Source organism: Chenopodium album, chromosome 2 (assembly GCF_948465745.1).
Source record: "Chenopodium album chromosome 2, dcCheAlbu1.1, whole genome shotgun sequence".
Lineage (NCBI taxonomy): Eukaryota > Viridiplantae > Streptophyta > Magnoliopsida > Caryophyllales > Amaranthaceae > Chenopodium > Chenopodium album.
Genome location: NC_137835.1, coordinates 56,866,170 through 56,938,258, shown reverse-complemented (window position 1 = coordinate 56,938,258; position 72,089 = coordinate 56,866,170). Strand labels below are relative to the sequence as shown.

Here is a 72,089-nt window from a genome sequence, read left to right as displayed (position 1 = left end):
TTTTGATGATTATAATTTTATTATTGTTATAATTTTATTGTCGTGATTATTATGTTGCTTGATGCTATTTATTTTCATTGCTTGATCACACCTTTTATGCATGTTTAAAGGGAATCTATACTTGTAATCACGCTTAATAAGATATTTAATAATCTTGTTTAGGTTTAATATGATTATGATTTCAAGTGATCGCCAATAATAGATTTATTTGTGCATTATATTCAACCAACATAGATAAACAGGTTTAGGGTTAATCCTATTGATTGCATGTTAATCAGAAAGCGCACATGAATACGATCAGAATAAAGTAGAGGCCTATTATTAGGGCAGGTTCAATCTCTTTTAGGTTGGATTTGTACCTTCATCCCCGAACCCTTATTTGGTTCTAGACCTTATGGAGTTGACGATCTCTTGGATCGTCAAGGGGTGTAACCTTCATCATATGAACGGTTTACAAGTTCCTAAAACTTGTTGGCGACTCTTTTGCTCTATCTTCTTCCCTTTTGGATGCCACCGTACTTTAGTGTATGATCACAATGGGGATCAAGCTAGTGGGATTTAAAGCTTGAAATTATTCCCTACAGTTTTTGGCGACTCCACTGGGGAGGATTTCTATTTTAATTCCTGAATTTGTTTCGGCAATGATTTAGAATGAGTGGATGAGACTCGAAACGTTCTAATTATTTCATATGCGTAATTTGGATTAACATTATTGTCATATGCATAAAAAAGATCTCATTGGAAAGATCATCCGTAATGAGTTAAAAACATAGGATTTTACACGTAGGAAATTTGAGAAATATCTTTCACAACTAGGACTGAAAATAACACCGCGCGAAACTAGAAAATTTTATCGAGCACAGAAAGCTGCTGAGGCATGTGGGAAGTAGCGTCAGGGGCCAAAGCATTGGTGCCAGAATTTTAACCGTAGCGCCAGACGCCAGTATTGGCGCCAGGCGCTACAGTTAAAGCTGGCGCCAGTCTCTGATTGCTGGCGCCAATTTCCCCCAATACCAAGCCAGAAATATGCGTTCTAATTTCGACCGGTTTTTCGTATTGTTTGCTCGATCCTACTTCCTGATTGAATTTTTTCTCACTTTTTTGAAACCCATATGTGTTCTACATATAGACATAACCCTCTGGGAATTCATGCTCCATCTACCCGATTGAACGCTTCGTGCAACAAAGGGTACATCCGAGATGTTGAATTCACCAAACCATGGAAGCGAGTTTTTTCTAAAACTCGCAGTGTCCCATCCACTCGCGCCAACCCTTCACGGTTAGGCTTCCGCGCGGTGCATCCGGACAATTAACCATGGACCCTCTTTGACTAAACCATATCCCGAACTTTAGAGAACTAGAGCCATGGTTAGGTTGCAAACGCATTGCATCATATTGTGCCTACTTGACTAAGTGTGCATTATTTGTTGTGCATATATATTCTATGTTTCTCTTAACCGTTTGTTGACTTGTGTTGAGACTAAATAAATTAATGGCTTAAAGAACTTTGCCTAATTAATTAATTGATTAATTAATTTGAGTCATTAAAGTCTAATATTTTAATCGGAATTGACCTAGTACGACTTTAGGCATACCCCAATTGACTAATAACACCGAAAACAGTCCCAGATCGAAGCTCTAATATTGGCGCTAAGGTCTGAGCTGTAGCGCCACATTATGGAGTGTAGCGCCTGACGACATCTCTGTCGCCTGGCGCCAAGCTCTACAATGTGACGCCAGTCCTGTCGTTTGGCCGACAGTTCGGATTATTGGTCGAGTCATCACCTAGAATCTAATTAATCAGTTTGCTAATTAATTCGGTTAAATTTTGCTGTCAATAGTACTTATTTGAGTCAATGATCGAGTTTAGACACTAAGTCCCATGGTCTTACACAAGAGTCCAAGCATGCCACTTACACTCAATGCACACACCAATACACATACTTTGACCATTTTTAAGAGAGTCTTGTGTGCGCATTTTTCCGTCATTTTTTTAGGGGGGTAAGTCGGATATTAATCCTCCAATAAAAAAAACTATACTTAGTTCCCTAAAAATATGTACATTACTTTTGCCAGAAAATATGCACCCCTTTTTTCTTTTTTCTCTTTTCTTCCTTAAAATAAACCGTAAAGTCAAGTTGATTCGAGTCAAGTAATTAAAACGCAAAATGGTTTAATTTACAGCGCGTAGTCAAGGAAAGAAGGACGGTTAATCAAAGATAACCTCTTCGTACAAGTCCAACTTTTCGACAAACTCATAGCTCGTAAGAGGAAAGCTAAGACTATAATGGCAACACAAGAAGAAGTCAATGATCTTAAGAACCAACTGGATACCGTGACTGAGACACTAAAGCTTCTCGCACTCAAGATCGATGATCCCGTGAAGCAACAACAGATGGACCTCATGCAAGAGAGCCTAAGCAAGTTGTCTAGCGACTACAAGTTTCAAGAGCTTACATCACAAGGGGTCTCGGTGGACAAAGAGCTTCTTCCGCAGAAATTCAACGCCAACGACATCCCAAAATTCAGAGCAATTGACAACCCTTACTTTCATTTAAGAGCATTTGAAACAATAATGAGTATCAAGGGTATTGATAAGAAAGTGTTCCCCTCTCTGTTCTCACTATCTCTCGAGACCGTTTGCCAACAATGGTTCTTTTCTCTCGAGAAAGAAAAGACCTCCACCTGGAAGTCCATAGCAAACGCTTTTGTTGATAGGTACAAGTGCAACATTCAAGTCGAGACTGACCATAGGGAACTTGAAATCCTCAAACAGAAAGAGAATGAAGGCTTCACCTCTTTCTTTAACAAATGGAGAGAAACCTCAGCTAAAATGATTGAGGTGCCAAGTGAAAAAGAATCTGCGAGACTATTCATCAAAAATCTTCAAGAAAAATATTCCAAGCATCTCAAATATCAAAATAATCTCCATACCTTCAAAGCCGTTTATGACATTGGGATCAATATTGAAGATGACTTGGCTAAATTAAAAGCTGCCAACAATAACTCCAACAGTGGCTGGAAAGGAAAGAAGAACGACAATCCTTCTTCTTCCAAAATCGCCCACTCAAACAATGTTAGCACCTTTAATTTAGGGGAAGTCCTTGCCATGAACAATCAAGGACAGAAGAAACCATTTAGGAGGAACTTCACTCCTATTGGCATGAGTTATGACACCGCATTTGATCAATTAAATGCAAAAGGTCTTATAACTCCTATTGGACCATTTGGCGACCCACCAGTTGAGAAGAGGTTGGCTAATTGGAACCCCAATGCACACTGCAAGTATCACCAAGGTAGGGGCCATCTCACTTAAAACTGTTGGAAGCTTAAGGAAGCTATCCAAGACCTAATCAACAATAACAAACTGTCGTTGCCCCCTGCCAGTAAGAAGCCAAGCATTGACAATGCACCTCTCGCTCACACCCTGGCTATCTCCGATGAGGAAAACGAGATTGACCCCTCATCTCTCATTAGACCTGTCAAAGAAAAAGAAGAGGAAATATTTTTCAATGCCAAGGATAACCTTCCAGAACCGGCAAATAAGGAAGATATACAATTGCTCACACTGTCCATGAGGGAGGTATCGCAACTACTACGCGCAGCTCTCAAAGTTATGAACGAACTCCATAAGAAATATGATGAGCTTCCACTTCCGAAAGATGAACCTAAAAGAGAATTCACACCAGTGGGAACGACTTATGAGGCAAAGCATTTTCCCTTACAAGTCACTGAAAAACCCAAGAAGAGTAATAGAATTTACACTCCAATTGGGATCCCATATGCGCAAATGTTCGAAATGCTCTCCGAGAGTGGCGAGATCAAACCTCTCGAACCGAGACCATTCGAATCGTTGAAAAGGACGGATAGATATTACTGTCAGTATCATCAATCAGGGGGTCACACTATAGAAAACTGTTTCAAATTCAAGGATTTGGTTCAGAAAATGATTGATGAAAAGAAACTAGTCCAAATTCAACAAGAAGAGGATGCGACCATCAATGAAGTTTGGGACAGTGATGAAGAAGATGTCTACCTGAAGGACATAGTAGGACTTTCACCTTCTGTGTCATACACCACAGATGACATTTGGGCTGAAGAAGACTCATCGATAGACGTCCTCACAAGGTCTGGGAGAATGCAACCTCCCGTTTCAACACAACCTATGCCAACCACACAACAAGTTCCCATACCTATCATCGAAGACAATGATATTGTTAAGCAGTTTAAGAAGACAAAAGTTGAGATGAATGTGTGGAAACTTCTGGCAACATCTCGAGAACATAGGTTAGCTGTAATGAATGCCTTGGACAAAATCGGGATAGATTCTAACACTACTCCTGAGGGACTAGCCAACTTCCTCACAAGTGACCTTCCTAGTCCGATTAATTTGATCACCTTTTCTGACAAAGATTTACCCCCAGAAGGTGACAAACATTACAAGGCATTAAACCTCACGGTAGTTTGCAAGAGGATGAATGTTCCTATAACTCTTGTAGACAATGGATCGACAATCAATGTCTGTCCACTTAGAACTGCGAGGATGCTCGGCATAAGGGATGAAGATTTAACTCCGTCCACACAAGGAATAAGGGCCTACAATAACACTCGTCGTCAAGCTCTTGGCAAGATTACCCTAAATGTAACGGCAGGAGCAATAGAACATGCTACTACTTTCCAAGTAGTAGACATCAAAGCTTCTTTCAACTTGTTGTTGGGACGCCCTTGGCTTCATGATCTAAAGGCCGTCCCTTCATCTCTCCACCAACAAGTAAAAGCTATAGTTGGGGGAATTCCAATCACCATAGATGCTTCGCCTATGAGAATCAAATCCATAGAGAATCCAATCATTAATGTGGAGCACGATGAGGATGATGAAGATTTATGGGGCTTTAACGAAGAAGTCTCCTTAATCCAGGAGGATGAAAGGACCCCTCTTTGCCATGACCCCCATTCCAACATGATTGTCAACGCTATGCTGAAGAAACAAGGACACTTTCCTGGGATGACCCTAGGGAAGAAGAAAGGAATGGCAAAACTGCTGGAGTCACCTGGCCTCCCTAAGTTAGATACTTTCGGACTTGGTTTCGAACCGACTCGGAAAGATCTCAAGCGAGCCCAGGAAAAGTCGAAAGCACGTAGGGAAGCTCGCATTCAAAAGAAAGCAATTCCAATGGATCAGTACCCTCTTACGCTTAATGGTCAGTTCATAAAAGAAGGAGAGGACTATCCATGCCATGAATTTCCCGAGCCATTTGTTGTAAACGGCATAAGACAACCGGGATTCGAGATTTTATTGGATTGCTACTTCACTGATGAAATCCCAACTCCCGTCCACAAGGAGAAAGCACCCCCATGCTTTGACTTTGACGTCATGGGATTACTGTTCGGGCAAGAAAAGAATGAGCCAACTTATAAAGGAGATAAATCCTCGCTCATTCAAACAGTCCTACAAAGTGAAAGCTTCGATCCCTCGAAGCTAATTACTCCAGCTGAAGGATCACTACAGGGGTGGCGCAAGACTATCAAGGTGACTACTCCGAGCGGAAGGAAGATATCCATCACGACAGGGCAAGGACCGATGTTTGAAGAGTCGTCTGAGTCTGAATCTGAGTCAGAGTCTTTTCCCCTAGAGTCCTCTAAGTCTTTAGTAGTAACACCTCCCCCTCTTATTTCTTCTCCTAGGATAGTTAGTGATCCAGTCCCTAAGGACATATCACTCTTTGATTTAATGATCTCAGAGTATAATAATATTTCTCATTCTCCTTACTTCTTGTGTTCTTCTCTAACCCAAGATGACGAGCATTGCTTAGCTAACGATGAAAAAGACAAAGAAATTATTAAAGCAATGGAAACACTCGAAAAGAAAACACCGATAATCGAAGAAACTGAAACAGTTGATATCTCAAATGATTCAACTCATAAGAGAGAAGTTAAAATCGGATTAACATTGAATAAGCAAGAAAGAACCAATTTAATTAACTTACTTAAAGAATTCATCGATGTATTTGCTTGGTCATATGAAGATATCCCAGGCATTAATAGAGAAATAGCTCAACACACTATACCACTAATTCCAGGAATGAAACCTGTAAAACAAAAGTTACGTCAAATGAAACCCGACGTAGCACTTAAAATAAAAGAAGAAGTTCAAAAACAGATAACTGCAGGTTTCATCAAGGTATCAAAATACCCCGAATGGGTCGCCAACGTCGTCCCAGTTCCGAAGAAAGACGGAAAGGTAAGGATATGTGTCGACTATCGAGATCTAAATAAGGCAAGTCCAAAGGACGACTTCCCTTTGCCACACATCGATATTCTGGTAGATAACACGGCAAATCACGCGCTTCTTTCGTTTATGGATCGATACGCAGGTTACAACCAGATTCTCATGGCAGAAGAAAACATGGAGAAAACAACCTTCATAACGCCATGGGGCACTTACTGCTACACGGTAATGCCATTCGGGTTGATAAACGTGGGTGCTACTTACCAACGTGCAGCAACTGCTTTACTCCATGACATGATGCACAAAGAAGTCGAAGTATACGTCGACGACATGATTGTAAAATCAAAAGACCGTCCAGGCCATCAAGTAGCTTTAAGAAAATTTTTCGAAAGGCTAAGGAAATATAATATGAGGTTGAATCCATCTAAGTGTGCTTTTGGAGTCACCTCAGGCAAGCTTTTGGGTTACGTCATAAGCTCTAGAGGAATAGAGGTAGACCCAACCAAGATCAAGGCAATCATGTCCATGCCACCGCCCAAGACTGAGAAAAAGATTCGAGGGTTTATTGGTCGGTTGCAATACATAAGTAGGTTCATATCAAAACTGACGACGATATGTGAGCAAATCTTCAAGAAGCTCAAGAAGAATGTACCAGTAATATGGGATGACGAGTGTCAAAAAGCCTTTGAAAAGATCAAAGCCTATCTCGCAAATCCTCCCGTATTAGCACCAGCACTCCCCGGAATACCTCTTAGGTTATATTTGACGGTTACCAAAGAGACAATGGGAGCTATGCTAGCACAAGAGGTAGAAGGCAAAGAGAACGTAATCTATTACCTAAGAAAAAAAGATGCTCGAATATGAAGTACGCTTTACACCACTCGAAAAGTTGTGCCTCGCCTTGGTGTGGGCCACAACTAAGTTAAGACATTACATGCTGGTGCATACCGTCTTCGTAGTCTCCCGATTAGATCCACTCAAGTATCTATTCGATAAATTTACACTCAATGGACGCATTTCAAGATGGATAGTCAATCTAGCCCAGTTTGATGTAAGGTTTATGCCACAAAAAGCTATCAAAGGGTCCGTGGTGTCAGACTTTCTAGCAGATTTTCCAATAGAAGACTCAACACCAATACAAGATAATGAATTTCCAGATGAAGACCTAATGGTTACTGAAGATGATACTTGGACCTTGTACTTCGACGGAGCCTCAAACCAAAAGGGATGTGGCGTTGGAGTGTTACTTGTATCACCCAAAGAAGAGCATGTTCCAATCTCCATAAAGCTTGGTTTCGACGTTACCAACAATGCTGCTGAATATGAAGCGTGCGTGGTAGTCCTTGAAACAGCTTTGGCATTGGGAGTAAAAAAGTTAAGAATATTCGGAGACTCTTCTTTGATCATCAATCAGATATCTAAAAGGTGGAAAGTAAGGAGCGAAAGTCTAGCCCCTTACCAAACCTATCTGGAAACTCTTACCGATTAGTTAGAGAAGGTAGAATACACATATCTACCTAGAGAGGAAAACCAATTTACTGATGCCTTGGCAAGATTAGCCTCAATGGTTAGGATTCCCACGGAAATCGAGCAAATGCCTCTAACTATAGAAAAAAGGCACAAACCAGCATACATCCAGGCCATAGAAGACGACGAAGTAGTCCAAGGCGAAGAAGAAGAAGAAGAAGAAGAAGAAGAGTCGTGGTACACGGACATACTCAATTATGTCACCAATGGAGAATACCCTCCTCATGCTGACAAAAGAGCAAAACGAGCGTTGAGGCTTTTGGCTTCCCAATATGTACTCATAGACAACGGGCTACATAAAAGGGTACCTAAAGGTCGAGCTCTCCTATGTGTAGAAAAGAAGGATGCACAAAGAGCAATGAGAATAGTCCACGAAGGAATCTGTGGCACTCACATAAATGGCAAAATGTTAGTCCAAAAGATAATGCAAGAAGGATATTATTGGACTACGATGAATAGGGATTGCAATCAATACGTAAAAAGATGCCCTAAGTGCCAAATTTATGCCAATTTACAACATGTTCCTCCATCTTTTCTCTACACCTACACATCGACATGGCCATTCTCTACATGGGGAATTGACATCATTGGCAAAATCACTCCTCCAGGAACAGGAGGCCACGAATATATCCTAGTAGCAATCGATTACTTCACAAAGTGGGTCGAAGCGCAATCATACGCTAAACTCACTGCAAAACATGTAGCACTCTTTATCGAGAGAAATATTATTTGTCGATACGGAGTCTCACATGAAATGATAAGTGACAATGGAACTCACTTTCAAGCCGAATGTGAAGAATTGCTACAAAAATATGGCATTCAACATCATCATTCTTCCCCTTATAGACCTCAAGCAAATGGAGCAGTCGAGGCAGCTAATAAAAATTTAAAAACTATCATCGAAAAAATGACAGAGAATTATAAGGATTGGCCTGACAAACTTCACTTCGCATTGTGGGGTTACCGCACGTCAATCCGTACATCAACAGGAAATACGCCATTTTCCTTGGTATATGGAATAGATGTCGTACAACCTGTCGAACTAGAAATACCATCTCTACGCATTGCGTTGGAGAGTAAACTCGATGAAGTTGAATGGACTAGGGCAAGATATGAAGAATTAATTCTACTCGATTAAAAACGACTAGAAGCTCTACATCACACTCAGTGTTACCAGTCTCGTATAGCTAGGCATTTTAATAAGAATTTCAAGACAAGAAATATCAAAGTAGGAGACTTGGTGTTAAAAGCACTAAGGAAAAATGTTTTAGATCCAAGGGGTAAATTTAGACCCAATTGGTCTGGACCCTACATTGTCAAAACAATCCTGTCAGGAGGTGCAGCAAAATTAACTGATATGGATGGCAATGAATTCTCAAACATGACAAATCTTGACCAACTTAAGAAATACTACCCATAATTACTTGAGTAGGATACTCAAGAGAGTTACGTTCGGTCTGATTCCTTAAGAAAGGATACATAGGCAACCCTTTACGGGTGCGGCCACTTTATTTTTCGACATCTCCGCGTTCCATAATTAATTAAAAATTCAACAGAAGATCGGCGAATCATCGGCGTCGCAGAGAAGAGCTTGGCGCCAGCCAACAGCCATCAGCACCAGACGATGAAATTAGTGCCTAGCACCAGACTTCAATGACAGGCGCCAATTGCAAATAACTGGCGCCAATTTGGAAATAAATTCTGGGCAAATTTCGGTGTTTTTCGAAAAATTTTCGACTTCCGTACACGAAGAATTTCTGGAAAATTAATTTTTTCGGTTTTCATTGCTTTAATAAAATACATTTAAAGTAAATAATTTAATTGAAAGCTAAAATTTCATTAATAAAATAAACTTACATTATTGATGGAATTTAAATAAAGCTGAAACAAATAAACTTTAAATTAAAATAATCTAAGTCTAATAATTTTAAGCTAAGCAATGCTCCTAATCTTTCTTTTCCTTTTTAGCCCTTTTCCAATTCTTGTCTGCTTCCTCCTCCTCATCCATAACTTTAGCTAGTAGGCATCCTTTAGAGGACCTACATTCAATTTTAGAGTAGATAGTCTCTCCTTCAGCTAACACTCCATGCTTCTTTTCCATCCAAGCCTTTTTATCTGTGGTGTTAGCTTTCCTTTTCCCTTTGGTAGCATTTTTCTTCCTAGGCATTGCAGGTGTTTTGAATTCAATTCTTGCACCTAAGCGTTCCTTGGAAGGAATCACCCTGTCACCTAGACGATTCTTCACATCAGTTCTACCCTGATCATTCGAAGACTTCTTCAGCAACCACTTCTTTACATCATTGGGCAAAGAAGGAGGAATCTTTTGGGTAACCACTTCCCATAAAGGTCTAGCAATCTAGTAAGCATCAAATCTGTCCACTTCTTGAGAAACAGGGTACTCGTAGGGAGGACGAAGATCCCCGGAAGGAATATTCTGAAGCAAGCCGTATTGTCTTTTTACCCTGCAGGGGTAATAATAAGTCACACGGGACAAACTTGGAAGACGGCAGAAAGGTTGCTTGTTAACACCAACCACCCTTTCTATTTTCCACCATGGGACGACCCACTTGATAACAAAATCACGTGATTCGAAGACTTTTCTCCACCCATGACGCCCAATCTTAGGGAAGCGTTTCTTCCTCCTCACGAAGCAATTAGGAGTATACTTCTCAATTTCGTCCGGAGGGCTAATTAATCCTAGCCTTTCCATTAGCCACATCTGTAAACAAAAATTGCAATGCAAATAAATCATTATTACAATACAAAAATATATTTTTTGATTTCTGTAATTAAAAATATTATTTTTCTACCTGTAATAAAATTGGAGAGCCGCGAAAAGGTGCTTTTGGGTCCCTTTTCAATTCATCAAGACTAATCATAGTCTCTCCAACTATCAATGGCATTGGATTTCTCCCTGATTCAATTTGTTCTAAAACAGTGGTTATAATTGATTGACCTTCATTACTTTTACCACTACTAAGAAAAAATTGATTAAGCATGCAAAAAAGGAACGCCCTTCTTCTATATATATGAAAAGATTCAGAAAGAGGTTTATCAAAATAATGGCGTGCAAATTCTTTCAAATTAACTATGTTGTCATCTACTATTTTTGATAAATCCCTTTCTTTTAAATTAAAGAAGCGCTCAAAATCCTTATAATAGTATGCATCTACTCTAGGGATTACTACGAGGTCTATTGCAGGGTAGCCTAAAATAGCACCAAATTCCTCTGGCAAAGGGCTAATCTCATCATACCCTATTCTGAAACAATGAGTATCAACATTCCAAAATTCTAGAGCGGTATGTAAGAAATCTAAGTCAAGATCTACCCCTTTGATGCCATAAATTCCCCCCAAGTGAAATAAATCTAATTCTTTTCTCTCCCTAGCATTAAGAGATCGACACCATTCATGAGTGTATTGGGTAAAGGTTTTGGTGACTATAGACATGGTTATTGTTTTTTCTAAAGCAAAGAATAATTTTATTCGCTGGAATTATGAGAAGAATCGGCTGGGCAGGGGGTTATTTATACACAAATTGCGAGAAGTTTTAATCAGAATGAAATACGGTATCAGCGTCAATTGGCGCCAAAACCCCGTAATTGGCGCCAGCCGCCAGCGCTTGGCGCCACATGCCAAGTGTAGCGCCTGGCGCCACCCGCCATATTGTGGCGCTAGCTGGCGCCAAGTTGCCACATCAGACGCGCGTGCTTACCTTGCGTTTTTAATCCTACACTCGAGTCGACTAATGACTTTATGGCTCCGTTTATTTTTCCTAAACATCTTTTTCATCCTTTTTCTTAATTAATTAAAATAGCTATTATTTTTAATTATATTATTCTTTCTTGGACTTTACTTAAATTAAATTCCAAACACCCGACTTTTTTATTTGACTTTTCCTTTTTTTATTTTTCGTTTTGGGGGAGAGAGTCGGATACCCTCCATCAATAATAAAAATGACGGAATTTTTGCGCAAAATTGTTTGTCACACTTCTCTTTCACACACAAACATACACATAATAACAAACAAATAAACTCATAATAGCATAAATATACAAAATGTGTCTATAAATAATGAGTCTAAGGCAAAGTTCTATAAAAGTCAAAATAAAATATACACAGGAACAAACTACGGCGCTGGAGGACGTAGGCCCATCATATCATAAAATTGCGCCATACGAGGAGTCACCCCTCCACCAGCCCCAGCTCCAGTCTCCGTAGGAGGAGGAAGACTCAATGTAGGCTGAGGCTGCGCAGGCTGCCGCGATGACGAGCCTACCTCGTACGTCCCACCACCTCTGAAGGCCGAGGTAGCCTCTCCTACCGGTGCAGCATGAGCACCCTCAGAAGAAGATCCCGAGCCCTCTGCAACATCAGCACGAGCAGCCTCAGAGCGGCCACCTCTACCCCCTAACGAAGTACGACGGCGTCTTGAGCTAGACCTCGCCGGATCCCTCCGCCCCTCAGGTCTCGTGCGGGTGTGAGAAGCAATAAGCTTGCCCTGCAAAAAGAATTAAATCAGAAACAAGACAAAATTGAAGCGGTAATGCAAAAAATATTAAGACTACCTCTCGGATGACGTCATCCCGACGGCAAGTGGCCGCATTCCTCATCCGGACGAGCTGGCTCCGAAAGGCATCTATACATCGTGCCATCGCCGAAACCACTTCGCGCGAAAACTGTCAGAAAAATAAGTCAGTAAACATGCATGATATATGAACACAAAATTGTGAATAACTAGGCTTACTCGAGTCTGGTGGCGAGGGATCGACCGCTCTATGAAGCGCTCGCCCTCGGGAGCCGGAGAAATCATCTCCTTAATCGGCCCGTACATCCCCTGGTAGTGGATGGACATACGGGGTGGCACGAACTCAGCAGCACCGTCTTGATAAACAAAAAAAAATTCATTAAAATATTACTTGGGGGCTACTTCATGGAAAGTAAAAGCTGAAAAATCTTACCCTCACATCCTCGCCCGGTACGGGGGCTGGATCTAACAACGGTAGTAGCTCCTCAGCATAGCACTGCCCATGGATCACATAGGATCGCCAAGGGGTACCATCTCCCTCAGACATGCTCGACAATCGCGCCTCGTCGAACATATGACGTGGTGGAGCAGCAGGAACGACGAAGACATCAGAAGAATGTTGTCTAGCAACCCTCTCCCCTAAGTACACGATCGCTCCATAAGTCCCCAAGAAATAGCGACGCTCAGCAGAATACTGTGCGGCTAACCCAGGGACTGTCCAACCGCCCCACGGCCGGTACACCACCTCAGGACCCTACAACGAACATCAATCAGGCGAAAGTATACTTAAAGCATCGCAAAAAAGCAAATAAACAATAAAAGTTGTACCGCGATGATCCAGTTCCAGACATGTGTAGTAGACATATCCACATGGTGGCCGCCCCAAGAGGCACTCACTGAAAATCCCCGCGGCGATGGTCTCGCCGGCGCAGCAGAAGGGAAGTGCTCGTAGAACCAGATCTACAAAGGGTTAAAAGTGTGAGTAAATGCTAACTAATATGTAGAGCTAAACTTTATAGGGAATAATGTTTACCTCTACGACCTTCCAAAAGGCAGACAAAGCAACGTTCGTTCCAAAGGACCGGTGTCGACACGAGTCCCTCAGCGCACGAACAAAGTCAGCATAGGCCAAGCTAGCCCAGTCATAAGTCCCGATCCGGTAAAGATCACGGACAGCAGGAAGATAGTAAAGTAACGCCCTACTACCTTTGTCAGAGGAGAATGTCCCTGACAACAACAACAGCGCAAAGATGCGCACCCGCTGCTCTCGGATGGTCGCATCGTCATCAAGAGCCGCTGCCAGCGTCGAGCGGCGAATCCCCCTAGCACTAAACTGAGTCGTCTCGACCTCAGCTCGGGCCCGAATAGCGATCGGCCCCAACAGCTCCGAAGAAAAGACGTCGATTCTACTGTCAAACGGCAGTGGTACAGAGGTGAACTCTAGTCCTGTGATGAGACTGAAGTCCGTAGGGGTGACCATCATCTCGCCCCAAGGGAAATGGAAAGTGTTGGTGGTGTCCCAGAAGAACTCCATCAAAGCGCGCACTACATGATGACCCCAGCTGGAGGCAACCATAGCCTCAGAGGTCTCGAACAGAGTAGCTAGCCCGCAAGAATCCTATAGGAGTCTCATCTCGAGATCCCTGGCGATGTACATCCTGTACAAATCGCCCAAACCGTCACAGCCGGAGCCATGATGCCGCGTCCTCCCGGGCGCGATACCCTGTCTCACCCTCTCAGAAATGTGGTGGACGGGGGCGAAGAACAGGGTCCGCTCATCCCACTCCGGAAGTCGACCAAGCGAAGTGGAAGGCGTGACGTCATCCTCTACGGGCTCATGCTCCCGTCGAGTGTTTCGGGACCGTGAACCCGAGCCTCGTTGTCTAGCCATGCTACATTGTGCAAAAACATCATAAATTGAGGTTCTATAGTATCTAAGGTTCCCCTAGCCGCATGATACTATGTTCGCAAAAATAGAGTACGTAGTACTAGAATAGAGCACAAATTCAAATTGAGCATAACGGCATTTTTCAAGCAATCACACAATTTCTTGCAACACCATAGCAATTATTGTGACAAATTAGACGAGAATTGCTAGCAAAAACATCAAGAACAAGTCACATTGTTCTTCAGGACCTTAAGAGGTCCAACAATGGCAAATTGCTCATTTCTTCACCAAATTGAGTCAAACAAGTCTCAAATTATTCCCAAGGCAATATATAAACATAATCAAGCAATTTCATGGCATAAAACTTGACAAACAAAGCAAATTGAGCATTATAAATTTTGAATTTTCATAAAATTCGTGAATAAAACATGCCAAAATTCATAAAAACCGATGTGAGTTTGAAGAAAACTCACATAGATCGGGAAAATAGACGAAAAGAGCTTTGATTTGCGACAAATTTGAGCAAATTTGGTTGAGAAACGAGCAAGAACCGAGCAATTGAAGCTTTCGTTTTTTTTCGAGTAGTTTCGCGACGAGCAAAGCAGCGAAATGAAGAGGAAAGGGGTGTTTAAGGAAATCCCCGTGCTGGCGCCAAGCCCTATGCATTGGCGTCACAAATTTGGCTAGGCGCCTGGCGCTAAGGCTAAACAAGTGGCGCTAATGGCTTTTCAGTGGCGCCAGATCATCCCAGCCACCTGGTGGGGTTGTTTTACCTTTTTGCAACATATTTTTGGGTTCCTTGGTACGCCAGTTAGCCCCTATAAGAAATTTGACATGATTTAGTAATCGGCTTGATTATATAAAGTGATCGACCTGATAAAATATCGTCTCACTTAGCTTAAAGCGCCTAAGCATTGGCTCATTAACAAAAAGCACCGACATATAGGTTCAAAAGCAAAAAAGGCACCGACGTACAGGTTCAAAGCTACAGAAGCGCCGACGTACAGGCAAAGCGAAAGCAAAGTTCAGGCAAACTTTTTAAAGATCAACAGGCGTGGATCTTCGGTAATTTCCTTTGGAAAATTATCGCATCAAATGAGGATGACTTCAAGTGAGGATATCTTCGACGGCATTCCCTAGCTTGCGGAGAGTTGTCACAAACAACTGGAGGTTGTTTCAAGAGAAATAATCTTCTATAGTATTCCTTTGGACGTGGAATATTATCAATGCGGATGGAGATTTGTTTCAAGAGAAGCAATCTTCGATGGTATTCCCTAGGACGTGGAATATTATCAACGCGGAGGAGGATCGTTTCAGGCGAAGCAATCTTCTATATTTGGAAGCAATTACGGGGGTAGCGGTTTTCAAGCGGGATGGCATTCTCTAGCTTGTAGAAGGTCATCAAAACAACAGTAAAGCGGCAACAATCGGTTACTTTCAGAGACGTGTGCTCGACGGTGCAGGATACGTGTTTCTTAACTCTTTTATCTGTTTAACTAACGATAGTTTTGCAGGTATCGGCGTTACAAGAGTGATTTAGGATCGCAGAACGTTCTGAATCATTCTCCGTCCCTATCGATACTTTGACTTTGTTTTCGAAACCTGCGTTTCTCCAAACTCAGTCAAAGTGGGGGCTTCTGTAGACACCCATTTGTGTCTCCCCAAAACCAAACCCATTGATGAGTACCTTTTACGTCGAATCATAATCGAATGAAGTGAAAGTGTGGAAAGTCTAGTGTCGCGGATAGTTTTTATTTTCTTTTCTCTTCTCTCTGTTTTTGAAAACTTATTTTAAGAAAACAGACAATCCATTTGGTTGGTCCATGATATGGGTCCAATATTAGTGTAGTTGGATGGGTCTTGCAAAGACCTTTCCAACGATATATTATAAGCCCAGTTCCGATGAATATTGAGGAAGTTATGGCCAATTTACCAAACTGGGCCCGGTTCGAGCTTTATATACGGCCCAATGATCTTGGGGAGGGCCTAATATGATTTATCATTCCTAATGCAATTAGGAATGGTTTTAGTCTTCTAGAATCTTCTAGAAGGTTCTTTTCATTCCTAATTCAATTAGCATTGATAAATTGACTTTTGACTTTTCAGAGTTTTAATCAAAATCAAATAGCATTTTTGAGGAAATTATATGATTTTATCCTCCAGTACGGCAAACTTATCGGATTTTCGAAAACGCGTTGGAAATAGGCTTGGCGCCCAACCCCAGGCCTTGGCGCCTGGAACCAGGCCTGGCGCCTGGCGCTAGCCATTGGCACCTGGCTCTAGTGTTGGTGCCTGGCTCCAGCTAGCCAAGGTTGGCGCCAGCTCTGTTTTTTTGTGCGTCTGACTCTGCTTTGTTTAATTTATCTTTTTGGCTGATTTTCTCTATAAATAACGTATTAAAACTCCGTTTTCATACACCAATCCTCACCAACTCTCATCAAGATTTTCTTGATTATTCTCTCTTTCTCTTTTTCTAAACTAGCCTTTTCTCAAATACAAAATTCCGCATTCACAAGATCTAGAAACACCTAGCCATATTCGAAGTTGCCTTCGCTCTAGACGTGAAAGGTTTAATTTCTGAGGGTTTGGTCCCAAATCTCTTTTTCAATTATTTAATTTAATTGTTTGATTATTATTTTCCTTGAAGTTACTAACGTGTGTATTTTGTTATTAGAAAGAGGTGCGAGGCATCAAAGTAAGTGCTTTAATGGTTTTTATTGATATTATGATGTAGAAATCATGTTTAAATTGTTATTATGATATTCCTAGTATCATGTTTAGGGTAATTTTAATATTGAGTATGATTGTTACGATGCTTCCTACGTTCTTCCTAATATTTATGATTGTTAGTGTCATGTTAGGGTTAAAGCTTTGATTTTTATTGCATAGTGACATGCTAGGGTTTGTTATTAATCTTGTTAGTATCATGCCTAGGATCTTGCTATTATTATTATGCTTTAATATTAACATGAACATGATGATAATTATTACTTATGACGATTATTATTATGAATATTATTATTATGATTATTTTGATGATTATAATTTTATTATTGTTATAATTTTATTGTCGTGATTATTATGAATATTATGTTGCTTGATGCTATTTATTTTCATTGCTTGATCACACCTTTTATGCATGTTTAAAGGGAATCTATACTTGTAATCACGCTTAATAAGATATTTAATAATCTTGTTTAGGGTTAATATGATTATGATTTCAAGTGATCGCCAATAATAGATTTATTTGTGCATTATATTCAACCAACATAGATAAACAGGTTTAGGGTTAATCCTATTGATTGCATGTTAATCCAAAAGCGCACATGAATACGATCAGAATAAAGTAGAGGCCTATTATTAGGGCAGGTTCAATCTCTTTTAGGTTGGATTTGTACCTTCATCCCCGAACCCTTATTTGGTTCTAGACCTTATGGAGTTGACGATCTTTTGGATCGTTAAGGGGTGTAACCTTCATCCTATGAACGGTTTACAAGTTCCTAAAATTTGTTGGCGACTCTTTTGCTCTATCTTCTTCCCTTTTGGAAGCCACCGTACTTTAGTGTATGATCACAGTGGGGTTCAAGCTAGTGGGATTTAAAGCTTGAAATTATTCCCTACATAGAATAATTCATAAAATCATTCGAATCACTTTCCAAAATATGGTCTTATTTAAAAACGAAAGTTAAGGTGAGACCTATATTTTTGTAGCCCCCAAGTGTTGATTTAGGTTGATTTTGGAATTCATGTATACATATGCTAGGGGATATTTCTCATGTTTATTTGGAGTCCCAAGATTTGTATTTTCAATTTGTGGAATACTGCATATGTTTATCACGAACTATTTCTTGGTCCAATAATAGGAAGTAGTATTCTTCGCTTTGTCATTTAAAGTTATTAAGATGATTTGTAATAAACTTTGTATGACATTGATTTAGTAGCATAAATAGTGTGTTCAAATTTGTAAATAAAGAGAAGTGGGGATGTCTTGGCTTTAGTTTGAAGCAAAGAGCAAAAAAAAATTATACTATTTTTCGGGTATTTTAGTTGCCAAATGGGAGGGATCATCCCGACTTACCCCCTTAAAAAGAAATGAACAAAAAAGACGGATTTGCGTAAAAAGGAAGAGGATCCAACTTTCCCATAGAAGAATTAAAAAATAGACATGTTTTCAAAACGCAAGAATTATTGACTTAATATTTGAATCATCGTGATGATTTGGCAGTGAGGTATATGTGTGATAGTGATAATGATCATTTTTTCATGTATCTATCATGTTCAATCAATGTTCCTCGCTTAGAGAGGATGAAGATATCCCACACATGCGGATATATTAGTTGCTCATGATAAGTTAGAAGACCAATGTTCAAGAGTTGTAAAAGACATCTAAAGTTGACGTCGAGGCTGTCGATATATATATATCAAATCAATTTACTGTATTAACTCGTTTTTTTTCTAGGCAATGTGTATAGAACTTGAATCACCTTTGTAATAAATAGCCCTATTATTAAAAGAAAATAAGATGATTATTTTTTTTGTAAAGTGATAGTCATCTTATTTTTCTTGGCAAATTATATAGAAAACATCGAATTTAGTTTGATTCGATTGCTTTACTAAAATGATGTAATCAAGCCAATGGCTATCAAATCATCCTAATTATTTGAATTTTTTATATGATTTTGTAATCATTTACTCAACACTTCATGCATTTTATGTATGGGCATAACTACTCCATAGTAGGTCCATATGTGCAAAGGCCTAAGGTGGGCCAGGTAGAATGATGATTTTTTGTGGTACATGATTATGGTCTACCTCAAGGAGGGCCTTTCTAGGGTTGTAACGTGGCTAGGCTCAAGGTTATGAAAAATGGACATGCTCAAATATACTTCCTTAATCCCCTTACTTTTGGTGCCTCTCAAACTAAAACCTTTCTACTTTATGTGACAACTCCTACATTAGGTGCCTTTTCCTTGTCTTCCCTCTCTCTCTTTCTTCTCTTTTTTTCTCTTCTTTTTAACAAGTTTGGTTTTGGGTTTAGAACAATTTTGCATTTAATCTTTCCTTTTTTGGGTTTATACTAACTTTGTGTCCCCCTCTTATGTTTCGTTCCCCCAATTTTTTCATTTGTATCTCTCTGCACTATTCCCATCCCAAGGTTTAGAATAATAATGTAGGTTGATTAAGTAAAGCTAAATTGACGAAGCTCAAAAGGGCTAACAAAAGATGGATTGTTCTAAGGTTATTAAAATGGAATTATCTACGTGGAATTTTAAGTTGCCTCATGTGTTGGTGTAATCATCATATCTCTTCTTAGTGGGCCAAAGGAGGGACCTATTTTCATTCGGTAAATCTTGTAAGCCAAAGCTAATCAATATTCTTAAAGTGTTGAGTATGTATGCCTTTTTTGATATTGCCTGTTTATAGGTGTATTTCATTTAATCCAGGCTAATAACAACAAAGAGATCGAAAAGAGAACAAGATAGACGTACTTGAAAATATAATTTATATTCATTAATTAATAGGAGTACAAAATATGTAGATTCGACAACAGCATGAATCTCTTAGCCTATCATAAGGAAAACAAAAGAAAAAGAAACAAAACAAGACCTAGGGTGCTATATCTTGAACTGTTGATGACTTCTTGAGATTGCGTCTTCAAGCTTTGTCCATTTCAAACGTAGGTGAAATCCTCTCTAAAAATGTAGTCCATCTATATGATTCATGGTTTCATTTATCAAGTCCCTTTCAATTAATGTTCCCATAGTATAGAATTTTTGAAATGTGTTTAAAACAAGCTATTGTAAATGGCACTTGTATGTTAGAGACATATTGTCTATGAACTTTGGGACAAGTTCATGATCCGGAGGTCTTTGTGAAAGAAGAGAAAACTTTGATTGCCACCTGGAAAAGAAGTCAATAAAGCCTTCTTCTACCTCTTGCTTAAGCAATTCAAGATCATGCAAGGTAGTTGTGAGCTCGATGTTGTCTCCATATTGGGCAAAAAACGCTTTTACAACGTTACTCCAAGTGCAAGTTTGTTTTTCATCGAGGTTATAAAACCATGATGTAGCAGTTGGGAATAAGAAAGAGGAAAAGTACATGCATATAAACTATGCTCAACCCCTTTTAATGCCATTGCATAATTCCAATAAACACTAGTAGAAAAACAACAAAGGGCACCAGTTCAAACCCGGCCTAAAGCTCATTATTAAGTGAGTCCTAGGATTGTCTGTAAACTTAAAGGTTGGTAAATTTGTAGTCAAGAACTTTTCTAGGAGAGTCTTGCCACTAGGTTGTGATGCAAGATCATAATTGAAGTACTTATTCCCTGAGCTAGCTCGAAGGACAAGTTTCTCCAAGGCCTTTACTCTTTCGGCTCTTGCTTTTTCTTGCCGAATGTTTTCTTTTTCTTTCTCTGCTTTAATTTTAGCCTTTTCTTCTTTATTATGAGCCTTCATTTGGGTTTCATCTTCTCGTAAGGCCTTTAGGTTTTGGATTTCCTCTCTAAGTTTCTCCAATGCTACTTTGTCACCCATGATTGGACTAGTATGCGAATGTGGAAGATGATCTAGTAATGTGTAAATGAGAAAGCGGGTGCAACTCACTGAGTTGTACTCAGTGCGGTTTGCCTTATACAAAAATGCGTTTTTAAAAATTCCATAACTTTTGATTGCATAGTCAGATTAAGGAGTGTGAGATATCATTGGAAAGATTTGAATTTCTACTTTCCATTGCCGTTAGGATTAGGTTATATTATATTATGGATCTAAAAATATGGCTGTTTGAGTACAAGGGTATCGGTTTTAGGGCCCAATTTAGTGTTTTGATCATAATTTCTTCGTTTTAACTCGGAATTGGGATTATAATATACCGTTGGAAAATATTTGAAAGGGATATCCATATGTATAGTCCTTGCATATAAATTTGAATGTTGGTTTATCTGATTGGCTCGGTTTAACAATGTAAGATCCATTGGATCTAATCATTGCATTTGACGCATTAGGGTCCGTTATTAATCAAGTTTAAGTATGTATGAGAAAGTTTTAGGTCTAATTAGTAATCAAACAACGCTCTAAGATAAATTTTTCCCAAATATAGGTTATAACTTACTTCATAGTGCATTTCGTAGTCCGTAAAAACTTCAACTTTGATCTAGCATGAAGAACGGGTTTTTGTAACATCATCGCACTTCCTATCGAGACAAGAGGCCAAAAGTGATTTGGGTATTTCTACCGCGCCATGTGGCCTAATTAGAGTGCAGCACGTGTCACAAAAGAGGCGTCCAAATGGACTTCCCATATGTTGACACGTGTCACGCGCGGCCTTCAAGGCCCAAATTCCAAGAGAGTCACAAAATGGCTCTGCCCTAAATCCTAGGTCATCAAACCCTAGGACAGGGCATACCTTTCTAGGACCCTATAAATAGGGAGATTCCCCTATTCATTGGGGCACGTCTTAATCATTACATCATTATTGCTCTCGAAAATAGAGAACACCTGACCTCGGAATCCGAGAAGATGCTTACTTTCTGTAAGTTTTACTCCGAATCCGTACTAACTTAATCTTCGGAGGAGGAACTCCAAACATTTGGAGCTCCGTTCTTTGCAGGTACAGGAGGCTTCGTTGGACCTAGTCTTTGAGCTGTAACTCTCCCAAGGGACATGAAAACACCCAAAACAAAAAGTAGGTTTCTATAACTACAAAAAGCCCTTAAAACCCCAAGTCGTCAATGAGGACGAGTGAGGTCCCGTAAGGGTTTCCTAAAAGTTTACCCCATAACTCTCCCAAACCAAACAAACAAGGCACATCATAAAAAGGAAATCAAAAGAAAAGTAAGAAAACATATGCTCTTGAAAGGACTTTTGCAGATGAACAAGCACAAATGGATGCAATTTTTTCTAACTAAATAAGTGAGTGCACGTTTCAAGATATCCAAAGGTTGATTGAAACATAAAATATGCTAAGCATAGAGAACTAATAAGACACAATTCACCTTCATCCCAAACAATCTTACCGCGTTCTCCCTACTAGTTTCAAATCCACCTCTAGTGAGCATCTCAATGATTCCTCGAAGGAACCGAAAAAGGAAAGATTTTAGGGCTACTCGACATCTTGAATATGAAAACCGCTCCATAGGCTTGACTTCACGTGCGATGACCCCAAAGAGCAAAATGGAGTTTGTAAGGCATATCCTTAAAATTTTATGTCATATTTTCAATGATTGTCTTTAAATTCTTATTGGCTCTTCCACTGCGCCATTTGCTTCAGGTCTATATGGGGAGGAGTGGTGATGTTTTATTCCATACTTTTGAAGTAAGTCTTTACACTCTGCTGGAAAGTGAGTTCCATTGTCACTTATCATTTCATATATGACTCCAAATCTACATATGATATTTCTTTCGATAAAGAGTGTTACATGTTTTGTGGTGAGTTTCGCATACGAGGCTACCTCAACCCATTTGGTAAAGTAATCAATGGCGACGAGAGTGTATTCATGACCTCTTGTCCCGGGGGGAGTAATATTTCCAATGATATCTTTCCCCAAGTTGAGAATGGCCATGGAGATGTGTAGGTGTAAAGGAGGGATGGTGGGACGTGTTACAAATTAGCATATATTTGGCATTTTGTGCAAATTTTCACATATTTATTGCAATCTTTATTCATGGTAGTCTAGTAATAACCTTTGCGCAAGCCATCATCCCTTTCATATTTCAACAGCATAAGAGCTGGGATGATGACGGTCGCAAACTCATTCAGAGTGGGATGGCCCAGAATAAGGTGATAGGCAATCAACTCTTCAACCACAAAAAATCGGACGGTCATATGCCACTTTTTTTCCTTTTCTCCTAGTCGGATGGGCAGATCTATCCGTCCGACTGGGTGCACAGCTCTTCCAACAAAACCAACAAGAGGGTGGGAGACGTCGTGAATGCATACCACCTTGTACCTCATCTTGGATAGGCACTTATAGCTGATGATGTTAGACGATCTACCAGTGTCAATTAGGATGCGGCCAACCATTTGGTTGGCCACTTTGCTTTAAAAAATCACAAGGTCATCATGCGGTCGGCGGACTTTATCCCAATCCCTTTTAGCGTTGCGACCTCTACAAATGTGTTGGTAGACACCTGACCTTTTTCATCATAGTTAACATCCATTTTCCTCAAATGGTCCTTAGTGCCCTAGATTGTAGGGCCTTCTCCAGCAAAACCGCCTGCTATGGTGTAGATCGGATCCTTGGCTGTATCCGACATACTAGTAGGCTGGGGAGTCTTTTTGGACGACTTCCCTAAATTTGTCTTTAGGGTGACCTTGGACTTGAGGATGTATGACTTCAACACCCCCTGATTAGCTAGACAGTTCAGAAACCGCTCGAGGCTGTAGCGGTCATTGGTGTCATGGCCGATGTCCTCATGAAAATGGCAGTATTTATTTTTGTTCCAATTTTTGCCGGAACCCTTCATGGCTGTGGGTTTCTCAATAGTCACCAGGTCCTTTATCTCCATGAGGATGAAATAGTAGTCTTTATTAAACTCGTACCTAGGAACGTACGGTTTGAATTATTTCTTTTTCTTCTAGGACAACTGATCAGAATCGTCAACCGCTTAGATCTCTTTTCTCTTTTTACTCTGTTCAGCTTTGGGAGCCAGCTGAGAAGATCGGCTCTCCTTTGACAACTTTATAGAGTATGACTGGTTGCTAGACGTGCAGAGGTTGGTTGCTTGTATAAAGCTCTCCGCCTCTATCAAAGTCTCTTGGAGGGTGAAAACCCTCTACCTAACAAGGTTAAACTTAAAGGTTGACTCGTCTTTCAGACCCTTATAGAAGTCTGTATAGGTAACTTTGTCAGGCAGTCCTTGAATCTGGATTCTCACCAGATTGAACCGCTTGACATAGGAGCGGAGTCCTTCTCTCTCTCCTTACCAAATGGTGTTCAATTCGAGACTTGTTTTCTTGGCAGGGATGTTCATCGAGAAGTTAGAAGCAAACAAGAAGGTAAGCCTCTTGAAGCTATCAATACATCCGGCTATCATGTTGCCAAACCATTGTTGGGCTATGCCCTTCAATGTAGCAAGGAAGCATCTACACCACATGGCGTCCTTTAACCCCTGCATGTGCATGAGGTTGGTGTAGGCCATAAGGTGATCTTCAGGGTTTGGTGGTACCATCATAGGCACCAACAAAAACATTCTTTACCTTGGCCGGTTGTGTCGCCTCTTTTATTTCCTTGGTGAACGTAAAGGTTTATTCACCAAGTTTTAGCAAACGAAGTTGTCAATCCAACGGTTTGACGTTGTATGTCGCCTGACCTCCAAAGAGGGCCAGCTGCATGAATGGTGCGGTATATTGTCTGTTTGGCATCTAAGACATGTACAGGCCTGACCCAATAATCATATGAGGGCCACTGTGGACGGACTTGCAGCTTGTATGACTCTCATGCAAGGATTGAGAATTAATTGCTTAGATGTTTTTGAAGTTGTCTGGGAAGCTCGATTTAGAGGCTGACTCAGACAACGGCTGGCTCCTATTATGCTCGATGATGTGTCGAGCATCGAAGAAAGTCTTCTTGCTGCCATCTGGCTGAACTGTCCGAATGACCTTCCTTGTGCCCGTCTGAGGTAGAAGGATTTTAGACCAGTCAATTGCAGGTGTGGCCTTCTCCTTTGGATGTGGAGTAGGCTGCCTATCCCTAAATGGCTTTCTCCTCTCAGCTTGAGAAGTCTTCTTGGCCGACGGACCCTTGGTAGAGCCAGCCGTCCTTTTGTTGATGAGGTCCTTAATTTCTCCCTTAAAACTAGTCATGAACTTCATGAGTTCAACCCTATTAACGGGAGCAGTCCCTCTAGATGATTGAGTTTCCCTAGTCGGTGGTCCAATAGATTTACTGGGACCAGCTTCATTGTTGCCCTGTTCCACTTATTATCCCTGGGACGGATGCACTTAGAGATGAGTGATCCATCAGGGGCCACATGGGTTTCGACTTCACAATCGTTGTCTGTATCTTGGTCTGAATACACCTGTCCATCGACTCTAGGCCGATTGGGTTTATGTGGCAGTATAGACTCTTGAACCATTTTAGAGGTACTCTCCCCAAGACTGCGCCAAATGTTTTGGGTATTTTCTGGTCCCTCGTGAGAGTTACGTCACCATGACTGGTCCCACGCGTTCTGTATCTGCAAAACACGGAGACTCTAGTTGGTTGGAGCTCCGCCTCCGATGATCAAGTTACTATCGGTCGAAGAGTATGACGAGGTGCAGAAGAGGTAAATGTGAGATCTTCTCAGATTCTGAGATCAGGTGTTTTCTCTGATGTGAGAGAATGTAGATCTAATGTAATAAATGAGCGTGTCCTAGAAAATGGTGGAAATCTCCCTATTTATAGGGTCGTTGGAAAATGTGCCCCCTCTTAGGTCATTCTGACCTAAGTTTGGTGGGTTGCGCCGTATTACGACTTTTTCGGGATTTGGGCCATGAACGCAGCCTTTTTTCCCAATTGTATGGAGGGACACATGTCATAAGGTGATTGATCCATTTGGACCTTTCGTAGGGTGACACGTGTCACCTTCTGATAGGACCACGTGGCTTGGTTAATTTTACCCAAAACAGTTTATGTTGGGTGCATAATATCCGACTCACCCCATAAAAAAATGACGGAAAACACGCACAAGACCTTCGAATCAACAATAATGGCGGAACTGTTGTTGTTTGGTTTAAGGGTGACCTTCGAATTGATGAGACGATGATCATCCCGACATTATTTTTGCTGCTTCAAACTACTCCAATGTTGTCCCTATCTACGTCTTCTATCCTCGTATTTTATCCCGTTAAGTCTATTTCTCCTTCTTTTTCTACTTGATTTTTGATTTCTTTGATAAAATTTCTTTGATAAAATGAACATTTACTATAACAACTAAAATGTTCAGTTATATAATATTAAATGCACAATTTTTTTTTCCAGTTTTATAGTCTCTTTATTTTACTCTTACGACCTTTGCAATTGGTCATTTTCTTCGCTTGAAAGCCCTAGGTTTCCTCTCGTTTTTTTGCTCTCCATATTTAGTATAATAAACGACGAAGCTTATATTACATTTATTATCGTATACTAGGATCATGCATAGGTTGTTTTCCGTCATAATAGGAATGAGTGGAGTATAATCTATCTGTATTCAAAAATCCGTTTTATTTTTCTATTCCTATCCTATTTTGAGCATTGAGGTAAAACATTAAGTGAATTTGTTTTATTTCACATTACCTGGTTAAGGAGCAAGGGTCGGTTAGTTAGGTATGGTTAATAACTACAACCACCTCTGTTATACCCTTTAAACTAATTCAGATTCGGGGATATGCCCTTGGATTTATGATTTCCTCAAAAATATTTTTTTTGTGTGTTCCACCCGATTCACTCTTTGAGTTTGTCCGGATTCGGGATTAGTTTTGGGTGATTATGTTCCAATCTCCTCTTAATTATTGTTTTGGAGAATCGAATATAGGTCCTCTGTAATCCCCCGTATTTTAAAATATTTTATAAATGAAAATTTATTTTATTTATAATATTTATTTGTTATTTTTCATAATTAAATTTCAAAAGTTTCAAATTATTAATCTGGGTCGAAAATTATTTGAACAAATTATTTTATGCACCTTTATTCTACAATTTATGTCCAATCACACAAGCCTAACCCATTTGTTACTTAATCGACCCATTATTTTTATGAGGCCCAATCTTTCTTTTTACCCTACAATAATTCTCTCCTATAAATACCCCATGAATCTCCAAAAATTTCCCACACAAAAAGGTTAGTCTTATTTTCATCCTCCTTTGTTTCATTATTTTGCTTAATGTTAATTTAATTGTTTTGGGTTTTGATTTTAGTATAAAGATTATATTTTTAGTATCAAATTATATTTTAATGGTATAAAGATTATAAATTTCAGATTATATTTATGTTATAAATTTCATATTTTATGAATTATAAACCTAGGGTTTCAATTTATTGAAAATCATGATTTTAGGGTTTTTATGAACAATTGATTTAAGGCTTTTATAGTAATGATGTTTTGAAATTTTGGTGATTATAACTACTGATTAGTTTAACTTAATTCCAGATTATTTTGAACACGTAGATTCGTGTTTTAACTTTTAGATTTTCGTTCGTTAATATTAATCCCGTTTTAATCCCGATCAGATTCTGAACTCATTCGAATTTGATGAAAAAGTAGTGTTTTCCATGTGGAAACAACGTTTTAAGAAAGATCACTACCTTTTGTAGTGTGGACCACCCTATCGTGGCCAAATTCAGCCTCTAAATATGATTTTCGGGCAGTTTTTGATTTTAACGAAGTTTTTTTTATACTTAAAATATTATCCTTGAGTTTGATTAATAAAATTAATTATGTTTAAAGTTAATTAAGCATAAATATATGTTTTTATTGAATTTTTAAGTGTTGGAAATAGTTTCTAAGTACTACTTTTGATGTTTTATAAAGAGGGTTTAATCACCCATTAAAAAGGGAGATTTTTAGGGGTTTTTATATAATTTTCAGATTTTTATTAGACTTTGAACTTGCTGTAATTTCATGTATAAGAGTGTATTTTAAGGTTTTTATGAAGAAAATTTAAAGAACTATATATAAGCCTTTAATTTTAACTAAAGGGAAGGTTTTAAAGTGTTGTTTGATTTGGATTTTGAAGGTTTTAAAGTAAGTTAGTATTGCTGTAAATTTGATTGATTGGGTATTGATTGAGATGTTATTATTTGGCTTAGGAGAGGAGTTTATTGAAGGTGATTTCTAGTTAGTAAAGTGGCATACCAATTCGTTTGCTCAAGGTACGTACAAGTTACGAAACCTTTCTTTTAGGTGCATGTTTAAGGATGACGGATCGAGAACTTAGTATCATGTATAGGGATGACTGAGTTAAATTGTTTGGTTATACATTGTGAATTTCGTATGACGTGCACTATTTTATATTGCAAGTATTATTTGTGCTCTAATTATGCAAGGTGCGCTTAGAGGCAAAGGTATATGATTGGTGTAATGATTAATTTATTACTCATTCATGATTATGCAAGCAGGATGAGTAAAGGAAGAAATTAAGTCTTCTAAGACGAGGTTAAGGTTTTGGGGTGCCTTATGCACTCAAGGTGTTTATACACCGAGGTAGTAAAGGAATAAATAATAAATGTTGCTTGCCACTAATAAATCAAGAATTGAAATTGAAAAGTTGTTTTACTAGATTGAATTGATATTGGATTGATTGTATTGTTATGCATATGAGTCATCACCAAGTCTAAACCTGTAAATCACGTAAAGTGCAAGATGGATGAGCAATAAAACTCTAGATTGGTGCACTTCTGGAGTAATGACAATCAGGGGTTGGGGTACATGGGGTATTAGCCGTGTACTTTTCTCGAGGCCGTCTGATCTACGAGTCTCTTATTTCAAATATTTTTCAAAACTAGGAGTTAGGTGAGATCTCATACTAACTACGGTCACGGAGTCGCGCCCGTGGTCGTTGGATGTTTATTGATGTTTCCGAAAGGAGGCATGGGGTTTTTCTTTTATTGATGTTCCAAATGGAGCATGGGTTGGACAACCTTGTCTATTGCGCAATCCAATGAATAAAAATAATGATTTACCTATTATTAATTAATGGAGTCTTAGTAATATAAATAGTTGAGTCGTGTGTCGAGTCTATAATTTAATGATGCATGATGATTGATTATTAGTAGCATGTTATGGATTTCTTAATTTATTTTGCAGCTTGTATGTACTCAGCTTTGCTGATTGCGTGCTTTGTGTGTCTTTCTTTGGTCATGGCCTTCGCCTTTCAATGACCCTGTGACGATTCAATTTTTACACTTGTAATATTGGGGAGCAGAATTACCACAGGTTCTTACACATGCAGCATTCATCAGGGTTGTGAGATCTTGAGTAGAGAGTTGGTTGTTTGCATTTTATTTCTTTTGCAAGTTTGAATTTATTTTAATTCGATTTTATTCGACACTATTTCTTTTGGGTTTGAATTTATTTGAACACTGAATTTAATCACTTACTACTTTTATTGGGTTTTGAATAAGGGCCTTAATGGTTCCAAGTTGTATGACTTAATTTGGATTCATTCGTTGGTTTTGAAACTTATTTATAACTGATTTAGTTTTTCCGCTGCTATTTTCTGATAAAACCTTAACGTTTGAACACGTGGCGGTAGCACACCAGTAATTTTCTTGAATATTATTCAGGGTCCTCACAGATTTAAAGAGAGAATTATTAGGGTGTTACATACTCCAGTAAAATTTTAATCATCACCAGACCAACGATTCATTGGTTTAAAGATGTGATATGATATACACTGACCAGAAGCCCTTTATGTAAGTCAGCTCAGGCCACTTATTCAAAACTCGAGGAATTTTTTTATTTTTTGGGAAAAAAAATCCGAGTTCATTTTCCATCCCTAAATTTTCACCAATTTCTCCATTATTATGCTGCTAATTTTATTCACACACCATTGTTTTCCATTCAATTGCTTAAATTAATTTCAAATTTTCTCTTTCTTCTTCAATGGCAGATGCTATTCGATTATCTTCTTGCAATTCCCTTCGATTTTCCGCGTCTTTGCTCACTTCACTCAATAATTGGCACCCAGTTAATCGTAATTCCTTTGAAATTGGTAGTAAAGTCGTTGATTCTGCTTTTGTTTCTGTTGCTCCTCTTTCCTTCAAACCCAGAAAGCGACCTTCTTCATTCAAGGTAATCATTTTATTATTCTCTTTATCTTTTTCAAAATTATTTGATATAATATGATCAATTATACATGTTTCTCATGTATATTGCTGGGGTAATTCGCATTTCATTGAATTTTGGATTTTTATAAGTTAATTTACTACTCCAAATTCGATTGGAGGTCATTTCTATTGTAATCATCATATTATGACGATATTATGGAGTTAATCCTATAAACTTGAAGAGTAATATGAAAATTTTCATATATTAATTTAGTTTTATGTATGTATATTAAGTGGCCTGTTATTTTGAAACGTCCTAAAATAAAAATGTGGTATAAAGTGAGATGGACGAAGTTTTAACTATCTGTATTTATTTTCTCGATCAAGCAATAGTAAATGTGGTTGTGGTAATTAAGTTAGAGCCTTCTGTGTTGTGTATGGTGGTGTATGCTAGGTGCATGCTGTTGTTGCGGAAGCGACCGATCAACCAAAATGGTGGGAGAAGAATGCAGGACCCAATATGATTGATGTTCATTCCACTGAGGAGTTTTTGAGTGCACTAAAAGAAGCTGGAGATAGATTAGTAGTTGTTGAATTCTATGGAACTTGGTGTGCTTCTTGCCGTGCTTTGTTTCCAAGGGTAACTTCCTTCAATTGCTTAGACTTTCCTGATTGTTCTTGTTTGCTTGTGTACCTGTTGTTTTTATTTGGATTGTAGATTTGTTGATTCATGATATATTAATATGACGCTGACTTTTTCGCTTATAGGACTATGAGTGTTTTTATAAGCTTGTTAGAATTTAAAGCCTAGAGAGTTTAGCAATAGGTATGAGGTAGGAAATTAATAATCTAAGAATGATATACTTGGTAGGGTACGAGCAGCTAACCCATTGATTTCGAAAATATATTACATCTGGTAATGATATGTTGATCGGAGTCTTTGAGTTGCTATCAACAATTTTCAGATGCTTGCTAATTTGTAATATTCTTTGAACTGATTAAAGGTGTTCAAGTTCCTATTTGAGTGAAGCTTGTGCTATATTGAGGATATTAAAGGAATAATTTGGATTCACAAAACTCCCAAAAATGAAGCTGTTACATCTCTTTGATTCATCTTTAGTTATAGGCAAGGATGCGAGGTCATCTAGAATAGGAAAACAAGCCTTTGAAAGGGTGTAAATAAAGCTTCTTCTGTATAGGCATTTTGGGATTCAGGTTTCCTCTTGTAACCAGTAGAAGTAGTTTGTTCAACCTGCTCATGTGACACAAAATAGACTGACTTTACGTCTTTCTGTATTAGTTGGCCAAAACTTTTTTACCAAGAGGTGACAAGAGTGGTCTGGTTGACCTACCTTCCCGTGTTAACCAAAAATTGAATTCCTAAGCTAGCTCATGGTCACAACTGAAAGGTCTTGAGTTAATCTAGTGACCCGTAAGCGAAGGTCGCATCCATCCATCCATCCTAAATAAAATGTATTCTCTTTGTTCTCCCCTTCCGTGGCATGTAGAATAAGATAAGGAAGAAAGGAGTTTTAGCTTTAATTTGTGTAGGGAGTTAATCTACTATACTTCCTTGATTTTACCTATTTATTAGTTCAATAAAAGATAGAAAAAAGAGAATGTTTATGTTACTTATTAATTCTTAAAGTCTATACATAATATGTTTTGAACTGATCCAAATGTCTTTTGTATCTTATCTGATAACAAATAAGCTGATCTGATAATCTAAAATCCAGTATAAAGTCCTTTCTCCTATTTTCCTAGATAAAACAATTTAAGGATCCTCATTACTCCAGTGATGTCCTATGAAGATAAGGTGGACGTGAGCTATTTTTATGATTCCATAGGATTAAAGTGAAATAAAGCTTAATAAAAGCAAGTATGTTATGTTGTTTGTGTATATTTGGAGGCAACTTATTCAATAGGGCAACGTGATTAAATACAGTAAGTTTCCATTTTATATTTATCCCAAAGTCGGATGGAGGGAAAGGGAGGGGATACTTGGTAACTATTTCAAAAAATAGATAAGTTAAGCTTAAAATGCACTGAGATATAGAGAAATGTTGGCAGGAATGATATGTTTACTGGAATGGATTGGTTTGAAATTGAAAGAAAAAGGAGTGGAAAGTTTCAGATTGTAATGGAGAAGAAAAAATAATAAATAATGAGAAAACGAGGGAGAGAGAGAGATCAAAGATGGAGAAAGAATATAAAGCCGAAGACCAAATTGAGAGAACATATTACTAACCTAAAATGCTTGATCAACGACGCCCATCAGAAGAACTGGTGCTGGCCACTACTTGGCAATCTCTGCTATGTCCGTCATGTCATCAACCACAATTGCTACCCTATCTGTGAATGGTTTCTCTAAATAGAAAAATTTTATTTACCATTGTAATGGAGCATATAATGTAATAAATTGAGGACTTAAGGGATCTGCTAGTTGTTTAATAAAAGTCTAGGTAACATTTAATCTTCTTGGAATCCAAGTCAATTTTCTCCTTTCTAGCACTTCTCTGTAGAAGGCAGGCTCCTCACCTTGTGCATTGTGTCACCATTTGGACTGCGCTGCTACTACCCAGTGTATAAAAAATTGTGCCTTAGGCGTGCCGGGGCACTAGGGAGCTTAGACTTCTTTTTTTTTTGTTTTTTTTGGCTATAGGCGAGGTGCAGTGAAAGAGGCACACATGACCCGCACCCGATGGGCACGCCATTTATTTATTGTTTTTGTTGTTTGTACTGTCGCTCTAGGGTGGTTTTAAGTAAATATTTCCTGACTTATTCTACTACCCCTCCCATCATTAATATTTGCTCTTTATAATATCTTAATTCTTAATCTTTCACACAATTATCTTACCTAATTTGGTATTATGAGAATATGAGATTGGGCACAAGTTTGGAATTTGCTACCAATATATTATAAGGATAAAATCTCCTTATTTAATGTTATAATTTGCCTTTTTTTTTGGGTCCATAAAAACTGTCATCTGACCTGAAATAAAATCCGTATTTTACTCAAACCATTTGGTGTTAATCCCCTCTCTTTCTGTCTGTATATGTGATTTACGCCTCATTAACTCTTTCTCTATCTCAATCAAACTGTCAATTGTTTTTTCTCCTTATTCATTGTCTATAAAAACCCACATTACCCTTTTTTTTTACTTAAGTATTAATTATGTGTCAATTGTTTTATCTCCTAATTCATTGTCTATAAAAACCCACATTTCCCTTTTTTTACTTAAGTATTAATATTATGTGTATCCAAGCTTAACAAGACAATTAATCAAGGATAGATAGAATGTTATGAAATTTTTACTTATAAGAGTGTAGATCAATTAGTATGGGTAGGTATAAGATTTTAGGGTACAGTTACAAAGGAGTGGGAAGTAAATGATTGGAGTGATAAGGCTTGAGCATATCTGCATTTATTTGAGTGCGAGGAATAGAAAAAAGTTGAAAGATGTCTTGGAAACGTTTGAAGAATGGTGAATTTGGGTGACAATCTTGTTCTTTAAGGACCCTTTTTAGGTTAAAAACATCACTCAAGAGAAACAATTACAAAAGAGTGACAAAGAATAATGAGAGGAATCAGAGGATCAGAACTCAGTTACTAGCTCTGAAAAGTTCTGAAAGCTTAACATAGCGTTTATCATTGATCTCTTTAGTTGACATCCATGATCTTATATATTGCTCATAAAATATTGTCTTGAGAGTCATGGTTTAATTAGAACTAACTATTTTGTTTGTGTATACACTAGAAAATTTTGATCTCTGATATATGGATATTTAAGATACCTTGGCTCCAGGTTTCTGTAAAAGCAAAGCCCCCCTTCTTCTAAATATCACTTATGTAAATTTAAAATATGTCTGTATTATTGTAGAATTTTCTATGACAAAGACACACTAGATGTTCCTACAGCATAGAAATGATTTCGAAGCATCATTCACGTCTGACTCACTCTTCCACGTGATTTGGAAAGGCCATTATGCTTTTCCAGTTATTATTTCATCTGCTATTGTGACTCACAGAGTAAATTGGGTCTCCTTACTCTTTCATAAATGTTTGAAGTTTAAAGTTTTATTGGACTGCACCGATTTCTACTTGATAAATGATTTAATAGCTCGGCTTCAAACATAGTGATTTGAGTTTAAAAACTTCATTCTAAACAAGATTACACTTAAATCTCAATTCTCAATTAACCTTCCCTCGGTTATAGGTTTTTTTAGGGTTTCATTTTGAATTCCCACAATACGTGTGCAATTTTTTTTATTTTTTTTTCCCTATGGAAAGAAGGGTTTGGAGAGAGAGGGTGAGAGAGAGCGAGATTTTCGAATTAATTGTCTACCATGAAGAGTTATGCAAGTTCTTTTCCCAGGCTAGGTGATTAATGACTTTGGTTCTGATTCACTTTTGATCTTTAAAGTTTGTTTGGTCTGATTTGTTGCACTGTGTTTCCAGTTGTGCAGAATGGCTGAATCACATCCAGAGATATTGTTTATAAAGGTTAATTTTGATGAGAATAAGGCAATGTGCAAAAGTATGAATGTGAAGGTGCTTCCTTACTTCCATTTCTATCGTGGAGCTGATGGAAAGGTGGAAGGGTTTTCTTGTTCACTCGCTAAGGTAAGCCCTCTGCCTGCTTTTTCTTTTTTTATGTAACTAGGTCCTATTTAGTCTGTGGAAGAAAAATGGAGACCTTTTCCACACACAACTCCACTTGCTGTAAAGAAAGTGATTCTAGCATTAGATGTATGTTTCAATAAAGTAGCTCAGGATTCGTCTTTGGTTTAATGCTATCTTTTTTCTACAACTTCATCCCAGCTCTATGTGATAATGGATCTTTTCATAAAGCTTATGTACTAGAGGTGCCTGTCCATCTTTCAAGCTCTTCCTTTGATGCTATGTTCTAAAATTTGTGGACTAATCCATGAAGATACATAGATTTTAATAGATCCTATGCTGATTCAATTAGCACCTTCGAAAGACATCATCTATTTTCACTAGGTGCTTACTTTTCTAATCTGTGGGACTTTGGATGCTTTTATGTTTTTAAGGATTTTTTTATTTTATTTTATTTTATTTTTTTGCAACAAAAGCACTACTAATATAATAAAGTTGTCACCAACAATGTATTGAATGCACAACATTCCAAATAGCCCCCAAATAAATTGACACAATTGAAGTAGGCACGTAAATTGCGGGGTGATATGTAAAGGAAAAAGACAGATTACCCTTACGCATTAGCCACAACCACCAATTGTTATTTCCTCAACAATACAACTACCTACACCTTCCTCTACTACTCAACTCCACCACCGTTAAAACCACCTTAATATTGGCATGAACAACAAAAAAAAGTGGGTTATCATCAGATTCAGAAATTTACTTTCATTTTGTTTAGTTTGACTTTATTACCCTATTAAAACATTACTCTCAATCCAAGAATGCCCTAACCCTAAGAATTTCCTCCCTTTACCACCTTAAAGCACACTTCACACCACCTTCTTAAGCTTCTTCTTCCCTTTGGTCTCCATAACCACCAAATTGCAAGCCACCACTGACGCAAAGTCACCATTTTTGATGATTTAAGTTCCAAATTTTTATTATCTCCAATTTTTTTTGGGATTTTGCAATTGTTAAACAGAAAAAACAGGGTGAAACCGAGAGCTAAACCCTAGAAATGGTTTTGCTTAAGAAAAAGAGGATGCAGTTAATGTGAGAATAGAGGTGGCAAGATAAGTCGGTGACAAGGGGCCGAGTGACGAGCGAAGTCCAGAGGCGACTAAGGAGACAGAATATGGGATGGGACGGTGGTGGCCATGAGTGGTTTTCTATTGAGAAGAGAGGAAAGAGAGGAGAAAGATTGGGTCTGATATGGCTACTATGGGGAAGGAGAGAGAAGAAGAGTGGGGATGATGTTGTCATTGAACTACACAAGACGTGCCCAAAATGAAAATGTGTCAACTAATAAGAAGCTTCCCATAAAGGAATACGTGTTTAACTAATTTGGGATGGTGGAAGTGTAATTTTTTTTTTTCAAGTCTTTTTATTAACTCTTTGTATGTATTTAATTCTAGCACAGTTGTTTGCACTCCAGCGGCCCAAAAAAATATTGTTAAATGAAGCTTAGGATGAGTGATTAGTAAAATTGCTGTAACACCTACATTTGCTAATGAATACGAAGAGGCAAGCATTTTTGTGACTTAGCACAGAAAATTTGAAGCTATGGGGGTATTTATTCAAGCTGATTAATTGGCGGAGGACATAATTACCCCAATCCTAGGTGTAGACGAGTTAATATTAGAAGCACAAAATGTCAGTACATTTGCAAAGAAATGCTCCTGCTGCAAGCCTGTTTTTGCAGCATTATTGCGAAAATAATGGGCTCTAGCATTTTTGATTTAATTGGGTGGATTCAGTTAGGATGATAAAGCCAAAGATCCTTATGATACATAACTGGTGATGACATAGTCACTTACGTGAATGCTTAAGGTATTGGTGTATCCATGGTGTGTTTTCCCTCTCTTAGCTGAACCCTATTATTATTCACCAACTTCCTTCCCTTCCTCAACCCTCCAAATCCTGCTATCTTAGCACCAGAGAGAGAGGGCTGACTACTGTTGGAATGACACTAATCTGCACCAAATCAGTAAGGCACACAGGCATAGGGATGTTGCCTCATATGGAACTTGCTGTGCTAGGGCATCAGGGAAATCGTTAGCATGTGACAACCTACTTTTTAAAACAGCTTACTATTTCTTCGCCTCCAATGTCTTGATACAAATAGTTTAGGCAGCATTATTATATAGAATTTGATTTTATAAATTAGATTTGGGTTTTTTTTTTTTTGTTTAATTTTTTTTTTTCCCAACAGAAACAACCTAACCTAGTTCAGGGTTTGAGAAGGTTTATTTGGTATGTGTCAAAAAAGAGAAGGTTTATTTGGTAGGGCATGCGAATTCAGGGGATTTAGCTATGGTTGGTGACACAAGACCTAGGATTTGTTGGTGTACCTGGCTGTCTTGATAAGGATTATTAACTACCAAGATGATGTTTCTTGGTTTCACTTGTCTTGATTTTTTGTTGCGTAACTTATATATGACAGTGTGTAACAGCAACTTAAATGGTTTTTCATTTCGTAGAAAATTAAATGGTTCTTGATTTGTAAGAGTAACTCATCTTCAGTTGATTCTTTTGTAGTATAACGTGCTCACATTGTATGTGTTTCCAGTTTGTAAATGAATTATCTACTTACCTCTCTTCACCTATTTTGCAGTTCCAGAAAATAAAGGACACCATTGAAATACATAATCCAGCTCAGAACGACAGCGTGGGGAAAGTTGATCCTCCAGCCAATGTAGATAAATTAGCAAAATCTGATGACACATAAAACCCCTTTGCTCACTATTTGTTTATACAGGGTTTACGTGTAAATCTAGTATCTTCCATCTATCGTGTTGATAGTACATATGTATATTTGCAGTGTTCTATTGTAATCTTGGTCATTCGTATTACTCGTCACAACTTGAACGTGGTAATTTGTATCACGCAAGTGGAAAATTTCTTGCTTCAGATACAGAATCACGAGCAAATTAATATGAAGTATGTTTAATTGTAATAGTCATTGAACTAATTAAGATTGAAAACATTAGTTATATTTAGAGCTATTTATGCATTTTACGGGACCTAAACTAGTCCATTTTTAAATCCTAAACAGTTCTAGTGTTATACTTCGTAACATTTAAGTCACATTAATGCCTCCTCAGATTGATATGAAGTTTTGGTTTTAAATAAGGTATGTCCTATGTACACAAGCAAAATCCAACATTTCAAACCAGAAACATGATTATTACCTAATTAATGACTCATTTTTAATTGAAGTGAATTTTATACTCCCTCTATGTTTTAATAAGTGTTACAATTTGACTTTTTTACTATTTACATAATGATTTTGACCTGATTATTTTACTAACATATAAAAAGCAAATGTTATTGTATAAGATATGGTTGGATTCGTTATAACTCATAAGGTATACTTTCATATTATCAAATTTCCTATGATTTTACTAACATACTACCTTCGTTACAGGTTATGTGCAACGATTTGACATAAAGCAGAGAGGGAAAATGTTTAATCGTTGCACATAATCTGTAACGGAGGTAGTATAATTAGATAAAGGGAAATTCTCTTTGATAACACTATAGTTTTTAATTTTCTCAGTGGTAAACTATAAAAATTCTTATTATCCTTGGTAAACTTGAACTTTTATATTAAGCCAACTATAGCATAAATGATAAATTATATATATATATATATATATATATATATATATATATATATATATATATATATATATATATATATATATATATATATATAGGGGAGGGATCCGGTGAGAATAGGTCCATATGTGAGAATTCATACTTATATGAGAACTGATTTAAAATTTAGAACATGTGAGTAAAAATTTAGAACATGTGAATTAAAATTTAGAACATGCGAGTTAAAATTTAGAACATGTGACTCAAATTAAAATTTTGAACATATGAGTAATAATTTAGAACATTTGTGTGAGTAATATATTTAGAACATCTGATTTAAGAATTAGAACAAGTGATTAAAAATTTATAAAATTTGCTTTATGAAATTTTAAACACATGAGTAAAATTTAGACATATGATTTAAGATTATGAACATGTGAATAAAAATTTAGAACAAACTGATATAGAATATAGAAAGTGTGAGTAAATAATTTAGAACATACGAGTAAAAAAATAGAACATACAATTTAAAATCTGGAACATATAATTAAAAATCTTAAAACACACGTTTTAAAATTTAGAACATACAAGTTAAAATTTTGGAACAAGTTATTTAAAATTTATGACATCGAACTTAACTAATTTATGGTTTAGAACATGTGAGTACTAAATTAGAACATTTGATTTAATTTAGAATACCTAAGGAAAAGTTTAGAACATCAGATTTAAAATTTAGAACATGCGAGTAAAAATTTAGAACATAAAGAGTGTTCTCACATAAGAAAAATTCTCACATAAGAAAATTTCTCACGAGAGCCTTCCCCAGATTATATATATATATATATATATATATATATATATATTGAGGAGGAGATTAAAATTCATTAATAATAAGCCATACGGCACTTACATAAGAAATCGTAATCGAACAATACAAAGACCAATGAAACAATTTCAAGTTCGGAATAAAATAAACTACAATTGCACGCACAAATTGACTTTCTGAAATACCCTTGACTCATATAACGCTGTCCTATGCAGCCTCTTGCAAGGGGGTCTGGCAATAAGCTGTAGTTTCTGACGTGAACCTTCATTGACTCAGAATCCTGTACTCCTCGACCTGAAATCAAACTTGGTGTCGTACACTTCACCATTGACAATACAATCACCGATTCAAACACGGACTCCAGCTTGGAAGCATAACCCTTCAGCCCAAACCAAAAGAAGATCAAACCAAAGCCCCATAGCCAAAAAACCCTGTTCAAATCCTGCACACCCCATAGCACACAAACGCACCACACAAGAAGAAAAAATAACAAACCAGAAAGAACAACACACACAACGACTAAAATAAAAAACAGAAAGAAAATTAAAAACGAGAACTACAAACGAAACCCTAGCAAACGACCCCGCAGCCAATCCGAGTACCACCATCCAAGCACCGAGGTTCACCAACCCAACCCACATACCACCGTACAGGAAAGCCCGACCCGCAGGGACCCGCCCGAGAAGCCCAAACCCCACACACCCCTGAACCGCGGCAACGACGGCTGGAAACACCAGACTGAGAACGACCCTACGCGAGGGACTCAGAGGGAGATAACTCTCCATCCCCGTTCTCCTGCAAAACGTCGCAATGACGGCCAAGGCGGTGGAGTAGAGACACGGCGGGGAAGCGGAAAATAAGAGCGGCGGCAAGCCGGCAACAAGGCCGGTAAGGAATAGCGGCGACCGGAAAGGGGGAGCGGCGCAAATTGCTAGGTCGACCGGACAAAAAGCCAAAGCGAAAAAAGAAAGAAACACCCTAAGGAGGTAGATCGGAGGCTTGCCGACGTTGTGGCATGGGCGGTGAGCCGCACACCCGCCGGCGAGCCTCATGGCCAAAGCGATTTTGAGAGAGACAATTGGGTTGTTTTGGGGGAAAGAGAGAGCGCTCCAGAGAATATAATTGAATATATGTATGAAAGTTATTTTTTTTTATTTTTGGATTTGATTCTTGTTGAATTAATCATATATATATATATATATATATATATATATATATATATATATATATATATTTATATATATATATATATATATATATATATATATATATATATATATATTTTAAAAATAATTTTTTCAATAAAAAAAAAAATCACCCACTTCAATTCCCCCACCAACATTACAATTCACGACTACTTCTCTGCCCCAACCCATACCGGCGCCCAGCCACCCCCTTCGACGGCGCGCCGGCGTCCTCCGCCCCTGCCGCAACTTTCCCGCATCCCCTGAACCACCACCTTCTCAATTCTAGCTTTCCCTCCAAAAGCCTTCAACCACATCATGAACAGCCCCTCCCCGTCATGACCAAGCCCTTACTCCGGCAACCCCTTCCTCTACCCTCGTCGGTCGTCCTAGCCCTTCCCCCTCCCTCTTCGTTTGTCCTTTGTCGCCGACATCCTCATCCAAAAGCGATTTCTGGGTTTTTCATTTGTTCTTAGGGTGATTTTTGGGTGTGGTTCATTCGTCAGATTCAAGAACTCACTTGCTCGAAACCTTTAGCACAACACAAAGGAAATTATCACAATTTGAAGGAGGAATTACAGAAATTAACAAGCGAATCATTCAAAATTCTCGAAGAAATTAGAGCTTTGGAGGGATTATTTTGTTTCGAGGCTTAGGGAGATGGTTTCGGGGCTAAGTGGAGGTTTAGGGGGGAAGGAGAGTGCTCAAAAGGGGTGGGGGAGGCTGACTCACCGGCGAGGGAGAGGGCTGGGCGCTGGCGTGGGCGTGGGCGTGGGTGGGGTTGGAGGAGAGGTAGTGATTGAGAAAGGTGAGGAGGAAGAAAGATGGGAGGAGGAAGATGATGATCTTAATAATTGAGGGCATTTTAGGAATTTAAGTGTATGAAGTGAGGGTATTTTAGGAATTTTAATTTTTTTATTTAAAAAAATATTAACCATGGTTAAGAATTAACTAAATTGTTTCATTAAGTTTACCATTGAAAAATTATAACTAATTAAAGTTTACCAGGGATAATAAGAATTTTTACAGTTTACCACTAAGAAAATTAAAAACTAAAGTGTTACCAAAGACAAAATCCCTTAGATAAATTAGTGGTCAAAGTTGTGGCTCGACATGCGTGTTTGGTCAAATTTTAACACTTATTAAAATACGGAGGGAGTATATGAAGTAGGATTTGTTACACTTCATCCATTCTTTTTTAGTTTTTTAATGGTAACTCTTGGAGTTTTACGTTAGCCAAAGCATCATATACCATTTATATCTTCAATTATTTTATAATAAAAAAGTTAATTATGTGGATTGTTAAATACCGCCAGCAAAATTTATCACACTGACAACATTTCAAGCAATGGGAAAATTCTTGCACTTGTATTTTTTTTTCCATTTTCTTTCTCTATTTTTAGTCCATCCACCACTTCAAAAACAACCAAGTCAACTACCAACAATTACGACACCGATACGACTCGCCACCACAACCCACAACCACCGCGTCAACCACCACCATCTACACAGGATTGCCACCACGAATGCGAAAGTTGACGAGAAATGGATGGCGATTAAGGTAGTTCATCGAAAAACGAATTACAAAAGTCGTCGCCGACTTTCAATAGGCAAGGTTTATTTTTTAGGGGTTTAACGTGGGTTAAATTTATAGTGTGACGACGATCAATCGACGCACAAAATAGATCAACCGTCACAATAACCGATTCTGGAAGCCGGTTGACCAAGGTCAATCGACGTGTAAAATCAGTCACCTGGGTCGGTAACCGATTTTGGACGCCGGTTGACATGGAAAACCGGTCACCTGGGACAGTAACCGTTTTTTAAAAAGATGATTAAAACGTATACTGTTAAATAAAAAAATAAAGAAACATAAAAGGTTAAATTTTAGTGAAGGAAATCAATATATTTCATAAAACACAGATGGGATAATATAATAAAAGTAAATAAAAAGAGTCTTGGTAAGGAATGCTTGGAGGAAGAGTTATGTTAATTGTAAGGTGATATTTGGTAAAGATGGTTCTGGGTCGTGCCGAGCCCATGTGCTTTGGGGTTAGTTAACCCCGACCCATTTCTCAGCTCACGAGTTTTGTGCCATGTCAGGACAAAGTTAAGAAAAGGTTGGTCTGTGCATGGCCTAGGCCCACGTGCAATTCCATCGTGTTGGGCTTGCGTGCCTAAGCAATTAATATTTCATTGATTTAGCGTACTTTGTCATGCTTTGATATGTCCATTTTATATAGTGTTTTACCCCCGTCCCTTGGTCATAATTGGTAGTGTTTTTGGCTTTTTAGAGCCACTTTTATAACTAATTGGTGTTTTCTAGTGTTTCCGTAAATTTGGTTGACTTTTGTAGGGATTTGCACTTTTAAAGAATTTTCCCGGGATATTATGAAGTGACTACGAGCATTGGAGGAGCACGACCAGTTTTCATAGCCCAGGGCCGATTAGAGTCATCAAACCGGTGATTAAGGGCTTAGCATTTGAGATTCCGAGGCATTTGGACCGAGTACTCAAGACCCGAAGAGGAAATCTGGATTGGGCCGAAGAATTGGAGCCCAATCGAAGTCCAAACTTGCCCAAGTGTCCGGGCTCGGCCAAAATAGGCACCGCCCGAAGGCGCGCCCGACCGGGCGAGGAAGATTAGTTCGCGCCCGAGTTCGCGCCCGACCGGGGTCGAGAGATGCTCATATTGGAAAAAGGCGGGCCCGATCGGGCACGAGGTTTTTAAGAGCTGATTTCGGCGATTTATCTTAGTTTTAATTAGGAGTAATTATTTTTGGGTATAAATACGATTTTAATGCTTTTGATTAGGACCTCTTCTATGAGACTTTCTCTCTACTTAGTTTTAGATTATTTTCTCTCTCTACAACTTTGTTCTCTACTTTGTTCTTAATTCAACTCCTTAATTATGATTACTTTGGTAACGATTTCTTCTACTTTAATCTCCGTTATTTACTTTATTTCTTTCATCATGTCTCCTTTAATTGCTTTGTTTAATTAGTTTATATTTAATTATGTCTGAGTAGTTTTCTTTCTAGGGTTTATGGGGATCCATAAATAATATGAAGGGATAATTTATTGCTGTTGATTGTCAATGCTAGATTAATTTCCTATTAATTGATTTAATGCTCTGTGACTAGATTAGGCCTGATCATTTATGCATGAGTTTGACAATATTGATTTGAGATTCAAGAGATGAGAATTGATGCTTAGGTCTAGTTTCAATAGGCAGGTTAATTTATAAATGGTTAAGTCGAGATTCAAGAGATGAGATTTAATACCGGTAGATTAACTCTGTGATTGTAATACGTAGCAAAATCCCTTTATGATCTGATTAATTTATGCATTGATGATTGATTATTATGTGTTACCCTGGAATTTTATTTATTGGTGAACATATGCCCTAGGTCTTTTATCCCTTGATTATCTTCCTACTTTTATTCCTTCCCACTTTTACTCCTACTAGTTTAGTTCCACTTTTTAATAACAAATTGGTTACTTAATAATTTAGATTGCTTTAATTAATTAGAAATAGAAAGACCAGGGAAGTGGATTCGACCCTACTTCCCTATCTGCATTAGTTAAAGGATTTAGGAATTACTTTTGATTGGGTGATACGACTTTAGCCTGTCAAAATTTGGCGCCGTTGCCGGGGAAACGGTTTTATTTTTATTTCTGATTGTTTTCTGTAGTCTAGGTTATTTCTTGTTGTCTCAGAGAATGTCAGTTCTTTGAGGCAAGTTTCATATTTGCTTTTTAGTTCTTTGTTTATGCCCAGGTGTTCCAGATCAGATTATATCCCATCCGATCCTGAGATCGAACGCTCTTTCCATAGACAAAAGAATATTTACAGGCAAATCTTGGCGGGTTCTGATGATGACAATAATCACCGAGACCCTCCAACTGATTCTAGTGATTCAGAGGTATCTTCAGATTCAAAATCAGAGATGGAGGTACCTAAGAATCTCAGTGATTATTCGCAGCCGACGCTTATAGATTTTCCACACCTCACTCCGGCTCTAGATGGGGTACAATTCGAGATTAAACCCCAATTTATCACGATAATAGAAAGGAAGCAATTCAGTGGAGCTAAGGGTGAAGACCCAAATCTTCATATTGCAGACTACTGTCAATATTGTAATACCATCAGGCAAGCTGGGGTCACACAGGACCAAATCAGGGAATTTCTCTTTCCTTTCTCTTTATGTGGAAAAGCCAAATTATGGTATTATGGATTAAATAGCACTGCACTAGGTATAACTAACTGGGAGACTCTTGTCTTAAATTTCTATAATAAGTATTACCTTGTAGAAAGGACATCTTTACTAAGAAGTGCAATTCAAAACTTTTCCCAAGAGCCATATGAAACTTTGTATGAGGCTTGGGAAAGATTTAAAGATCTGCAGAAGGAGTGTCCCTACCATAATTTAGCACTGTGGCAGTTAATCCAAGCCTTTTACAATGGGATTGGAAATTCATCTAGAACAATATTGGATTTTGCAGCTAGTGGGAGGTTTATGAACCTTAATGTTGATGATGCAGGTCAAGTTATTGAAGATATGACAATCCATAATTCCCAATATGGGAATCCTAGAGGCTTTGCTAACAAAGGGAAACATAGTGTCGACTTTGTATCCTTTTTACAAGCTCAATTAACCTCTATTTGCCAAAAATTAGATAATCTTAGTACTGCAAATATAGCTAATGTTTCTGCAATTAATAATAATTCTAATAAGGCTTTCTGTGAAAATTGTGGAATTCTAGGTCATTGGGAGCAAGATTGCAGGAGTTCTGTGGAGCAGGTCAATGCCTTTTAAGCTTATAGGCAGAATGACACATACTCCAACACCTACAAATCTAGGTTCCGGAATCATCCATATCTTTCTTACCAGAGCACCAATATTCAAAATCCGCTACCTCCACAACAAGCACAAGCACCACAACAACAATAGCAGAAATATTACCACCCCAATGCTGGCTAGAAAACCAGCCACAACAACCCTCCTCATCTTCCGACCCTGCTTTAGCAGAAATTAGAGCGATGCTAGCTAGTATGCAAAAGCACATGGAGAGTAGAGATGCCCAAATTGATTCGATCATAGCACATAATAAAATTGTAGATAATCAAATTGCGCAGATTTCTTCTACTCTACAAGCCCGTTAACAAGGAGCCCTGCCAGCACAACCAAACGGGCCTACGGATCAAGCTTTCGCAATTACTCTAAGGAGTGGTTCACACTATGAAGGGCCCCCTATGCCCAGAGATGACGAACTTGTTTTAATGAATAATGCTAATCTTGATTCCATTAAACCTGACAATGTTGCTAATATCCCTATAGGGCTAAAGAGTAGTACTAATATTTCTGATAATACATCGCAGGGTACAACTCCAGGGAAGGCAGCAGCTCCAGATAAGAGCAGTAATGCTCCAAAGCCGGTTATCAAACTTCCATTCCCCAATTGTCACCTAAAAACAAATTTGGATAAGCAGTTTGGTAAGTTTCTGGAGAGATGGTTAAGGATTTGCAAGTAACAGTTCCCTTCACAGAATTAATAACATAAATTCCCGCATATGCAAAATTCGTGAAGGAAATATTGACTAGAAAGAGATCTTTTAGTGAGTTAGAGATAGTCGCTTTTACTGCAGAATGTAGTGCCGTACTACAAAATAAATCTCCACCTAAGCTAAAAGATCTGGGTAATTTTTCTATCCCTTGTCATATTGGCAATCTAATGATTGATAATGCATTATGTGATTTGGGTACTAGCGTTAGTGTCATGCCATTGTCTGTGTGTTCCAAACTGAATATAAGTAAATTAAAAGCTACTAATATTACTCTACAAATGGCCGACCGCTCTTTTAAATACCCCTTACATTAGGTGTTTTAGAGGATGTTCCTGTTAGAGTAGGTAAATTTTATATACCTGTTGATTTTGTTGTTCTTGATATGGTTGAGGATTTGCAAACCCCAATTATTTTGGGTAGACCAATCCTTAACACTACAGGAGCAATTATAGATGTGAAATGTGGCAAATTGACACTATCAGTAGGGGACGATAAAATTACTTTCAATTTGAATAATACCCCTAAAAGCCCCATGACAGAGGAGAAGTGTTTTAGTGTTAATGTGGTTGATAATTGTTCTAATAAGCCCCAAGGTCTTGTAAAAGATCCTTTGGAGGCGGTATCTTGTGTTTCATCTTCTACAGATGAAATAGACAAATGGCAAAAGGAAGTTGATTCAATAGAAAGAGTCCTCTACACTGTCGGTCTTGGCTTTGAAGATGAGAAGGTGGAAATAAACAAGCAAGTTGTGGAAACTGAGCCTATAGTAAGTGTTCCACCAGATCGAGTTGCAATTGCTCAATCCAATGAGAAGTTGAAGCAACCATCGGTCAAAAAGGGGTCTCTTGTGAGTAGTAGTAAATAACCCCCAATTCATGACAAGGAGGATCCACCGGATAAGGTGAATTGGCGTCCCACAGGGTATGTCAGGAAGTCGCGTCGTGGTCTAAACACCGCTCGACCGGGTGAGAAACCACACGATCAAGCGGTAGGCCAAGGGTCCTAATTTTTTATCTTGGTAAGAGGGTCGTGCAAGACCTAGATAAACCAGCGCTTTGCAGGAGGCAACCTGTATTTTCTTGCTTTTTAGTCTAGCTTTCTTTCTTTTTCTTGGGAGAGGAGAGAGGAGAGAGTTTAATGTGTTTATTGAGTTTTCCTACAGGTTTAAAGGAAAAAAAGAGTTAGTCAAATATAGAGAAAAGAAAAGAAATTCTCTCATACTAAGTATACTCTCAGGCCCGACCGGGCGAAGCAGCACGAGAGTAAGGGTTCAAAATCATGAATTTTTTCCCGACCGGGCGCGAGAATTGACTAAGTACGGAACTTTTGATCGCCCAATTGGGCGTGAGAATCGAAGAAAAATTCGAGCGTTTTGTCGCCTGATCGGGCGCGAGAGGAATGCAAATTTGAAGTTTAGATCGCCCGATCGGGCGCGAATATCTCTGCCAGATTTTCTTCTTTTTCCTTCTTTCTTTTCTCATTTCTTTCTCTTTCCACCATTTTTTCTCTTTCTAAAACCTTAAACTCTCTAACTTTTCTCTAAGATCCCTTCTCCATTTCTCACCCAAATTCAATAATTTTTAAATATTTATAACCCTCTCTTCATCCTCTACATTTCTATACCAAAATCCCAAAATTCCAATTAGAAAAAAAAATCATACCCATTTTTGAAATATGGCATCAAAGAGGTCAAGGACGATTCTAAGGAGTAGTTCTAGCTCAAGTCAACAATATGATCCGGAATTACAACTTTCGCAATGGCCAACCATCCGAATTGCTACCCCGGAGCAAAGAGAACGGCTTGAGCAACTCTACGGGCATGAGGTAATCCCTTCACGGTTATTACACCGCCCTACTCTTGAATCCTATGGTTTATTTGATTATGTGAAACATTTTTTGAACGATATAGGAATGAGGAAATTTGTAGATATGCACTATCCTACTAATCGTGAATTAACGTGTGAATTCCTTTCCTCTTTGTCTGTTGTAAAAGCAAAAATGGTCCGAAATTTTTAATTTGAATTCTGAATTACCCATCCAATGGCATGAGCAATATAAAATGAAAGATATATATCATGTTTTGACTGGTTTACCGGCGCCTAAATCCTAACATGCTAGTGCCAAACCTATATATCACCTTGTACCTAAAAATCTGGCAAAGATTGGCAGGTGTATGTTTTTAGGTAGGAATGAGCCGCATAACGCCCAAACCAATGAATTAGCTGGAATTGGACATTATGTGTTTGGGTACCGTAAACCAAATATTGCTAGATACATCATCTTTCACCTTGGTACACATGCATCGACTAGTAATCATGCTAGTACCCCGATTCGTCTAGGAGGCCTCATTACCAGGATAACAGTTAAGAAGGCCAGTTTTGTTGAGAGTGGACCTCACGGTCTCACTAACTATGGACCAGACACCTAAATGATTGCTAGGTACCTAGAGGATTTGGGTTGGGTACGTTTGGATAGCCAGCGAGTCCCCCACTGGTGCATTAGGACAGGGTCGGAACAACCATTGCCTATATTTCCCCTGCCTAATCCCGAGTTGACCGCTTTTCCCCCTGGTCAAGAGTCCTACAGATATGACCTTCTAGTTTCCCAAGCTAGGGGGCAAACACCACCAATTCCACCACCACCCCAGCCTGAGCCCAAGATAGTGCTTTCACCACCTCGTATGTCTCATACAGCCCCACCTCCTCCCCATAGCGACTCTGAGACAGTCTGGGATCTTCAAAGTATAGGTCAGACCATAGGACGCGTAGAGTATTCACATAGAGACCTTAGGAGGATGGTAGGCTCCCTTGACCAGCGATTAGGGTACCTTGAGAGGAACTAGGTTAGAGCCCTGTATCCTATGTATGATGATTATGCTTGTCGGGGCAATATTCCCGAAGATGCTATTTACCCTGATTGGTTTCAGCCCCCACCCCAGGGATACGATAGAGATACCACCGCCCGTGGTATTTATACTGACTATTCATCTTTCCACGGGTACGGCCAGGAAATACCTTTTGGGGGACCGACTGGGGGGGTTTCAGCCTAACTATTTTGGTGGTAGCTCTTCTGGTGCAGGTGGTGCAAGTGGTAACGGTGGAGGATTTGGCTCCATGGATGAGGATGATGAGGATTAGCCAGCTGGGCTAGTTCCCGAGCCAATGAGGACATTGTCTGATTCTGGTTTGGGGGAGATTTTTGGATTTGGTATCTTTCTTTTTCCCCTTTTCTTTTATTTTTGGTGTGTTTTCTTAGATTAGATTTATTGCTTTCTAGTATAGTTTTATTGCTTAGCTTTCTTATATGAAAAATACAAAAAAATTAGAAAAAAAAAATCCAAATATACATTTCAATGAATTATAAATCATGCTTCCCTGTGCCCCATACTTGAAAATATTGTTTTGATTCTTGGTATATGATGATGAGTATTGTGGATTTGTTGATCATGATTTTAAGTTTGATTTCTTGGATGCCCTAACATGCGTCAATTTTGTCCAACTGCTTGTGAATATAGTGCTTGACTAGTTGATTTGGTTAGGAATGTGTGTTAATTCCTGGTATGTCAATGAATTTGAGTATTGATTTGCAACTTTGAGTAGTGTTTCATGACTCATTATTATGCACATTGTGGAGGACGAAGGCATTTGTTCTTTTAGGTGACCTTCAGATGATTTTAGATACATTTGTTCCCTTCTTGCTGCCCATGTTGTTGCCTTGAATTTTTGTTGTTTATAAACCACATTACAAGCCTATTTTTCCCCATTGGTTACTAGTCCCAAGTTTGTCTTGGGGGAGCTATTAGTGAGTGAGGTGAGGGTGTTTGTAGTGTGCTTATTATTTGCACAATTTGGGTGGTTATGAGAAGTTATTTTGTTCTTGATCGTAGTTTATTTTTGATGAGCTTGAATGTTTAATCTTCTTGAGAAAAATAAAGTATGATGTTATAGAAAAAAAAGAGAAGTTCAAAAAAAAAAGAGTGAAAAAAATAAGTGAACTTCAATAGGAAAAAAAGAGCATAAGAAAAAAAAATTGTTTAATGTTCAAGTGTTCTGGATAAAGGTTGATAAAAAGAAACAAAGAAAAAAAAATGAGTTTCAATGAAAATCAGAGTTTGGAAAATAAAGTTTGTTAATTCACCCAAGTTCTATATTATTATATTTTTGTGAGTGATATTGTAAGTGTTGGGATTGCTTGTTATGTTTGGAGTTATTTGGTGAATTTTTTGTGGAGTTGAGTATGTTGGAGATGATTGGTCATTATTTATTTTTGACCTTGGGTTTATTAGGTTTTGCTCCCTTAAGCTTTGCTTTTCTCTCACATTTTCCCAAATATTTCCTACCCTTTTACCCTAACCTTACATTACAACCTTTAAAGACCTTTCGACCTTGTGCATAGAGTTGTGTGAGTGTGAAAGTAGTTGTTTATCAATGCAAGGAATGACTTGACATATTTCGAGTCGACTATTAGGTTGAGTGCTTGTCTTTTTAAACACACGAGAGTTGTGAGTTTGGGAGGGCATTGTTCACGTAAAGGGGTTGGGATGGAGAGCGATCAAGTACATCTTTTACTCGCCACATAAATGAGAGTTGAGTGTGTGAGCACTAGTCTTGAATTCTATATGCTCTTGTGGTTTGCTCTATTTGACAATTGTTAGGGAGGATGAGTGATTGGATAGATGAGATTGGTTGATGTTGAAACATGTTTATTAGATTTTCCTTGAATTTTTTTGTTCTTGATTTTACTATTTGGGGTGAGACATGTATTTATTTATTCATTGATAAGATCTTTGCTTAGGGACAAGCAAATGTTTGGCTTGGGAGGGTTTGATATGTCCATTTTATATAGTGTTTTACTCCCGTCCCTTGGTCATAATTGGTAGTGTTTTTGGCTCTTTAGAGCCACTTTTATTACTAATTGGTGTTTTCTAGTGTTTTCGTAGATTTGGTTGACTTTTGTAAGGATTTGCACTTTTGGAGCATTTTCCCGGGATATTATGAAGTGACTACGAGCATTGGAGGAGCACGACAAGTTTTCATAGCCCAGGGCCGGTTAGAGTCATCAAACCGGTGATTAAGGGCTTAGCATTTGAGATTCCGTGGCATTTGGACCGAGTACTCAAGACCCGAAGAGGAAATCCGGATTAGGCCGAAGAATCGGAGCCCAATTGAAGTCCAAACTTGCCCAAGTGTCTGGGCCCGGCCAAAATAAGCACCGCCCGAAGGCGCGCCCGGCCGGGCGAGGAAGATTAGTTCGCGTACGAGTTCGTGCCGACCGGGCGCGAGGTTTTTAAGAGCTGATTTCGGCGATTTATCTTAGTTTTAATTAGGAGTAATTATTTTTGGGTATAAATACGATATTAATGCTTTTGATTATGACCTCTTCTCTAGGACTTTCTCTCTCTACTTAATTTTAGATGATTTTCTCTCTCTACAACTTTGTTCTCTACTTTGTTCTTAATTCAACTCCTTAATTGTGATTACTTTGGTAACGATTTCTTCCACTTTAATCTCCGTTATTTACTTTATTTCTTTCATCATGTCTCCTTTAATTGCTTTGTTTAATTAGTTTATATTTAATTATGTCTGAGTATATGTAGTTTTCTTTCTAGGGTTTATGGGGATCCATAAATAATATGAAGGGGTAATTTATTGTTGTTGATTGTCAATGCTAGATAAATATCCTATTGATTGATTTAATGCTCTGTGACTAGATTAGGCCTGATCATTTATGAATGAGTTTGACAATATTGATTCGTGATTCGAGATTCGAGAGATGAGAATTGATGTTTAGCTCTAGTTTCAATAGGTAGGTTAATTTATAAATGGTTAAGTCGAGATTCGAGAGATGAGATTTAATACATGTAGATTAACTCTGTGATTGTAATACGTAGCGACAACCCTTTATGATCTGATTAATTGATACATTGATGATTGATTATTATATGTTACCCTGGAATATTATTTATTGGTGAACCTATGCCCTAGGTCTTTTATCCCTCGATTTTTTTACTACTTTTATTCCTTCCCACTTTTACTCCTAGTTCCACTTTTTAATAACAAATTGGTTACTTAATAATTTAGATTGCTTTAATTAATTAGGAATAGAAAGACCAGTTTCCCTGTGGATTCGACCCTACTTCCTTATCTGCATTAGTTTGAGTATTTAGGAATTACTTTTGATTGGGTGATACGACTTTAGCCTATCATGCTTCTTTGTATAAAAGCGACCCATGGCCCACACACACAGTAATGTGTCGTGTCGTGCTTTTTTCTGATGGGTCGTGTCAGGCCTTGGGTTGGCCCGGCCAGTGCCATCTTTAATCCCTGGTGAAAAATAACTCAATATAGACTTGTGGTGCTCAATTTTCGAGGTTGTAGATGTATAAGGACACAAGACCATAAGTGACACCTAAAATAAAGTGGTGCAAACTTGAAGGAGAGAACCAACAAAAGTTTGTAGGAAACATAGACAATGTTGGAATTTAGTCTTCAACTGATTTAAATGTAGATGCTATGTGGAGTAAAATGTAGCATGGCATAGGAATCTTGGCCCATTACAAATTTCCAAGATCAAATGTAATCCTAGCCACTTCATTATTTTAGAAAAAGAATAGGATTTACTTTGGGCTAATTTTAATAAGTACTAATTGGCACATGAATATGTATGGTGGTGGACTGGTAGCCTATCAATTAATTCTAAAAGTATACTATGTAGTGCTTAGGATTAGTTTAAATAGAACTGATGCGACTCAAATTAGCCAACCATACCCTAAACATATTCAAATGTGTCACAATTGGATAGTAAATATGGCTAAAATTTATCATTCCTTAATAAGCTAATTTGGGCATTCGGCAACATAGTCAAAGTGAACTTCAAATTTTTTTATATGTTAACATAAGTAAACTTATATCAAATTTACTTATTTTTGTCAACTAAAGCTTATTTTTGCTAAATGAGATATATTGAATGATTTTTGTTATTTTTTTCATTTACAAGATTAAAACATATACTTATTGATTAAAAAAAAACGGAGTAATTCTTATAATAGTAACAGTGTAAATTCTATTATATTGACATATCAACCTCTATTAAATTAACATATCAACTCGTACTAACGTTAATAACTCACGTGCCAATAGATATACGAAATACTCAAGTAAATATATACTTGTACATTTTACAGGTAGAGAGGAAATACTACGGACTACAGAGTACGAGTATTAAATTTAATCAAAATGCCAAATTTGAAAGAATCTTTACTATTCAACCCTCAATACTTTTTCTTCTTTTCTCTTAAATACCTAACTTTTCAATTCCGCTTTTATGTAAATCCTTAAATTTTCTTATCCCCAAGTTTTCTCTCTCTCCTGTTGATTTTGGCTATGGATCGATTCCAAGAAGAGTGGCTCACACTGCTTCTTGGTACAACTACAATCGTATGTTTCTTCCATCTTCTCTATTTTCTTTTTCGAATTTTGTTGTTTATATCTTAAATCTTTTCGGGGTTATTTTATTTTATTCATTTTTAATTTATTGCTAAAAAAACTGTAGTGAAGGTAAAAACCTTCATTTAGATTTTTAATTTTGATTGGGTGTTTTGGCTATGAAATGGTTTCATTTGATAGGATATATGAATTTAAGTTCAGTTGAATTATAAAGAAATGTTAGAAATTATGGAAGTGTTGGTGGGCTTGTGATGAGTGACATTTATGTCACTCTTAGGGAGTAGTTTTAGAGTCATTTTCGTGTTTATTTTATCTTATTTTCCCTTTCTTTCTCTTGTTTTCTTTTTAATAAAGTTTCTTGTTTATTCGGTAATTTTGGAGCGTTTTAGTTTATTTTCTTTATTTTATTAGCTTTAGTTTATTTTCGTATTTTATTTTACTTTGTTTGCTTGTATAGTTTTTGTTTTATTTTTATTAGTTTAGTTTTATGTCCCTTATTTTCTATTTTATTTTATTTATCTCTATTTTATTTATTTTATTTTTATTTTGTCTTTTGATTATGCCCTCGTGTTTTTGTTGTAGGTCGAGTTTGGTGTTTCGAGTTTTAAAGTCGTGTTTGAGTTCAAAGTCCGGGATTCGAGGTGCAAATTTGTTCTAAAGCTGCTGCCCTGTTGCTGCCAGCTTAAACTACACCACCCTCCCTCTTTATCCTTCACCACACAACACCACCTCACCTCCCCTGCTGCTCCCTGCTTTCCACTCACAAATCACGCACAACCGTAACACACACCAACAGCAACTGCAACATCAACAACAACCACACACACCAATACCCAGCCACCACACTTCACCCAACAAAACCATCACGCAACTCCACCACTCACAGCCACCAATTCACCAATAACAACAGCAGCCACGCAATCCCTGCTCCAATCCGCAGCCTGCAACCCCGCAAAAACCAGCAACAGCAGCCACCAATTAACTCCACCTCACCACCGTTCCCAACCTCCAACCAATTGCAGCAGCCGCACTACTCAACCCACCTTCATCCACCTTCGCGCAACCCCTGCTCCACCTCACGCAACCCACAGCAGCCATTACCACCAATACCCAGCCACCGTCAGCCGCCAAAATCGCCAGCTACCATCTCCTCCACACATAGCAGCAGCCTGCGACCTGCTATCGTCCCTCGCATCACAGCCAACATCACCAAAATCAGCACAAAACAGCAGCAAATCAAAGCAAATTCGATTTCAATCGGGTTCGGGCAAACCGTTGGTGGTTCGGTCGAACTTCGAGTCAGAGACTTTGGGGGTTTCGTTAATCGAAGAGGAGTGGACGAACATACCCATGGTTCGACCGAACCAACCCCGTAGTTCGGCCGCACCAACCCACGATTCGATCGAACCATTTCACGAGCTATGCACATGGCTTTTAATGAGGATCGAACGACCTCGATTTGATGATGATGGTTGATGAACGGTGGTGATAAGATGAGCTTCAATGGAGATAGAGCAGCCAATGCGAAGGAGAAGAAGAAGGAAATGGTGGTGCTGATGGTTTTGGGTGGGGAATTGATTTTGATTTTTTTTTTTATTTTTCTTTTCCTTTTTCTTTTATTTTTATTTCCTTTCCTTTTTCCTTTTCTTATTTTCTTTTCTCTTTTATTTCCTTTTTCTATTTTTATTTTCTTTTTATTTTCCTTTTCTTTCTTTATTTTATTTCCTTCTTTTATTTTTCCTAGTTTTATTAGCTTAGTATAAATACCCAATTTTGGGGTAATTAGGAAGGAATTCAATAACTATCTATTCCTCTCTCTAGTTAGTTTTAGTTTTAGGTTAGGTTAGGATTAGTCTTCTTTGGTAGAGAGAGAAAGTGAGGTTTTCTTCATTAATGAACTTGGATTTTGAAGAAGGAGCTTGTTCGATCCTTTGTAGACCTTCATCTTCAATTAATGAGCAATTTCTTACTCTCTCTCCTCTATTTTTATTTGTTTATTTTGATTGTTATTTTAGTTGTTGGTATTGCTTGTTGATCATGTTGATTCTTGATTATTTGTTGATTAATCTTGTTATTATCATGATTAGTGAGTAATTTCCCCATTAAGGGAATGGTTGTGGTGTAGTTGGACCTTGAGCATGTTCTAGGGTTTAGAATTGATTTATTTGTGATTAAAGTCTTTATATGCTTGATATTCTTTAATCTTCTTGCAAGTGCACATTGTTGGTTGATTAAAGGTGAATCTTTGCTAACAAGAAACGGAAGTTGACTTAGTTAAGGTTCATTACTATCGATTGTTATTTAATAGTACCTCCTAGTATATGGTTCTAATGTGGAAACATAGAGGCTATGTTAGGAGAAGCCAATTGACCCCGGAAGGCGGCTAGATTGGATTCTTAATTTCGATATTCGAGCATGTTTAGTTCATAATTAATTCAATTTCTATGCCTTTGTTTATGTTCAAGTGAATGCTATACCTAAACCATTTCCCTTAATGTTTTATTTCTTGTTTTAGCATTTTTAGACTTTAGTTTATTTATCCCTTATTCCGGACTAGCTTAAATGTTGATAACATTTGGTGGTGTTTACCGTTCTCTGTGGTTCGACCCCTATGCTTGCCTTATACTCGTATTAGGTTTGTTTAGGTTGTATAAATTGTATTTGATCTAGGGATAGACAATTGACGACGCGTTTATTCCCTTGTCAAATTGGCGCCGTTGCCGGGGAACGACTTCCATTACCGTCGTGTTATCTTATTGAGACTAGTCCATTGTTTATATTTTCTTTTGATTTGTTTTTGTTCTCTTTGTTTTGTTTGAGAAAAAATGGCTTATATTTCTATTCCTCAATTTGATAATGAACCGTTTTGGGTGTATTTCAATAGACTTGAGGATTTCCTAGATGGTGTTAAAGGTTTAACCAAGGGTGATTATTGTGAAATCATCAATTTGGGATTAAATGAGAATTTTAGAGGAGTAGTTGATAATATGTTAAATGGTAAATTTCAAGACATGTCTTCGGATGAAGCTTGGGATTTCTATTCATGGTTAGCTAGGGATAATTATGATTGGGAGAGGGCCAATCATGAGACTTATGTTCGGGATTCTCATGCTTTTAATGTTGATGCTAATTGTCATGATTTGTCTAATATGAATTCCCATGATGTGCTTGATGCTCCCCATAGTGACCATGTAATGCATGATTTCAACTCCCCTCCCTCTATAGCTCAATGTAATGAGGTACATTCTAATGATGATGAAGTGCATGTTCTTTCTCATTTTGCATCCGATTTTTGCATGAATTCTAAAGGTGTGCCCCATAGTCCCCTAGATGATTCCAATGAGCAAGCTTTCGACTCATCTATCCATGATGATTTGGACTCATTTGAGATTATGGCCCAAATATTTCTTGAGTTTCAAACGGTAGCTCATAACCTTATGAGTGAGTTCATTGATAAGGCTTCATTAGAAAGAGATGAGTTTGAGAGAAATTTGCCCCCATTCACTCTTGATTTTGAGATAGTAGAAGGAAAGGATGTCTATTGTGTTGAAAAGGAGGATAAGGTTGATTACTTTGGAGTTTTTGAGCTTGAGGGAGATGTAGAACATGAGGGTTCTTCATTTGAGGATTCCATGATTGATTTTCATTCCCTCATTAGTGATGTGAGATCTTGTGATGAGGGATTAGCTACCCCTTTTTGCCTTTCTCATACACCTTTTTCCCAAAGGTTTAACCATATCTCCTACTATCCTATGTTCCTCCCTTCTTTTCTCAAAGAACCTCTTAGGGATCCTCTTCCTATTCATGCTTCCGAAGCCCCTAACTCTTTCATTGTTGATGAGGAAAAGAGTTATAATGCCAACCAAAAAGATTTTTGTGAGGATTTTTCTTTTTCTTCTTCTACTTTTTCTTCTTATTTTCTTGATTTTTCTTTTGATTCTTTTACTTTTTCTTTTCTCCCTTCTCTCAAGCATAAAGTCTCCTTGTACTTTATGTTTGCTTGTCATATGAGCATCGCGTATGCTCTATTTCTTGATATGTTTGCCGGTGCATATGACAAGATATTGCGTTCTTTGTCGGGTTATTTACTAGATTGGTCATGCTTGGACGTTAAGCAAGCCTTTGCGGGAAGTAACCCGTGTTTTATTGCTTTCTTTTTCTTTCTTTTGTGTTTCTCATTTTTGTTTACTCTCTTGTCTATGTGTATAGGTACTCGATGCATATACTCATGTGCAAGGATTTTGGATTGAGCTCCTTGAGAAGAAGCACACCAATGATTGCTTGCATTTGGAAAAGCAACAAAGACGAGGAATTAGATGAAATTGTGGACAATATGCTCAATTGCGGGTTTCAACACCCACCTCACATTTGGTTTACTCTTTCCTTCTTCCCTCATCTTGGATTTGCTTTCTTAATTGCATTTGGATTGTATGATTATGAATTGTTGTGTGAATTAGTTTTCTTCCTTCCCCTCCCACCCACCCTTTGTGCCTTTATTTTGAGCATTGAGGACAATGCTCCATTCTAGCTTGGGGGAGTAGCTATTCTCTAGCTTGGGGGGTTATCTATATCTCTTGGTGGTTTCTTAATCCATAGTCTCATGATTGCTTGATTTATTTCTCTCATACTTGCCAAAGTCTATTATTGAGATTGGTTTTCTATGTTTGGATGACCATGAGTGCCTTATTGAGTTGACTTTTGGTATATGTAGTTTTGATTGATCATGCTTTCATATTGCACTATTGTATATGCATTCTTGAGTATTGTTGGTTTTGTGAATATTTGTGTGTATAGTGTCTTTCCATGGCATTCAAGGCAAGTTTCAAAATGTTTTGTTTTAAACTTGGACATAATTGGGCTTTAGCACCTAGAATACCCTCTTTGCTAGTTGTTAGAGGTTTTCATGCACTTGAATGTCGAGGTTGGTTCACACATATAACATTGCCAAGGTGGAAGAACTTAAGGGCTATGAGACCTTAGCTCACTTGGTTTGTGGTAAGATGGTTGTCGCTCTCTAGCTAGTTGAAGCTTTAAAGGTGATTTTTGCTACTCCACTACCGTCATTTTTGTGAGAATGTGTCTATTTTGTTCTAGCCTTCTACATTTCTTGCATGTGTGGCGTTTGGATCCTTGGCATTGCTAGCTTATATCGAGAATTTGGCTTAACCTACCCAAGATCGAGACCGAACCAACCTAGGGGAAGACGAAGGCAATTAGGATTTTTGTTTTGTTTTATTATTTTCTATTCTTTTATTTTTCTTTTGCATTTGCTCATTTAGTAACCCAATTTGAGCCATTTACCCTTCTTTGGCATAACCACATTACAAACCAATGGACCTTTGCTTTATTTTCACCTTTATTAGTTTTTGTGAAGCATTCTTGGGACTTGATTTGTATTTTTGGTTAATGAAAGTGAGAAAAAGAATGAAAAAGAAGTTAAAAACTCAAATTTTGGTACTTGAGATTATTTTTGTTATGTTGAATGGGTTGAGTAAATGAGAAGAAAATAAAGGAAATGAAAGAAAAAGCCGCTCAAAGTTAAAAGAGGCGAGAGCAAAGAATAAAAAGAAATGAAAAAAAAAAGAAGAAAATATTGAGAAAATACAAAAATATTTGTTGTTTGGTTGAAAAAGAATAAGCTTGGGGGAGGTGTTGCTAGAATTTTTTATTTGAAGGTTGGTAGTTTATTGAATTTGAATTGAGGAATGATCAACCTTGCTTCACTTCTAAGTTTACCACCAATTTCCAAATTTATTTCCACACCCTTTACCCTAGCCTAAACTTTTCAACCCTTTTAAGTCCTTTTGACCTTAGTGAGGTTTAGTTACTACCGATGGAGGGTAATCAAGCCAAGCCTATTGAGCGAGCTATCAATGCCAAGATGTCGGGTAGCCTAAATGTTTTTCATTGATTATTTCTTCCGATTCCTTCGAGGAATCTCGAGATATCACCTTAAAAGTGGATGCAAAACTAGTGAGGATGCGGGAGTTTGGTTGGAGATAAGGAGGAGTGTAAGTCCCTCTAAGTTCTCTACCCTTTGCATGCTTTATGTGTGTACCAACCTTAACTATTCTTTTGCTTGGCTACCTTTAATGTCTAGAAAGGTTTGTATTCTTGTGCATTTAGCCCATTGTTTGTGTTTGGTTTGAAATATCAAAACTCGAGTTTTCTTGATTTCACCTTTGCCTTGAATGTTATGTTTTGTCGAGAGTTGTGGGTTAAACCTCTTAGGAAACCCTCACGAGAGCTTACTCGTCCTCTTTGGCGACATAGGGGTTTAAAGGGCTTGATGCATACGCTAAATGCATCCGTGATTCCTACGACAGTGAGTTAGTGTACATTCTTTTTCTTTGTTTCTATTTTGTTTCTTTTGCCTTTAATAATTCCATCTTGTTCTCTTTTGCCTTAGCTTTGCTCGAGGACGAGCAAAGGTTTAGCTTGGGGGAATTTGATGAGTGACATTTATGTCACTCTTAGGGAGTAGTTTTAGAGTCATTTTCGTGTTTATTTTATCTTATTTTCCCTTTCTTTCTCTTGTTTTCTTTTTAATAAAGTTTCTTGTTTATTCGGTAATTTTGGAGCGTTTTAGTTTATTTTCTTTATTTTATTAGCTTTAGTTTATTTTCGTATTTTATTTTACTTTGTTTGCTTGTATAGTTTTTGTTTTATTTTTATTAGTTTAGTTTTATGTCCCTTATTTTCTATTTTATTTTATTTATCTCTATTTTATTTATTTTATTTTTATTTTGTCTTTTGATTATGCCCTCGTGTTTTTGTTGTAGGTCGAGTTTGGTGTTTCAGGTTTTAAAGTCGTGTTTGAGTTCAAAGTCCGGGATTCGAGGTGCAAATTTGTTCTAAAGCTGCTGCCCTGTTGCTGCCAGCTTAAACTACACCACCCTCCCTCTTTATCCTTCACCACACAACACCACCTCACCTCCCCTGCTGCTCCCTGCTTTCCACTCACAAATCACGCACAACCGCAACACACACCAACAGCAACTGCAACATCAACAACAACCACACACACCAATACCCAGCCACCGCACTTCACCCAACAAAACCATCACGCAACTCCACCACTCACAGCCACCAATTCACCAATAACAACAGCAGCCACGCAATCCCTGCTCCAATCCGCAGCCTGCAACCCCGCAAAAACCAGCAACATCAGCCACCAATTAACTCCACCTCACTACCGTTCCCAACCTCCAACCAATTGCAGCAGCCGCACTACTCAACCCACCTTCATCCACCTTCGCGCAACCCCTGCTCCACCTCACGCAACCCACAGCAGCCATTACCACCAATACCCAGCCACCGTCAGCCGCCAAAATCGCCAGCTACCATCTCCTCCACACATAGCAGCAGCCTGCGACCTGCTATCGTCCCTCGCATCACAGCCAACATCACCAAAATCAGCACAAAACAGCAGCAAATCAAAGCAAATTAATGTGGGCTTGTGGTGATTTGGAGTAGTAGTTTGAAAGGGAAAGTAGTGCAAAGTATGTAATAGATTGACTTTTTATTAATTTGGTAGTGCTTCTTCTTACATGCTCTAACATCATACGTTGCCATCTATTTATAGCCTAGGTTAGAACTCTCTAAATCTAACTAGTGTAACACTAATCTAGATTATTATTCTAGGATAATGTCATCTAAATATTTCTTAAGTACTTTCTACATAGATTTTTCTAGATTTTCTTATGTTTCATATTATTTCTTTATAAAATATTTTCATACGACATAGTTCTAGATTTTCCTAAATTACTACAAGCATATTTTAGCAAGAAAAACAAATAAGGGTATCGAAAACCAAAACCTTCAGAAATTGATTGGTTGTTTTGGATGTAAAAGTATATGTTTCTTTAGTAATTAAGATGCTTATATGGTTTAATGTTGCGCTGTTCTTAAATTTGTGAATTAGGATTCCACATACATCATAACTAAGACTTGATACCCTTGCTAAGCAAGCATTGTGAGCTAGCTTAACCCGTATGAAAAGATCTTTCACTCATTCCACACCAAACAAGTGTAACTATCGAGCCAATCATAGACCGACCTATACATGTTTCTATCACAAGAAACTCTATGTAATAATCTAAAAAAAATTGGTACAACAAAACATAGAGAAAATATACTGAGTCTCAAATTTATTATTACATAATTATACATGTGCGGATGCAGCAATTAAACCATTATTTTATCCCAATACAGCTTGACCCCAAGTCGCCATCCCAATCTTCCATTTCCATTGACGAAGAACACGCTACATATTACGCTACCAAAACATCTTTTATTAATTCATGTTATCCTAAACTAGTGTTATGAGGTAGGATGTTTAGTTGATCTTATTGGTTCGAATTTGAACTTATATGAAATTATTATCTTAAAATAAGTTTAAAAAATGTAATAAATGAAGAAATTGATAATATGATTAAACACATTAGTCAATACATAAACTATCTTTGAATGTCTTTCAATTCAAATAGAATTAGAACTTTCAAAAAGAAAAGTTTTATTCAATTTCAAACTCTTTAATCTTATTTTTTCAGAAGGATGATTACGATCTTTTAGAAACTTATAGAAGCTTCTTATTAATCCTAATTGGTTTAGGAATAGGATGAAATCCTTTGGACCCTCCACATGATCATTGAGTCGTAGGTAAGGTGGGTTTAGATTCGGTTTGGGCTTAATTTAGTATTTTGGCCATAACTTATTCGTTATTACTTGGATTTGGGCTTATAATATATCGTTGGAAAGATATTTTCAAATCCTATCCAAATATTACCATTGGACCCATATTATGGACTAAAATAATCTGGTCTAAACGTTTTTATAAAAGGACACAAAATGAATGATTTTAAGGGACACGAAATGAATTATTTTGGGTTTAAGGCATGAAAAGAGGAAACTAAGTTATGGTTTGGGGAAATGGGCTAGGAATTGAGTTGGTTTATGAAATGACTGGGATTGAATATGGATTTAAGCACTTCAAGATTAAATACTCAACCCGACCAATAATGGCGGTGAAAGGTTGTTCATCATCGAATTTGGTTTTGGGGATATATTTTTAGGTGTTGATGTGTCCAATTTATATAATATTTTACCCCCGTCCCTTGGTCATAATTAGTAGTGTTTTTGGCTCTTTAGAGCTACTTTTATTACTAATTGGTGTTTTCTAGTGTTTGTGTAGTTTCGCTTGAGTTTTGTAGGAAATTGCACTTTTGGAGCGTTTTCCGGGTTTTTCATGGAGCAACTACGGATATTAGGAGAACACGACCATCTTTGAAGCCCAAGACCGGTTATAGCCAGTGATTAAGGGCTCGGTGTGTGATACCGGGGCAATTGGACCAAGTATTCAAAACCCGAAGAGGAAATCTGGATTGGGCCGAAGAATCAAGCCCAATCGAAGTCCAAGCCTCGAGGAAGAAACTGGGCCCGATCGGGGCAAGCTTACGCCCGATCGGGCGGGCGCACATTCAGAGGAATCGAGCAAGGCGCGCCCGATCGGGTGAGCGTTAGCTCGATCAGGCGCAGCTGCCCAAGAGAGATATGAAGAAAAAGGCGGGCCCGATCGGGCGCGTGTTTTTGAGGGACCTGTTTTGCCGAGTTATTAGTTTCGAAATTAGGATTGTTTTCAGAGTTGATTAAGTACAATTTTAGAATTAATTTATGTTTACCTTCTTTCTTAGACTTTCTCTCTCTACTTAGATTATTTTCTCTCTCTCTAAAATTCTCTCAACTTTGTTCTTAACTCAACTCCTTAATTCAGATTATTTGGTAACGATATCTTCTACTTTAATCTCAGTTATTCACTTTAATTCTTTCATCATGTCTTATTTTATTGCTTTGATTTGTTTAGATTTAATTATGTGTGAGTATTTTTATTTCTAGGGTTTGTGGGGATCCAATAATTAATATGAAGGGGTAATTTGTGATTGTTGATTGTCAATGCTTAATTATTTTCCTATTGATTGATTTAATGCTATGCAATTAGATTAGGCCTGGTTTAATTGTATGATTTTAGCAATATTTATTCGAGATTCGAGAGATGAGAATTGATGTTTAGGCTTAGTTTCAATAGGCGGACTAATTTATAAATGGTTAAGTCGAGATTCGAGATATGAGATTTAATACTGGTAAATTAACTCTGTGATTGTAATACGTAGCGAAAGCCCTCTATGATTTGTTTAATTGATGCATTGATGATTGATTATTATGTTTTACCCTGGAATATTGTTTATTGGTGAACCTATGCCCTAGGCTTTTATTTCATTGAATTCCCTCTTACTTTTATTCCTTCCTACTCTTACTCTTAGTAGTTTAGTTACCCTTTTAATAATAATAATAATTTGGTTACTTAATAATTTAGATTGCTTTTAATTAATTAGAAATAAATTGACTTGTTTCCCTGTGGTTCGACCTTTCTTCCCTATCTACGTAATTAGTGGATTTAGGTATTATTTTTGATTGGGTGATTACGGCTTTAGCCTGTCAAATTTTGGCACCGTTGCCGAGGAAACGGTTTTTTTTTTTTTTTTTCGGATTATTTTTGTAGTCTAGATTATCCCCTCTTGTCTCAGAGAACGTTAGTTCTTTGAGGCAATTCTCATATTTGTCTTTTAGTTCTTTGTTTATGCCCAGGTGTTCCAGAACAGGTTACATTCCATTCGATCTATCCTGAGATCGAGCGCTCGTTTCATAGACAAAAGAATCTTCATAGACAAATCCTGGCTGGTTCTGAGGAAGACAACAAGCGAAGAGATCCTACAACTGATTCTAGTGACTCAGAAATTCCTTCAGATCCAGAATCAGAGATGGCGGTACCAAAGAAGCACAGTGATTTCTCGCAGCCAAAGCTCACAGATTTTCCACACCTTACTCCCACTCTGACTCTTGAGCAATTTGAAATCAAACCCCAATTTATCACCATGATAGAGAGGAAACGATTTAGTGGAGCTAAGGGTGAAGATCCTAATCTTCACATTGCAGATTTATGCCAATATTGCAACATCATTAGACAAGTCGGGGTCACGCAGGACCAAATCAGGGAGTTTCTTTTTCCTTTTCATTATGTGGAAAAGCTAAATTATGGTTTAATGGTTTGAATAAAATTGCACTTGGTATTATTGACTGGGAAACTCTTGCCTTGAATTTTTATAATAAATATTACCCTACAGAGAGAACAGCTGTACTAAGGAGTGCTATTCAGAACTTCGCCCAAGAGGCCGATGAAACTTTATATGAGGCTTGGGAGAGGTTCAAGGATCTACAGAGAGAATTCCCCCACCATAATCTGGCACAATGGCAATTGATCATAGCCTTTTACAATGGACTTGGAAATTCATCTAGATCAGTTCTAGATTCTGCAGCTAGTGGGAGATTCATGAATCTTAATGTGGAAGATGCAGGACAGGTTATCGAAGATATGACAATACACAATTCCCAATACGGGAATCCGAGAGGGTTTGCAAATAAAGGGAAACATAATGTTGATTCCGTATCCTTTTTGCAAGCTTAGTTAACATTTATTTGTCAGAAACTAGATAATCTTATTGTTACTCCTAACTCTGTAGCTAATGTTTCTGCTGTTGCTAGCTGTAGGGAATATTTCAAGCGTTAATCCCCTAGCTTGAACCCCATTGTGATCATACACTAAAGTACGGTGGCGTCCAAAAGGGAAGAAGATAGAGCAAAAGAGTCGCCAACAAGTTTTAGGAACTTGTAAACCGTTCACAGGGTGAAGGTTACACCCCTTAACGATCCAAGAGATCGTCAACTCCATAAGGTCTTGAACCAAATAGGGTTCGGGGATGAAGGTACAAATCCAACCTAAAAGAGATTGAACCTGCCCTAATAATAGGCCTCTACTTTATTCTGATCGTATTCATGTGCGCTTTCTGACTAACATGCAATCAATAGGATTACCCTAAACCTGTTTATCTATGTTGGTTGAATTTAATGCACAAATAAAACTATTATTGGAGATCACTCGAATTATAATCATATTAACCCTAAATAAGATTATTAATTATCTTATTAAGTGTGATTACAAATACTAATTCCCTTTAAACATGCATAAAAGGTGTGATCAAGCAATAACAATAAATAATCAAGCAACATAATAAATCAAAATAATAATCATAATTATCATAATTAAAATAATCATGTTAACAATAAAGCATAATATTAATAGCAAGATCCTAGGCATGATACTAACAAGATTAATAACAAACCCTAGCATGTCACTAAACAATAAAGATCAAAGCTTTAACCCTAACATGATACTAACAATCATAAATATTAGGGAGAACATAAAAGGCATCGTACTTTTAATCATACTTGATATTAAAGTTACCCTATACATGATACTAGGAATCATAATAACAATCTAAGCATGAACTCTATATCATAACATCAATAAAAACCATTAAAGTACTTACTTGGATGCCTCGTACCTCTTTCTAATAACAAAACACACACGTTAGTAACTTCAAGGAAAATAATAAATCAAACAATTAAATTAAATAATTGAAATAGAGATTTGGGACCAAACCCTAAAAAATTAAACCTTTCACGTCTAGGGCGAAGGCAACTTCGAATATGGCTAGGTGTATCTAGATCTAATGAATGCGGAATTATGTTTTAGAGAAGCTAGTTTAGAAAAGAGAGAGAGAGAGAGAGTAATCAAGAGAATCTTGATGAGAGTTGGTGAATTAAAACGGAGTTTTTACGACGTTATCTATAAAGAAAATCAGCCAAAAAGATAAAATAACAAAACAGAGTTCTGGCGCAGATAAAACTGAATTAGCGCCAACGCTGGATATTGGCGCCAGGCGCCAAGCGTAGCGCCAGGCGCTACAGCTGGCGTTTGGCGCTGATTCAGAAATTCACGCGTTTTCTTAAAATCAGATAAAAATTGTCGTACAGGAGGATAAAATTGTATTTCCCTCAAAAATGCTCTTTGATTTTAATTAAAACTCTAAAAAGTCAACAAAAGTCAATTTATCAATGCTAATTGAATTAGGAATGAAAAGAACCTTCTAGAAGAATCTAGAAGACTAAAACCATTCCTAATTGCATTAGGAATGATAAATCATATTAGGCCCTCCCTTAGATCATTGGGCCGCATATAAGGCTCATACCGGACCCAGTTTAGTAAATTGGCCATAACTTCCTCAATATTCATCGGAATTGGGCTTATAATATATCGTTGGAAAGCTCTAGTCAAGCCCCATCCAACTACACTACTATTGGACCTATATCATGGACCAACCAAACTGGATTGGCTGTTTTCTTAAAATAAGTTTTCAAAAACAGAGAGAAGAGAAAAGAATTTAAAACTATCCGCAACACTAGACTTTCCACACTTTCACTTCATTCGATAATGATTCGACGCGAAAGGTACTCATCACTGGGTTTGGTTTTGGGGAGACACAAATGGGTGTCTACAGAAGCCCCCACTTTGACTGAGTTTGGAGAAACGCGAGTTTCGAAAACAAAAGTCAAAGTATCGATAGGGACGGAGAATGATTCAGAATGTTCTGCGATCCTAAATTACTCTTGTAACGCCGATACCTGCAAACTAGCGTTAGTCAAACAGATAAAAGAGTTAAGAAACGCGTATCTTGCACCGTCGAGCACACGTCTCTGAAAGTAACTGATTTGATGCTGCTTTACTGTTGTTTTGATGACCTTCTGCCAAGAGAATGCCATCCCGCTTGAAAACCGCTACGCTTGTAACTGCTTCTAATATTGAAGATTGCTTCGCTTGAAACGATCCTCTTCCGCTTTGATAATATTCCACGTCCAAGGGAATACTATCGAATATTGCTTCGCTTGAAACAATCCTCTTCCGCTATGTGACCATCTTCCACGTCTAAGGGAACATGATCGAAGACAACTTCGCTTGACCACCTTCAGTTGTTTGTGACAACTCTCCACAATCTAGGGGATGCCGTCGAAGATATCCTCGCTTGAAGCTATCCTCACTTGTTGTGATAATTTTCCAAGGAAATTACTGAAGATCTCCGCTTGTCGATCTTTAAAAGCTCGCTTGAACTTTGCTTCCGCTATGTCTGTACGTCGGCGCTTTTGTTACTTGAACCTATATGTCGATTCCTTTTGCGAATGAACCAGTACGTCGGTGCCTTTTCGAATGAACCAGTATGTCGGTGCCTTTTGCGATGAGCCAATGCTTAGGCGCTTTAAGCTAAGTGAGACGATCTTTCATCAGGTCGATCACTTTATGCAATCAAGCCGATTACTAAAAATCGTGTCAAATTGCTTAGAGGGGCTAACTGGCGTACCAAGGAACCCAAAACATATTGCAAAAAGATTAGAACAACCTCACTGAGTGGCTGAACATTCTGGCGCCGGTGAAATAACGTCAGCGCCACACAACTGGCTGTAGCGCCAGACGCTGGGATTAGCGCCAGGCGCCAAGCCTATCTGTTGACGCCAAGGTCTAGCGCTTGGCTCCAGAATAGTTTATTCCTTAAATACCCTTTTCTTCTTCATTTTCGCTGCTGCTCGTCGCGTTTTTTGCTCGAAAATTTCCAGAAATTCATTTGCTTCGTTCTTGCTCATTTCTCAACCAAATTCACTCAAATTTGTTGCAAACCAAAGCTTATTTCATCCATTTTCCCGATCTATGTAAGTTTTCTTCGAACTCACACCGGTTTTTATGAATTTTGCATATGTTTATTTTTGAATTTCATGAAATTTCAAAACTTAGAATGCTTAATTCTCTTTGTTTGTCAAATTTTTTGCCATGAAATTGCTTGATTATGTTTATATATTGCCTTGGGAGTAATTTGAAACTTGTTTGACTCAATTTGGTGAAGAAATGAACGAATTGCCATTGTTGGACCTCCTAAGGTCGGGAATGTAATGTGGCTCGTTCTTGATGTTTTTGCTAGCAATTCTTGTCCAATTTGTCACAATAATTACCATAGTATTGCAAGAAATTGTTTGATTGCTTGAAAAATGACGTTATGCTCAATTTGAATTTATGCTCTGTTTTAGTACTACGTACTCTATTTTTTGCGAACATAGTATCATGCAGCTAGGCAAACCTTAGATACTATAGAACCTTAATTCATGATAATTCTGCACAATTTAGCATGGCTAGACAGCGAGGTTCTGGTTCATGGCTCTGGTTGTGACGGTTTAGGTGACCTGTACAAGATTTACATCGCCAGAGATGTCGAGACGAGACTCCTATGGGAGTCCTGCGGTCTTACTGCGCTGTACGAGACCTCCGAGGCAATGGTTGCCTCCAGCGGGGGTCATCATGTAGTGCGTGCTCTGGTGGAGTTCTTTTGGGACACCACTAACACTTTCCACTTTCCTTGGGGTGAGATGATGGTCACTCCTACCGACTTAAGTCTCATCACAGGACTAGAGTTTAGCTCCGTGCCACTGCCGTTCGACAGCGGGATCGACGTCTTTTCCCCTGAGGTCGAGGAGCTGTTGGGGCCAATTACCATTCGGGCTCGAGCTGAGGTAGAGTCGTCTCAATTCAACGCTAGGGGGGATTCGCCGCTCGACTCTGGCAGCGGCTTTTGACGATGGTGCGACCACCCGAGAGCAGCAGGTGCACATCTTTGCGCTTATTTTGTTGTCAGGGACTGTAGGCGTTGTTCGAAGTGCGCCTATGTAAAAAGCATGTGGCGAATATGCTTGGCACTCATAGGAAGTGGGAATTGACATAATACTATTAGGGACAAGGAAAGTAGGGAGCCGCCAACAAGTTTTTTAAGGAACTTGTAAACCGTTCACGGATCTTAAAAGGCAACCACGAATAAAGGGATAACGATAGGCAACAACGATTGACCCGTGAAGGTTACACCCCATTAATAATCCATGAGATTACTAACTCCATATGGTTCAGAACCATGAAAGGAGGATCGAGGATGATGGTACGAAGTGAGTCATGGAGTCACATTCGCCCGTATTGGCCTCTACTCGATTCTTATAGTGAAAAGTGATTCCTGCGATCTCAAAGGCATACAGACAAAATATTCTATTTTCTCCAAACTATTATTATGCTAAATTGGTTGAATATTAATGAAACACATTATTCTAAAATATCGTGATCACTTGATTAAACAACAAGATTAAAAAGGAACCTAAACCGGTTGTCCAAATTATCTTATTAGGCGTGATTTTCAATTACATATCCCTTTAAACATGCAATATAGTGATCATAAAAATAATAGAATAACATCAATATTGGAAGCAATTTAACAATAATAGCGTTAGTTAAATTAAATATAAAATAACCTAATCATGATACTAGCAATAAGAAAATAAAATAAGAGTAATTAAATTAATTAATTACTCACATTCCGCGCGTTCCTTTAAATTTCTACATCATGAATAAACTGTTAGTAACTTCAATAAAAATATAAAGTAAATGGAAATTAAATTAAATTAAAAGTAGAGTTGATTTGGTCCAAACCCTCAGTTATTTGTACCTTTCACGCCTTGGTTTAAGGACGGAACCTCAGGTTAAGTATAGACTCCTTGGAGTGCTTAGGGAAATTGTTATGGAATAATAAGGAGGCTAGAAATTAGGTTAAAGAGGGAGAAGAGAATGATTTTTGGTGTAACGTGAGAGAGAATGATTATTGCTGCCCCGAACTGCAGAAAGGGGGATCCTATTTATTGGGAAAATGAGCAGAGGGAACACGCGGAACCCTGAAAAGATAAAAACCCTAAAAAATAATACCGTTTTATGGCAAGGAGCACTGTGACAGGCACCGTCAGACGGGGGAAGATCCCGTGACACGGGGAAAAACTGAGTGACGCGGGAAATAATTAGGTTACGGGAAGTGAAAACGCGTTTAGGGATTACGCGGAGAAAACACGGAGCAATCCCGTGGCACGGGATGTGCACCGTGACACGGGAAGAAATGCCGTGACACGGCATTGTCCACCGTGGCACAGTGCAGTATGCCGTGTCACGGTGTAAAAAGTACGCAGAAATTACACGGAATATTCCCATGTCACAGAATGGGCACCGTGACACGAGAAATTGCACCATGACACGGTGCAAAATCCCGTGACACGGGAGAAAATTGTGCAGAAATACAAAAATGGGCTCCGTTTCACGGGAATCAGCCCCGTGACACGTCAGCTTTTGCCGCGTCGCGGCATTTTTGTTGCTGCGCGGTAATTTCAGTTTTTTACCCGTTTTTAAAATAATCATAACTTTTGATCGTAACTCGAAATAAGGAATATAATATATCATTGGAAATCTTATCAAGTCTAATTTCCAACCCCATTAGAATAAAGTCAAAATGATATGTAGATTTTAAGATATGGCCGTTTTAGTGGAAGGGTGTCAGTTTTAGGCCGAGTTTAGTGTTTTGCTCATATCTTTTTCGTTATAGCTCAGAATTAGGCTTATGATATATGGTTAGAAAGCTTATTTAAAGGCCTATCCATTAAAATAATAATTGGATCAAAATTGTATAGCCATAAAATCAGTTTTTCTCAGTTTTGCGATGTGGACACGAAAAGTGGAAAATAGGTTATGGTTTAGGGAAATGAGCTAGAAATTTGATTGTTTCATGAAATATATTGGATAGAACATGAATTTAAGCACTCCAAATATTAAATACTCAACTCGACCAATAATGGCGGTGAAAGGTGTTCATCAACGGGTTTGGTTTTGGGGAGACATTTTTAGGTGTCTACAGAAGCCCCCACTTTGACTGAGTTTGTAGAAACGTCAGTTTCGAAAACGATAGTCAAAGTAGACGATAGGGACGAAGAATGATTTAAGACGTTCTGCGATCCTAAATTATTCTGTATACGCCGATACCTGTAGAGAAATGTTAGTTCTATAGATAAAAGAGTAAAGGGATAGAATGCTTATCTAACACCAGTGTATCGGTGGAAAATGAGCTTGGTAGCTTCTTATGCTTGAAGGAATCCACCGGATGACGTTTGTTGAAACACTTTCCATACCTGAGGATTGTTGACTGATGAATTTGGTAGATTTCTAAGCCTGAAGAAATCTACCAGATGATACTTTCCATGCTTGAGGAAAGCCGACGTATGAATTTGGCGGTTTTCTATGCTTGAAGAAATCCACTGGATAATACTTTCCATGCTTGAGGAAATTCGACAGATGATGAGATTACAAGTCTCTGTGTATCGAGAACCTTGCGCCGTGAAATAATGGTGGTTTGATTGTCCCCGAACGTGGGTTGTAGATGGTCCGCTTGTCCCCAGACGTGGGCTGTATATGGTCCGCTTGTCCCCGGACGTGGGATGTAGATGGTCCGCTTGTCCCCAAACGTGGGCTATAGATGGTCCGCTTGTCCCTGGACGTGGGCTGTAGATGAACCGCTTGTCCCCGGACGTGGGCTGGTTGTAAATGGTCCGTTTGTCCCCGGACGTGGGCTGTAAATGGTCCGCTTGTCCCCGGACGTGGGCTATAGATGGTCCGCTTGTTTCCGGACGTGGGCTGTAGATGGTCCGCTTGTCCTTGGACGTGGGCTGTAATTGAGACCTGTAAAATAAAATTTGCCAAGGGACTCTTATAGACTATGATTGACTTGACCAACTGACTTGACCAAGTTTGACTTGACATGACATGACATGTGTATGACTTGTGATTGTGTGTGTCTTGAGTGAGTATGTGCACTGACACAAGCAATTAAAAATGCAAAAGCAAAAGACTTGACCAAGTTTGACTTGACATGACATGACATGTGTATGACTTGTGATTGTGTGTGTCTTGAGTGAGTGTGTACACTGACACAAGCAATTAAAAATGCAAAAGCAAAATTTTCCGTCATTTTTGTCATGAGTGGAGGGTACCGACTTTCTCCCGAGAAAGAAAGACGTGAAAAATGAAGTTTTGTTTTTGAACTTCCCCAAAATAAAAGT

At 38.1% G+C, this 72,089-nt stretch overlaps 1 protein-coding gene and 1 non-coding gene across 2 annotated transcripts; one reads left to right on the top strand and one right to left on the bottom strand.

Moving 5' to 3' along the window:
* The first annotated feature begins 29,542 nt into the window (after nt 1-29,542).
* Nucleotides 29,543-37,588, top strand: LOC145585999 (thioredoxin-like 2, chloroplastic). Its single transcript, XM_081642703.1, has 4 exons — nt 29,543-29,921; nt 30,351-30,536; nt 34,356-34,520; nt 37,174-37,588. The coding sequence occupies exons 1-4, from the start codon at nt 29,733-29,735 to the stop codon at nt 37,285-37,287; spliced, it is 654 nt and encodes a 217-aa protein (XP_081498829.1). The 5' UTR covers nt 29,543-29,732; the 3' UTR covers nt 37,288-37,588.
* A 26,786-nt stretch (nt 37,589-64,374) lies between these two features.
* On the bottom strand, nt 64,375-64,481 carry LOC145607718 (small nucleolar RNA R71). Its single transcript, XR_014105616.1, has one exon. It is a non-coding gene; the product is annotated as a small nucleolar RNA R71 (small nucleolar RNA).
* Nucleotides 64,482-72,089: the final 7,608 nt, after the last annotated feature.

Coding starts and splice junctions, on each gene's coding strand:
- LOC145585999 (XM_081642703.1), top strand. CDS start 29,733: ATGGCAGATGCTATTCGATTATCTTCTTGCAATTCCCTTCGATTTTCC. Junction 30,537..34,355: donor GCCGTGCTTTGTTTCCAAGG/GTAACTTCCTTC, acceptor CTGTGTTTCCAG/TTGTGCAGAATGGCTGAATC. Junction 34,521..37,173: donor TTTCTTGTTCACTCGCTAAG/GTAAGCCCTCTG, acceptor CCTATTTTGCAG/TTCCAGAAAATAAAGGACAC.